Source organism: Heterodontus francisci, chromosome 33 (genome assembly GCF_036365525.1).
Source record: "Heterodontus francisci isolate sHetFra1 chromosome 33, sHetFra1.hap1, whole genome shotgun sequence".
NCBI lineage: Eukaryota > Metazoa > Chordata > Chondrichthyes > Heterodontiformes > Heterodontidae > Heterodontus > Heterodontus francisci.
Window position 1 is genome coordinate 40,518,048 of NC_090403.1, and position 72,089 is coordinate 40,590,136.

Below are 72,089 nucleotides of genomic sequence, written 5' to 3' on the forward strand. Positions count from 1 at the left end.
AAGTGGATAAAGCACCAGGGCCGGATGAGATCCATCTAAGGATACTAAGGGAAGTGAGGGTGGAAATCGCAGAGGCACTGGCCATAATTTTTCAGTATTCCTTAGACTCGGAGGACTGGAGAATTGCAAACATTACACCGTTGTTCAAAAAAGGGTGTAAATATAAGCCCAACAACTACAGGCCAGTCAGTTTAACTTCAGTAGTGGGAAAACTTCTAGAAAAAATAATTAGGGGCAAAATCAATAGTCACATGGATAAATGTGAGTTAATTAAGGAAAGCCAGCATGGATTTCTTAAGGGAAAATCATGTTTAACTAACTTGCTGGAGTTTTTTGAGCAGGCAACAGAGAGAGTTGATGAGAGCAATGCTGTTGAAGTGGTGTACATGGACTTGCAAAAGGTGTTTCATACAGTGCCACACAACAGACTTGTGAGTTAACTTGTAGCTCATGGCATAAAAGGAATGGTGGCAACATGGATACGAAATTGGCTGAGTGACAGGAAACAAAGAGTAGTGGTTAATGGATGTTTTTCAGGCTGGAGGAAGGTTTGTAGTGGATCAGTGTTGGGACCCTTGCTTTTCCTGATATATATTAATGACCTAGACCTTGGTGTACAGAGCACAATTTCAAAGTTTGCAGATGATACGAAACTTGGAAGCATTGTGAACTGTGAGGAGGATAGTGTAGAACTTCAAAATGACATAGACAAGTTGGTGGAATGGGCAGACAGGTGGCAGATGAAGTTCAATGCTTAGAAAAGTGAAGTGATTCATTTTGGTAGGAAGAACATGGAGAGACAACATAGAATAAAGGGTACAATTCTAAAGGGCGTGCAGGAGCAGCGTAACCAACGTGTATGTGTGCATAAGTCATTGAAGTTATGTTGAACTTGTATAAGACACTGTTCGGCCTCAGCAGGAGTATTGCGTCCAATTCTAGGTGCTGCACTTGAGGAAAGATGTGACGGCGTTGGAGAGAGTACAGAAACAATTCACGAGAATGGTTCCAGGGATGAGGAATTTCAGTTATGAAGATAGATTGTAGAAGTTCAGACTGTTTTCCTTGGAGAAGAGAAGTTTGAAAGGTGATTTGACAGAGATATTCAAAATCATGAGGGGTCTAGACAGAGTAGATAGAGAGAAACTGTTCCTACTCATGAAAGGATCAAGAACGAGAAGGCACAGATTTAAAGTATTTGGTAAGAGAAGCAAACGTGACAGGAGGAAAAAACTTTTTTCATGCAGTGAGTGGTTAAGGCCTGGAATGCGCTGCCTGAGAGTGTGGTGGAGGCAGGTTCAACTGAAGCATTCAAAAGGGACTTAGTCAGTTATATGAAAAGGAAGAATGTGCAGGGTTATGGGGAGAAAGCAGGGGACTGGGACTGAGGGAGTTGTTCTTTCAGACAGCCCGTGTGGACATGATGGGCTGAATGGCCTCCTTCTGCTCTGTAACAATGCTATGATCCTGTCTGCGACTTTCATTCAGGGCTTCTGATTTGGAAAGCAATCATCTAGAACCAAAGCACCCAGAGGAGTATGTTGTTATTTTACAAAGCGGCAATTTCTTTACCTGTATTTCTCTATAGGAGACAAGTCTGTACGCTATTTCCACCGAGAATGCAATGCTTTTGACCAACTGACTTTAACATGCGGTTACACTTAACTGGTGCAGCATGCACCAAGTCTGCTTTCCACAACTGAGATCAGAGTTAAATCCTGACAACGCCTTTGTCTTGTGCACAGTGAGCTTTGTCATAGCTTCTATTGAGATCTGTTGGGCGAACCACTGCGCCGCTTCTGGAGGTGCCGGCCACTCGCTTGACCACTTTCCTGCCCGGGAGTTAAAAATCCTTGTCTTTCTCAACCCATGACATCACACCTCCTATTAGTTGATTCATTAAGTAGTAATTATAGATAGTAACATTGCTGAGGCAGTGCCTTCCGTCTTGATATGAACACATAAAGGGTCTGTGTTGTAAAATAAGCACGAGAAAGCAGAAGGAAGATTGGAATTAACTGAAGATGTATTTGAATCGATTCTATTTTATTTTGTCATTCATTCGGTCAGAATACAAAAGGTTCTCCTTTAAACAAATGGGGTGCCCTGGGGCTTCCTTTTGCTTTTAAGATCAGGGCATATTTTCCTATTCAAGATTACTTAAATTTATTTTCTTGAGAAGTCCAGACGTAGTACAGATTATATGAAAACTAAAATTCCCCCAGTGCCCCAAAAATATGACGCATTTCAAGTCCAAACATGGGGTAGTTCTCCCTCGCTGCACCAGTCAACACCTTCATCTCCCACACCAACCATCCTTGTTGGCTTTTTGGAATAGATTTTCTTGGCTTAAGAGCAGAAGCTCAGTTCACAAAATGGAGCAAAAGCTGCTGTTGATTTTCCATCCAATAAAATAACTGAATAGAAGATCATGAGAAATCTGTTCCCAGTTTTGTGATAAAGGCTTCCACTCTGTTGACCTCTAGCGCTGGAGAGGTAATTCTAAAGCAATAAGTAAAGCTACCTAGTTAATATCAATTAGTTGTGAATTATGGCCATTTTTCTTCATGTGAACTTGTGCCTGCTGAAAACTGGTTTCATGCCATTAAACAGATTCTATTTAAAATCCTTAAAAATACCTGTTTCATCCCATTTGCCTGTGCAGGATACAAACACAGATTGTTTTTTTCACCTCCACAATGTTCAAAGCCATTATAATAAATAATAGTACCTGGATTTATATATTGCCTAATCATGACATTTCTAAGCACTGTATGTGGTGAATTACTTTTGAAGTGCAGTTTTGTAGACAAATTTAATGACGCATTTACAAGGCTTGTGTTCAGATAGATACCATGACATGCATATAAAGTATAATAATGTTCTTGCATTTCACAGTTCATTGATTTAGAACAGCATATTAAACTATGTGGAATTTTAAACATACATAAAGAGCATACAGTGAGTGTTTTTTAACAAACAAAATACTAGCATTTCATTATGTGGTTAATACCAATTGTTTCACTGTTTAATGATTTCAATAAGCTTGAATGTGGGGAATGCAGTATTAGGTGTGACTGAATTCTTCATTTTGGTTTGTCACATATTAGGGAAGGATATTAGAATTGAATAGCTATTAGGGCATGGAGATTGGCATTGGACACATAAATTTAGAAATGCAACTATACAGCACCTATTTTTCAGGAACTAAGCTGTTCTAAAGCCTCCAATATAATGGACAGGAAGTGCATGCTTATTATGAACTGTAAATGCACCGCCTCAAGAATTGGCAAAGTCCGAAGTATAGGCGTTCAGTAAAAACGCATTGTAAAAACAAATTTGCACAAATACTGAAACAGTACTGATGCAAAGCTGCCTTTAGCTTGCAAAATATGTGATTTAATTCATATTTAAAATTATTTCCTATATATTAATGCTGATTATAAAGTAACATTGAGACACTGAGGCACAATGGGGACGGTTTTCCCTGTGTACAGAGTGGTGTGCAATCATGAACATTTTTACAATTTCTCAGGACAGCTCGGGATGAACACTAAATACATTCTTACCAATGATATTCACAAACACAGAATAACAGGTCATACCAACATTTATTGTGTAAATTTTATACCAACATGTTTTTGTTGAATAAATGTTATAATTTGGAATATTAAAGGCAGAAAAGACCATTCAGCTCATCAACCCTGCTCGGTTGATTATTTTATGGCTTCTGGATGAAAATGAGGTGCTATATATTGGGGATAATGTTACTGAAGAAATGTTTACTTTATTCACACTATTTTTAAAGAGGATTGTTGTCTGCACAACAGCACATAAAATAATTGATTTCAGGGTGATTATATGGGGGGGGGGGGGGGAATGGTGGGGGGAGGTTAAAGTCGTAAAGATCAGATTCCCGACACAAACCCAACTCCAACCTTCCCACTTCTGGCTTTAACTGTGACAGGAAGGCTGCGAGCCTCATTGTCATTCAGCCTTTTGAATTTAATTGTGGTCGGCTGGGTTTTCCAGGCGTTGGGAAACCCTGCAACTAAATCCAGGCGAGGACTTGGCAAATCTGATTTAGAAGGTTGTGGGTTTGAGTCCCACTACAGAGACTAGAGCCCCCAATCTATGCTGACATTCCGGTGCCAGTACTGAAGGAGTACTGCACTGCCAGAAGTTCTGCCTTTCATATGAGACGTTAAACCAAGGCTCGCTTTTCCCTCTCGGGTGGATGTAATAGATCCCATGCTGCTATTTGGAAGAAGAGCAAGGGAGTTCCCTCTGTGTCCTTGCCTCAAACATCAGCACTAAAGCAGATTCTCAGGTCAATGCCTACCTGTTGCTAGTGGGACTTGGCTGTGCACAAATTGTTTACTGTGTTTCCTATATTACAACACTGACTATGCTTCAAAAAGTGCTTCATGGTTGTAAAGTGCTTTGGGATGACCTGAGGTCATGAAAAGTGCTATAGAAATGTGCATTCTTTCTTGGCTGTTTATGATCTGAGTTTGAAAACAATGGAAAGGTAACAGTGAAACAAAGCAACCACTAGAGGCCAGCAGTGAACTCCACTACCAGGATAACCTGCTCAGTCCTCAGACAGATTGACTTGAATGGCTGGTAATTCGATGCTTTGGACACACAACAGGAGCACTAGGAATGGATTGCACATAGAGCTTCCTGGACTTCCAATTATAGGAAAATTGATTCTTCAACATATATTTTTCTAGTGAGAATTTTCTTATAGCGAAAAGGGATATTCCTGGTAAGGGTGAGATGGTTGAGATTATACCTATATGGATATCAGGTAATTGAGCACAATTATGAATATAAATGTAAGTGAGCTTTCTACAGTTAGTAGGTATAGCATAATTTTGCTAGGTGACATTGACTTGGGGATATAAGATACAGGTTACATAGAAAATGTTATATTAATCAATACAGTATGTTGGAGAAAAAAAATCTCAACTGGAAAAAAGTTGGAATGAAACATGAGCAAAATTATTTCTTCCTTTTAACTGGAAAATAGATTTCTATATTGCAGTTTCATTTGAATCATAGAATAGTACAGTACAGTACAGAAGAAGCCGTTCTGCCAATTGAGTCTATGTCGGCTGTTTCGGAGGGCAATCGAATTAGTCCCACTCCCCTGCTCTTTCCTTATATCCCTGCAATTTCTTCTTTTTCAAGTATTTATCCAATTCCTTTTTGAAAGCTACTTTTGAATGTCTATCTATCATCCTATCAGGCAGTGCTTTCCAAGGCCTCATGTTGCCTTCTTTAGCAAATCACCTTAACTCTGTGCACTTTGGTGATTGACCCTGCAGCCATTGAAAAAGTTTCTCTTTATTTACACTATCTAAACCCTTCAAGATTTTAAACACCTCTGTCAAATCTCCTCTTATCCTTCCCTGCTCTAAGGAGAGATGGTGGTGTGGTGTTAATGTCACTGGACTAGTAATCCCAGAGGCCAACGCCAATGCCCTGGGGTCACAAGTTCTAATCCCACTCAGTAGCTGGTGGAATTTTAATTCAATTAATTGATAAAAATCTGGAAATGAAAGCCAGTCATAATAATGGTGCCATGAAACTATCATCAATTGTTGTAAAAAACCCATCTGGTTCACTAATATCCTTTAGGAAGGAAATCTGCTGTCCTTACCTTGTGACGGAATAATTGGCTTAATTAGGTAGAATTTAGGTATAGTTAATATATTATACCTTTTAGAATTAGAGATTGAATAAATGGTCAGTTTTCAAGACTCGCTGAAATTCCCCCTTTAAGAAGGTAGAGTTAGAAATTTCAAGGTCTTTCAAGGTCCCTGTTGTGAACCAGAAACACCTTTTAAGTTGGGAAATGCATTTCAGTGTTTCTGTTGCCAGGGACTTGGAGGATAACCACACATTGAAATATCCTGTGTGACATCAGTAAGAGGTAGCAATAAACTTAATTGATAGTGTTGGTTGGTGATGTAAACAGATCAACTCAAAAGGTTGTTACAAGGTACCATAAAAAAGGTAATTATAAACAATTAAATAACATTTTATTTTATAAATTTAATTAAATAAAACAATAAATTGAATAGTACTTACAGGAGCAAGAGGTCATGTAAACACATATTTTGACCAGATAAATGCTCACAACTTCAAGAGCAGGGGAATTCCAGCAAAACGTTAAGTGGAGATGTTAGTTAATGATACTACCAAATATGGATTTAAAGAACAGGAAAAACACACACAAAAAGGTAACACCTATATGCTAAAAGGTCAGATGATACCTTAGAAACATAAAAATGAGAGTTTCTGAAGCAAAAATTAGAAGTGTTGAATTCCTCAACAATACCTCTCACCTTATGGCTTACTTGGGAAATTTGAGGTAAAAGTTTATTTTAAATTTTGATGGATATTCTGTAACATTAGCAAGTTAAACTTTTAGATTCTATGTTAGAAATAAGATTAGTGTTACATCTCTTAGTAATATTTGATATTGTGATATACTTATCCACTTAGAAGTGGATTGCATGTTAAATTCTTTAATAAATTGTCTCATGTAGGATTCTGTAAACAATTACCAGAACCCTCTTTCTGTGTCTCTTTAAGTGGAAAGATACGAATTGAAGAGAGTTTTCCAGACCCTTATAATATCTGGGATATTTATGACTTAGCCATAATTATTTAAAAATAGGCTATCCAAAAGATGATAATATTCTCTGTTAGTTTTCTTGCTTTGAGGGAAAACTAGTTCAATTCTTCAGACCCAAATAAGTGTCTATAGGAGATTGTCTAGTTTGAAGTTAATTAACGGAGATTCATAGCAATGTACGCCTGATTTGGTCTAGTTCCTATAAGGGGTTAAAGTCATAAATCACTTCAACCTGGTCTGGCCTACATGTGACTCCAGACCCAGAGCAAAGTGGTTGACTCTTAACTGCCCTCTAAAGGACCCAGCAAGGCATTCAAGTGTCAAGGGTAATTGGGGATGGTCAATAAATGCTGGCCTTGCCAGTGATGCCCACATTCCATGAAAGAATTAAAAAAACTCAGCATCTCCAATCTATCTACTTATGTGTAATCCCTCATCCACAGAACCAGTCTAGCAAATTTCTTCTGTACCCTCTTCACAGCCTTCTTAATGTGTGTCACAATACTCCAGCTGAGGCCAAACTAGTGTTTTATAGAGGCTTAGCTTATCGTTCTGTCTTTTGTAATCTATGCCTCTATTTATCTAAAGTCCTTAAACATGTTGCTGACTTCCAAATCCGTGTCCATCTTTCCAGAACTCCATGTTTGAATCACTCTAATCAGGTTTCCGCCCTGCCACAGTAAAATCACAAATGACATTTTATGTGACTGTGGCAAAGGCAAACTACCCCTCTCGTACTTCTCAACCTGTCTGTAGCCTTTGACACAGGTGACCACACCATCCTCTTCCAACACCTCTCCACTGTCATCCAGCTGGGTGGGACTGCTCCCACCTGGTTCCATTCTTATCTATCAAATCACAACTAGAGAATCACTTACAATGACTTCTCTTCCTGCTCCTGCACCGTATCCTTGGCCACCTCCTATTTCTCATCTATGTGCTGACACCCAACTCTACCTCACTATCACTTTTCTCAACTCCTCCACTGGTGCTAAATTATTAGACTGCTTATCTGACATCCGGTGCTGGTTTAGCAGCACTTTCCCCCAATTAAATATTGGGAAGACTGACACCATTGTTTTAAATTCCCTGCTCTAAACTCATTTCCCTAGCTACCAATTTCATCCCTCTCCCTGGCAACTGTACAAGACTAACACAGGGTGTTTGCAACCTTGCCGTCATATTTGACCCTGTGATGAGCTTCCGACTAACGATTTGCTCATCACTAAGACCGCCTACTTCCACCTCCGTAACATTGCCTGACTCCACCCCTGCCTCAGCTCATTTGCTGCTGAAACCCTCATTCATGTCTTCGTTACCTCTAGACTTGACTATCCCAACAACTCCTTGGTTGGTATCCCACATTCTACCCTCTGTAAAGTTAAGGCCATCCAACACTCTGCTTTCCTTGTGCTAACTCACATCAAGCCCCCTTCACCTAGCACCCCTGTGCTCGCTGATCTTCATTGTCTCCTGATCAAGCAACATCTTGATTTTAAAATTCTCATCCTTGTTTTCAAATTTCCTCCATGGCCTCGCTCCTCCCTATCTCTATAATCTCCTCCAGTCCCACAACCCTCCAACATATCTGCGCTCATCTAATTGTGGCCTCTTGAGCATTTCCAATTTTAATCGCTCTGCTATTGTTGGCTGTGCCTTCAGTTGTCTATGCCCTAAGCTCTGGAAAATCGCAGTCGGTCTCCTTGACTCACCTTTAACAAGGTGCTTATTGACCCTAATTGCCTGCTCACCTCATGGGGGTAGGATGCATTCCCAGGCTCCAAATCTGTGCTGGACAGAGTGAAAAGATGGTCGCGTTGGGAACAGCATCCTGAAACTGACATGCCGGTGATGCTCACATCCCATGAATGAAATTACAGATATGAACAAGCACCATGTTATTGTGGGAACCTGAGAGAAAAATTATTGAGACCATATTCTGCTGCCAGGATTCATGAACTCTCATCCCCAAGGCATTCAACCAAGAGATAGCATGATGCAGTTTTTCTGAATACAGCTTATCTACATAGGAACTTCTGTGTTCCTTTCCAACAGTAATACCCCCGACCAGCAGCAGGACTTCAAAAGGGATATTTTGCCAGCCTGTGTGATTTCAAAAGGAATACTAATGTGAAAAAAGATGTGTTATGCTATTCATGTGAATGCAATGGATCTAAAATTTATTCATATAACTAAGATGCAGAAATTATGAGCTGTATTACAATAAGTTTCAATGTGATTTCAGTGGACCTGAACTCTGAACTTTATATTGCAAAATATAATCCAAAATTACCTAGTTTCAATTGAATTAAAGGAGATCACAACAACACCAATTTATATTTATATAGTGCCTTTAACGTAATAAACGTTCTAAGATGCTTAACAGGAGCATTATAAAACAAAAGATGACACTGAGCCGTAGAAGGAAATATTAGATCAGATGACCCAAAAGCTTGGTCAAAGAGGTAGGTCTTAAGGAGTGTCTTAAAGGAAAAAAATAAGATAGAGAGAGGGAGATGTGTAGGGAGGGAATTCCAGAGCTCAGAACCTTCTTCTTACTTATTAGGCAGTTCCTCGGGAACGAGGATGACTTTCTTCCACTCCAGGTTTGTGGGTCATTAGTTCACTGAATAGTCCAATTCTGCATCTGTACACTCTGCCACAGGTGGGGCAGATGGTGTTTGGTGAGGCGAGTGAATGGGATGCTCGGATTTCCGAGCACTCCTTCCGCTGTTTGCACTGAAGGCATGGCCACCAATGGTGGAGTGATTAAAACTGGGGATGCTTAAAGGCCAGAATTAGACATGTGCAGATATCTCAGAGGGTTGTCGGGCTGGAGGAGGTTATAGAGGTAGAGAGGGCCAAGGCCATGGAGGGATTTGAAAACAAGGACGAAAAGTTTAAAATCAAGATGTCGCTTGACCTTGATCACGTTGATTAAAAAATGGTTTATCAAACAGTAAACTGGCAGAGAGATATTTGTAAATATAAGATAGATCTATACCCTCCCTATCTTTATGACCCCCTCCAATCTTCTGACTCTGGCCTCTTGTGCCTTCCGCTGTATTGGCACCATTGTCTGGAATTGTTACCCAAAACTCCTGCATCTCTCTAGCTCCCTCTCCTTCTAAAAACCCAAATCTTTGACCAAGCTTACTATCTTTTTCTTTGTCTTGGTGTTCATTTCTGTCTTATTATATGTCTGAGAAGTGCCTTGCTATGTGTTTCTATGTTAAAGGCACTATATGAATGGAAGTTGCTGTTTTCCTGGCTGCAGGTTAAATGCATTCCAACTGGTAGTAAAGAGGGTGCATCGAAGACTGGAGAGATGAGAACAAAATGAGGTTTAAAAGGAGGTATATGATAAATACAGGTAGGGCATTGCTGAAGGGAAACTGAGAATTATAAAAAGTATAGAACAAAGAAGGAAATTACGAACGCTAAGAGAGATTATGCAGGAATACCGGCAGATAAAAGGAAATAGAAAAGGCCTTTATTAAATAATAGTCAAAGAGACGATGAGACCACTAACGGGAAAAAGACATTTTGTACTTGTGAATGAGGGAATGGTGGAGATGCTCAATAAGTATTTTGCTTCAGTTTTTACAGAGAGAAGTGAAAGTTGGATGGGATGTGAAACAGTCACAACTGGAGATATATATTCAAAAGGAAGCTTTAGTGAAAGTTAATGGGATTAAAAGCAGAAATGTCACCAGGCCCAGATGGCGTACATCATATAAGACCGAAGGAGGGTTGAGAAAGAGAAAGTAGAGAAACTAACCCTAACTTTCCAAAACTCTTTGGAAATGGGAATATGGCAAAGCACTGAACAGTAGCAAATGCTCAAAAAAGGGGAAATAGAAAAGCTAGGAAGTCTTAGACTGTTGTGGGCAATGGACAACCTTTGAATCACTGAGACTTCATGCCTTGTTCCTCCAACAGAACCTCTGGCCTTGGTGATCAGGACATTGTGACTGCTGGTGGAAATCCAAAAGATCCTGATTCAACTTAAGAATCCTGGGTGTCGGGGAATTGGAAATTGTTCAGGGGAGGCTTACAGTTAGTGGAGTTTTGAGGGCGGGCCACAGAGACATCTTCTCTGGGTGCCCCTGCACTGAAGTGCCAGCCAACGTTCCAGCAGGAAATGGAGTGGGAGGCTTGGAAATGCCTCCCCCCTCTTCTTATTAATGGCTTGGTTGAGCCTGTATTTTTGCCAAGCTTCTCCCTTGTGATATCCCAGGACTGTGACTCCACCTGCTTTTGCCTACCAAGCTTTCAGTCATCCCTCCTACTCCTCTTACCATGGTTTACTATCCTTTTATTCACTTTGTTTTCCCATTTGTGAGGTGCCTTGGGATGTTTTCTATGCTAAAGTTACTATATAAATGCAAATTGTTGTTAGGTTGGACACTTGACCATTTCAAACTCACATTTCATGAAAGATTGTTAGTTGGTGAGAGATGACTGACATAAACATGACTTTGTTTAGCATTACAAATATGAATAACTCAGGAAAATTATCTGCTTGAATTGAAATCGTTCATTTAAATGCTGTGTCTGGACTAGGAATGCTATAAAATATAGAAGGCAATAAGAAATAACTTGTATGTTGGAGTTTTGTGTTTTGATCAGATGAGGCTGGATTTTATGCTGGAGGCAGGGACCCTGGCACAGGCCGAACCTTTTTGTGCACCCCCATCCCAACACCGCTCCCCCCAACCCCACCCCTTCCCAAAGCTATCCTTTGAATCAAAGTTTTAGGAGGCGGAATCCCCGTCCCTTTAAAGACAGGAATCCCGCATCGTTGAGTTGCCGGCCAATCAGAGGGCCAGCAGCTCAGCAGTATCACCAGTGCCACCAGGCGCAGTGGCCACTGCCAGTAGTGTAGAGGCCCAGGCCCAGGCCCAGCAGTGGAACCCTGGAATAGAGATAGCTGAGACAGGGTCGCCAGGGCCAGCCTGGAAGGCCCCGGCAAGGTGGGGTAGCCGTTCAGTCCAGGGGGAGGCACGTCTCGGGAGTAAAGTTGTTCCTGGTGAGGGTCCTCCATGGGCCACAAATTGCCCATGAAGGAGGGACTCCCTCCTCACAAGCCCTCAAGGAGGGCACCTTGTTTTATAAGGTGTCCTCCCTGCAATGCGGAGGGCCCCCTCTGCCGCTGGTAATATCCCAGTGGCGGTGGGGAGAGGTCCTTAATTGACTGTTAATAGGCCACTTAGGAGCCTGAATTGGCCTCTGGGCGGAAAGATCATCGTCGGCCTCTCCCACCCCAGAAAGATCGCTGGGAGACGGGGAGGTGACGGACTTTCTGCCCTTCCGTTCCCCCGCCCACCCACCTCTGATCCCACCTCAGGGGGCTTCACAAAATCCCAGCCTTGGTGTGTAATTTATATTTACCTGCTCTCAGCCTAACTGGATAGTTGATTACTTTAGTTGTTTTGGAATGATGTATTATTTTTATATGCATTTTTAGCCAAATGCACTAAAATAGTCCTCCACATGCCTATATAAGTGTGGTTTTAGATCAGTTCTTGTTAAGATGATAGTGGTTTAGAAAGGTAGACAGAAAGACTTCAGATTAATGCAAAATAGAAGGCACTGGCATGGAAATGACCTGATTTGGTCATTTTATGCTTGAATGCAGTGAGGCCTATTTGGTTGGTCTGTTTGAGGACACCAACCTGTGTGCTATCCATGCCAAAAGAGTGACCATTATGCCCAAAGACATCCAGCTGGCACGACGGATCAGAGGGGAGCGTGCTTAAAACTCTCCATTTAATGACATTTTCTCCAGACTATTTTGAAGTGACACACAACTATTTCTAAAACATTATTGGACTGCAAACTTGGCTTCTTGTGGAGGCTGGGCCTTTATTTTAAATGTAAGATTTCAATCAGGATCTGCGTGAAATAAAAGGCAATAGGAAATTATTTGGTATATCGGAATTTTGTGTTCTGATCAGTAATTTATTGGACAAGCATTTCTTTGATGTATGATTTTACACCTTGTTATTTATAAAATGTTGCTTTGCCACATACATGGTACAGTTCAACAATCTGTTGCTTAGCATCTTTGCTGAAAAGCACTGCTGAGAGCTAGAAGAAAACTGAGACACTGGTGGTAATAGTATTTCAGAAACAAAAATTGTTCCGAGGGTATGTTACCCAAGATGCTCACTAATGGACTGCAACTAAGTTGACTTATTGCCATTTTATTACAAAAATAATTTCTTGTCTCTTAAATAAATCAGGAATTTGGAGAATCCGTTGTTGGGGGAACCACTGAATTAACACTGATTGGCAGTGAGATGTGATATATAGACACAGTGAATAAACAGCATTCAATATTGCAAATAGTGCATAGGAAGTCAGTGGAAGCAGAACCTAGCTCTCAAACACCAACCTGCTATAAGATCTGAAAGGAACTCTCCATATTGTTTCACGTGCTCCACAGCGCAGGAATGCTGATTCAGATGACAAGGTATTAAAATAATGAAATAAATTCCACACATTTTGACAAGCCGCCTTCATTTTTGAGACTAAAAAAAGTTGTTTGTAGCATGTGTAATTTCAAAGCATAAAACTGTCTTTGATTTAGCTGCAGGCTCATAGTTGGATTATACTTCAAGCTGTTGCTGCCATTCGCTATTTCTGAAACTCAGCACAGCACTTTGTATGTGTGGATGCTTATTCTGGCTTCAATTTTCTGCTGATTTGTGTTAATCATTGAGAAACCAAACCCATTAGCCTCTGGCCTCTCCCTCCATAAATTCCGTTCCCTAGCAACTGATTCCGTCCCAGTCCTCGGCCACTCTCTTGGCCTGAACCAGACTGTTCGCTAAGTTGTAACCCATGCTGATCTGACCCAATATTACCCAAGAACATGGGTATGTAATCATAACCAGTATGGGTATGTCTAAAGACATCTTCCATCATTGGTTATACATTATCAGGAGAACTTTGCTATCTCCTGCAGTACGACCTGCAAGTGTCTTCCTTTTTTGGGACAGTACTGCCCATGATGATGAAAGTTATTACTGCCGTAAACTTCTACATAACTTTTCAAGCGACCATGACTAACAAGTGTCAGCCCTGCCAATCTGCAATGTATCGCTGCATAAATCAGGTGACTGATGCCTTGGTTATCACTTTTTCCAAGTGAAAGCAACCAGAAACAGGAGAGAATTCTACACTTATCCTAGGTGGCCATGTTCCCCAAGAATGCAGCACTTCATTGATGGAGCCCATATGGCTATACATGCTCCTTTTAATGATGCAATGTCATTTCTGAATAGAAAGGAATTCCATTCATTTGACTTACAGGCTGCATTCAATCATTAGCACCATGGAGATAGATACCAGGTACCTTGAAAACTGCCACAAAGTGCTTATCCTATGGCAGTCAACAGTGCCACAATTATTTAATGGGATATTAAGACTAGATGAATGTATCCTGGGAGACCAGAGATATTCTCCTGAGATGGGACACATGACACCACAAACAGTGACTGAAGGAAAATTCATAAACATATACAAATCTAGCATGTCATTGGTTTACTAATATAGAGATTCTGCTGCTTGGACAGATCAGCCCAACTTGCCCTGGTCCTGCGGCCTGGCCTCGTTTGCCACATGTACTGCATAGAGGTTGGGCGGCAATTCCTGTGTGGTCCAATTCCCAGGCCGCTGAGTTTAAGTTTTGCTTGCTATCCTTTTATGGCCCAACTATTTATAAACCTGATATGCTGTCCCCACAGCCACACCGCTACCAGCAAGTAGCTTGTTCTGCATTGGGAGAAATAAATAATTATTTGAAGAGTGAACTTTGAAGAATCAGTTTTGAGATATGCTCGCATCCTATTGGGAGCACTACACTGCACCCTTAGGGGCAAAGCAAGCCTATTGCACCATGCATTTTTTGTGTACATGCAGGTGGGAGGAACTGAGCTTTCGAGGACACATGCAGTGTGTACAGCCCTTTTCATTCACACCTAATCATGTTCTGTGCTAGTGGCTATTAAGCACTCCAGAAAGCTTGTTATGGAAGGATAATGCTGGAGCCTATCTTTACTCAGTTTCACATTTATTGTGCAAAGTAAAAGGATTACAAACATGTGACTCCTCACTCAAAACCCTCCACCAGTCTCAGTCAGTGTCTGCATATAAATGCTCAAGTAAGACCCCAATTAACACCTTTCAACTGCATATAATTAAACAATTGATACACAATTAACAGATTCATAGTGGCTGGAGTCTACAGGTGTGAGATATTGGTGGGGGGGGGGGGATGCGGGGGATGGGGGGGTGTGGGGGAGGGTGGTAGTAGAATTTCCCCAGTAAGTAGGCAAAGCAGTTGTAATATCTACCACAGTGTATAATTTGTGGAGTTCTGGGGCTGAATCCTTGGGACCCCCTGAAGTTGGGAGTGGAGGGGGGTTGGGCCCGAAAATACTGCTGTGGCGACATGTCAATTTCAAGACGCCGTTCCCGGGTGTGGGGAGGGTGGGACAGGAATCTCGCTCTCCTCCCAATTGAGGCCAATTAAAACTGTTTAAAAGCTTGTTAAGAGCTTGTTAAGGAGTGAAGTTTAAATATTTAAAGGAGCGCATGGGTTACCCCCGCCCTCAGAAACTGACCAGCTGAAGGCAGGTAAAGAGTGGGAACCAGGCATCACCTAACCTGATAAGGGGCTCAGTGGGACAAATGGAGACTGGGCACTTGCTAAGGGGGTGCCCTTGGCGCTGCAGAGGTGGTAAGGTGAGTGGGAACTCAGTGCCCAGACTTTGATCAGGGTCTGCAACGCGCAGGGGCAGAACAGCAGGGGGCAAGGCTACCAAGAACAATTGGGTGGCCACCTGCCCTGAAGGAAGGCTCCAGCTGGTAATGGGGGCACAACTGACAGATTTTGGGCCCAGTGTTGATGAGGGGCAACACTCTCCACAGGAAGGGCAGAACTTGGGCATCAGGGAGGCACAGGAAGGCAACAGAGGCCACACCTTCAACACAGGATCTACCACCGAAGACAGTGTTTACCCGGAATTGACCAAGATCCAGTGCCACAAGAGACCATGATTCTCCAAGCATATGGTCATAGACATCTGTGCCCTTGTCAATGAATATCTCACACCTTGCAGCACTTGTTGCCATGTCCTGCCAGTGGCTGTCAAAGTCACTGTGGCTTTGACCTTCTTTGCTTCTGGCTCCTTCCAAAGATCAGCTGCAGACCTTAGTGACATCTCAAAAATGGCTGCACACTACTGTATCTTGCTGGATATTGATGCCTTCTTTGCCAGAGCTAGACAGCACATTCATTTAATGACAGATAGGCCTCACCGTGACGGAGGACATTGGGTTTTGCCTCCATCCTGGATTCCCCCAGGTGCAGGGCATCATTGATTGCACCCATATGGCTATCAAGGGACCCAGTGAGATTCATCAACAGGAAGGGCTTACACTCCCTCAACATTCAACTGGTCTGCAACCACAAGAGCTTCCTCCATGCGCGCACCCACTTTCCTGGCAGCTGTCAAGACTCCTTCATCCTTCACCAGTCCAGGCTGCCTCAGATCTTCACTCAAACCCCCAAAGCGTGTGGATGGATCCCAGGGGACAAGGGATATCTCTCAAAGACATGACTACTCACCCCTCTACGAGAGCTGCAGATAGAGGCACAGAGGTGATACAACCAATGCCACTTACTCAGTAGGACAACAATTGACTCGGCCATCAGGCTTCTGAAGATGTGATTCCAGTGCCTGGACCGGTCGAGTGGTGCCCTCCAATACCCTCCTACAAGGGTCTTGATGATTATGGTGGTCATCTGTGCTCTCCATAACATGGCCCTCAAGAGGACTTGAGGCCTGGAAGGAGACAGCTCATCAGGGAAGGAGCAGGAGGTAAGAGAGGAGGTGGAACAGAAAGTGAAGGGAGAGGATGATGAACAGACAGGTGCCCTTGCTGCATGATGAGGTGGTCTCCTCTGCCACCCTCAGGCAAGAGGACCTCCCTCTTCTCCCACACAGCGTCCAACATGAGATGCAGGTCAGCATCATTACAGGAAGAACATAATTGCTCTGGAGACAGTACAGAGGAAATTTATAAGAATGTTGCCAGGGCTTGAAACTTGCAGCAATGAGGAAAGATTGGATTGGCTAGGGTTGTTTTCCTTTGAACAGAGGAGGCTGAGGATTGACTTAATTGAGGTGTACAAAATTATGAGGGGCCTAGATAGACAAGACAGGAAGGACCTATTTCCCCTAGAGGAGAGGTCAATTACCAGGGGGCACAGATTTAAGGTGATTGGTAGAAGGATTATAGGGGACATGAGGAAAAACCTTTTCACCCAGAGGGTGGTGGATGTCTGGAATTCACTGCCTGGATTGGTAGTGGAGGCAGAAACCTTCAACTCATTGAAAAAGTGCCTGGACATACACCTGAAGTGCTGTAACCTGCAAGGCTACGGATTAGCTGCTGGAAGGTGGAATTAGATTGGGCGGCTAATTTTTTCAGCTGGTACAGACCCGATGGGCTGAATGGCCTCCTTCTGTGCTGTAACTTTTCTATGGTTCTATCGATGAAACGAGGGACTGCCCTGCTCTGGCTGCCAGGCCTCCGGCTCTCCTATGACATCTCACTTCCCTCTGGTTCTGTGGAAGGCTTTGGCACGATCTGCAGATTTCTTCCTTAGGACAATCAGCAGCCTCAGTGGTGGCTAAATCAGTCCCATACGTCATCTGACCGGCCTCCGTTCCTGACCCCACTAGCTCTAATTGGACAGGAAACCTATCTCCATATCAATTAAGGGCTTACCTATGCAAAAATCTTAACTTTAATCAGTTTCCCACCGAAGGCGGGTTTCTGACCCAAAACAAACTCAGCTCCTGTTTCCCACCTCCGTGACGAAAATTCATCCTCTGCAGTGTACTCCAATGTCAAACTACCTACTTGGGTTGCAGTAGAGGCAGTATCAGCACTGTCGTTTCAGGCTCTGTAAATGTACATGATTGATTTTATGAAAAATGGATGCAGCTTCCAGCATCAATTCAAAGGGAAAATCATTATTTAACAGGAGAATGTGAGTGAAGAAATCTGACTGATGTGTGATATGGAAATTCTGTTTAAGGATTGTTCAGCTAGAATTATGATTAAGGTGCATTGTTGAAACACTGTAGGCAAAAATGACTATTCATAAACCTCTATCCAAGTGCTTTATACTGACCATGTATGCAATAATTATTATTTTTATGCCTGTTCTCTTGCACTGATGTCCTTCAGCTCACAGACATTTCTTAATTTCACACCTTGTAAAAAGTTCCCAACAAATTATTTTCAAATTTGATTTTTGAAAAGTAAGTGTTTGATGGATAACAACAGCATACAGTACAGTACTCAGACATACAGGCCAGAAGGTTTCTGTTAAATTTGAGATTCTTTCCAGTAATGGTTTATTTGTGCTCAACACAAAAAGGAAACTTCTACAGGCAGATTCACACTGTCTCAGAACAGAATTTTAGTGTTATGCCTGAAGTATGCAAGAGAAGAATAGAACATAAGAAGTAGGGCCAGGAGTAGGCCGTTTGGGCCATCAAGCCTGCTCCCCCATGCAATACGAATGAACTTCTACATCAATTTTACTTTCCCGTCCTATCCCCATTTCCCTTGATTCCCAAAAACCTATAGCTCTCAGTCTTGAATTACTCATCGAATGAGCATCCACAGCTCTCTGGGATAGAGTCTTCCGAAGATTTACAACCTTTTGAGTGAGGAAAGTTCTCCACATCTCCGACTTAAATAGTCAACCTCTTATCCTGAAACTATGACTCCTAGTTCTACACTCTCCAGCCAGGGAAAATAGCCTCTCAGCATTTATCCTGTATGAATTTTATGAACTCAATGAGATCACCTCTCATTCCTTTAAACTCCAGATAATATAGGCCCATTCTACTCCATCTCTACTGATAGGACAGCCTTCTTAACCCAGGAATCAATCTTGTGAACCTTCATTTCACCCCCTCGAAAGCAAGTATCCTCTTCTTTAGGGAAGGAGACCAAACTGTACACAGTACCCCAAGTGTAGTCTCACAAAAAAACCCTATATAATTGCAGCAGGAGCTCCTTACTCTTATACTTCAACCTGCTTGCAATAAAGTCTGACATACCATTTGCCTTCTTAATCGCTTGCAGTATGTGTATGTTAACTTTTTGTGATTTGTGCACAAGGACATCCAAATTCCTCTGAATACCAACATTTGATAGTCTCTCAGCTTCTAAAAATATTCTGCTTTTCCAGTCTTCCGACCAAAGTAGATAATTTTATACATTCCCATATTATGCTGCATCTGCCATGTTCTTACTTAATCAGTTAATCTCTCTATAGCCCTTTGCAGTCTCTTTGCATCCTTCTCAATGCTTACTTTCCCATCTAACTTGCATTGTCAGAAAACTTGGATGCATTACACTTGGTCTCCTCATCCGAGTCATTGATATAGGTTGTAAATTGCTGAGGCCCAAGATCCTTGCAGCACTTCTTCCTGCCATCCCAAAAATGATCTCTTTAATCCTACTCTGTTTTCTCTCTGTTAACCAATCCTCAATCCATATTAATATATTACCCCCAATACCATAAGCCCCAATTTTGTGCAACAAGGGCGGCACAGTGGCGCAGTGGTTAGCACCGCAGCCTCACAGCTCCAGCGACCCGGGTTCGATTCTGGGTACTGCCTGTGTGGAGTTTGCAAGTTCTCCCTGTGACCGTGTGGGTTTTCGCCGGGTGCTCCGGTTTCCTCCCACAGCCAAAGACTTGCAGGTTGATAGGTAAATTGGCCATTGTAAATTACCCCTAGTGTAGGTAGGTGGTAGGGGAATTAAGGTAAGGTAGGAAAAAGGGATTACTGTAGGACTAGTATAAATGGGTGGTTGATGGTCGGCACAGACTCGGTGGGCCGAAGGGCCTGTTTCAGTGCTGTATCTCAAAAATAAAATTTTTTTAAAAAAAAAAACCTCTTGTGTGGCACCTTATTAAATGCCTTCTGAAAATCCAAATATATTACATCTACAGGTTCCCCCTTATCCAATCTGCTTGTTACACTCTCAAACAACTCAATAGATCAGTCAAACATGATTTCTCTTTCATAAAATTGTGTTGACTGTCTAATCATATTGTGATTTTTCAAGTGCCTTTTATCATGTCCTTAAATAATAGATTCTAGCATTTTCACTACGACTGAGGTCAGGCTAACTTGCCCATAGTTCCCTATTCTCTCTCTCTCTCTTGAACAGTGGGGTTACATTTGCTGCCTTTCAGTCTACGGGGACAATTCTAGAATTTAGGAAATTTTGAAAGATCAAAACCAATGCATCCACTATCACTGCAGCCACCTCTTTTAAAACTCTAGGATGTAAATCATTCAGGTTCAGGGGATTTGTTAGCTCTAAGTCTCATTAATTTCTCCAGTACTTTTTCTTTACTAATATTAATTACCTTAGGTACCTCACTCTCATTAGAGCCTTGGTTTCCATAATTTCTCATATGTTCTTTCTATCTTCTGTTGTGAAGACAGCTTACAAAATATTTGTTTAACCTCTCTGCTATTTCATTAGTCCCCTTATAATTTCTCCTGTCTCTGAGAGACCCACATTTATCTTTACTAATCTTGTCTTTTTTACATACTTGTAATAAGCTCTTACAATCTGTTTTTGTATTTCTTGGTAGTTTACTCTCATAGTCTATTTTCTCCCTCTTTATTAGTTTCTAGGTCATCCTTGCGACTCTTTTTGCCACCATTGTAAGACTGTTTTAATCTAATCCTATCCTCAACCTCTCTAGTTAGCCATGGTTGCAATATTTTTCCTGTGAAACTTTTATTTCTCAAGGGAATGTATATTCAATGAGAATTATGAATTATTTCTTTAAATGTTTGCCATTGTACATCTACTGTCATATATTTTAATCTAATTCCCCAAACTGCCTTAGCCAACTCACCCCTCGAGCCTCTGTAATTGGCATTTAAAAAAAAATTAAGATCCTAGTTTCAGACTTAACCACATCACTCTCAAATTTAATATGAAATCTTTTATATTATGATCACTTTTCCCCAGAGGATTCATTACTATAAGATTACTAATTAACTCTGTCTCATTGCACAATACTAGATCTAAAATAACCTTTTCCCCAGTTGGTTCCTTGACGTAGTATATCACAAAGCAAAATATGAACCTCTTTATCTTTAGAGTGTGTATCAGAAATAGCAAGATCTAACTACCATCTCCTCTAGATCTCTCCAAATCATCAGAAAGCACTACACTGACAAATACCCCAGGCTAAAGAAAAACGAATTGAATTTATTGTAAGAAGTTCAATTTTATATCTTCAAAATTCATAATATAATGGGAAAACGAGAGTGAAAAAGGCTGCATCACAGTAAAATAGAAAAAGAAAATGGGATAACAGCCTCCTTATATGCTAGTGAAGGGAGTATTTTGTTATGAAAGGTATTCTTCCCAACTATGTCCTGTAATAGCAGACCAGAGCCAAAAGGAAAAGCGAAAATATCAAAAATTTCAACCAATACTGGGCCACCCCAAACAAGATTCGACTTAATTAAGAGATGAATGGAAATGAAAATCAGGAACCATGTAAAATGGGCTGCCAAATCAATATCACCCATTTTACATTATCTCACAAAGTCAAAATCTGCCCGTAAGAGTTTGCCTGCAACTGATGTCAGACTAACTGGTCTTTAGTTACCCTCCTCTCCCATCTTGAACAAAGGCTGTTCTCTATTCTAATGGCAGAATTGGCAAATTGGAGAATTAAGAAATTGTGATCAGAGCCTTTGCCACCTTCCTCTCTGACTTCTTCGAACATCCTAGGGTCACTTCTACATCCTAATTTATGCTTTTATTTTTAAGAACTGAATTTTTTTGCGCTTATATTTAGGAAATTCAACTAAAAAGCAGGAAAAAGGCATTTACAGCACTTGAGTGACATGGCAGAATTACACCAGGAATGAAAATGATGGTAAATGGTGGTAACTGACACATAAACTAATTCAGGTGGTGTAATAATCACTCAAAGGGCCATGGGGAGTACACTAAACTGTAATTATAGTGGTGCTGCCACTGGGATTACATTATTATTGTCCCCATTCACTTCCTCAGGGATTTGAGTTATGTGGAAAGATTAGAGAGGCTTGGATTGTTCCCCTTAGAGCAGAAAGGGTTAAGGGGAGATTTAATAGAGGCGTTCAAAATTATGAGGGGTTTTGATGTAAATTAGGGAGAAACTGTTCCCACTGGCAGGAGAGTCAGTAACCAGAGGGCACAAAGTTAAAATAATTGGCAAAAGAACGAGAAGGGAAATGCGGAGAATCTTTTTTTATGGAACGAGTGGTTAAGATCTAGATTACACTGCCTGAAGGGGTTGAGGAAGCGGCTTCAATAGCTGCTTTCAAAATGGAATTGATTATGTACTTAAAAAGCAAAAATAAATTGCTGGGCTATGGGAAAGAGCATGGAACTAATTGTATAGTTGTTTCAAAGAGTCAGCACAAGCACGATGCTCCAAATAGCTTTACTCTGTGTTGTATGATTTTATGATTCTAATGTAGCAAAGTACAAATGCCATCTAATTGAAAGAGACTGGTACAGTTGTGCCCCTGCTATTAAATGTAGCATGAAGGCACTTGCGTATTACTACAAAGAGAACATAACCTTGTCTGAACCTTTTAGAAGAGTTCATTAACATTTATATTAAAATCTTCAACATAAATCTGAATGCTCATGAGAATTGAGCAAAATATTGTAAAAGACTTCAGGAAGAATTGCACAAACAATGGAGAAATATATCCATTCAAATCTCCTAACAGCAGGGCTTTTGTAATACCCTGTTGAGATTTTGAACACATGGTATGTGACATTCAGACCTTTTAGAAATTGAGGAACCGCTACTCAGGTCTCAAAGGAGAAAACATTTAGAGTTTTGCAGAAGATTGCTGAATTTTCAATACAAGAGTGCTATTATAGGCAGGAAGGGCTGATTGTATCTAATGGAAAAGCAGAAGGGTTTGCGATGATAAATTATAGGTTAACTGTGGAATCCAGTAAAACAAAGCTGAGCTATTGTCTTTGGGAGCCTGTACAGAAAACAAATAACTTTGTAGAGAAATGGTTCTCAGAAACGTGTTGATCTTCACTTTTTACTTGTAATATTAACATTTAACCAACAGGATTTCAGCAGCAAGTCTTCTTACTTCACGTAGCACAGCACAATCTGTACCAAGTGTTACAACCAGGTGCGAAGGGGTCTAGGGGTCTCTTATCTTCATCTGGTCATATTGTAACAGGGTTTAATTTTAAACACACTGTGTTTTGAGCTCCCCCTTTGTGAATCCTTGTTCACAGTTTTCCAACTATAAGACAAAAAAACCAATTCACACAGGCTTTCTCAGATTTAAAGATGAAATTTATTAAATGTTAAGCTTAAACTCTAATACGGTTCACACCTACGGATATACAATATGCCCACGCTAGCATGAACATGTGATATAAACATACAGATAGGGACAGAAAAGAGAAGAAGAAAAGATAAGTAGAACAGCTTGAGGCAATATCTTGTTACTGAGCTCACTGTAGTCCTTGATTGAAGATATGGTCTTGCGTTTCATTGGGGCCCAGTAGTCGTCTTAAAACCTTGTTCATGTAGGAAACCTTTCTCTCTTTGAGTTTACATGTCTTCACAAGATTCAGTTCCATGGGAAAGAGATGGAGGCAGGAAGACAGGAGAGGAGGTAATTCTTACTTCAGTTCCAGGAGAAATCTTTAATCCATGAGCTTTGTTTGAGTTCAAATCCTTTGTTGGAAGTTCAAATTCAAAAACTCCAGCCAGCTAGTCATGTGACTAAAACTGGTTTGACCACTTCTGTGTATTGGGGAAGCAACTACTGGGTCCCCATTGTGACAACATTGTCTGGTACTATGCAAATGTGCTTCCAACCAGGGCTTGCAATTTTAAGTTTTTGTTCATGTGGCGAAATAATGTGTGCCTCGGTGTGGGCAGGTGGGCGGGTTTGCTTGACACAAGTGATAGTCGGTACTTACATTACCTCTCTGAAAATTGTGTACAAAATCAGGCTACAAGAGAAAATAAATCCAAGTATTCCAGATCATTATGAAAAATCAGGCACATCCAAATCCACCTTGGAAAAGAGACATAACAATAAAAGCAAAATACTGCAGATGCTGGAAATCTGAAATAAAAGCAGAAGGTGCTGGAAATACTCAGCAGGTTTGGCAGCATCTGTGGAGGGAGAAGCAGAGTTAACATTTCAGGTCTGTGACCTTTCATCAGAACTGGAAAAGGTAGAAATGTATTAGGTTTTAAGCAAGTGAAGTTGGGGGGTGGGGGTGGTGGGAAGTAGTGGTGGTGGTGGGGAAGAGAACAAAAGGGAAGGTGTGTAATAGGGCAGAGGGCAGGAGAGATTAAATAACAAAACTATCATGGGACAAAGGCAAAGGGAGTGTTAATGGTTGTGGTGAAAGACAAAGCATTAGTCCAGAGAGAGTGTTAATGGTGGAATAATGAGCTGCTATGTCCAAAAGTACAACATGAAAACAAGTTTAAGGCAGGCAAATGGTTAAAAAATAAAATAAAATAAAAAAATTAAAAAAGCCAGTTATACTCAAATTGTTGAACTCAAGATTGAGTCCAGAAGGCCATTGAGTGCCTAATCGAAAGATGAGGTGCTGCTCCTCGAGTTGTGTTGATGTTTACTGGAACACAGCAGCAGGCCAAGGACAGAAATATGGGCGTGAGAGCAGGGTGCATGTGTATAATCATTAATTTGGAAACTGAGCTCTAGAGAATGTTCCAAAGATAGAGAAAATGGATTCATAATTATGGTTATTACAGAAAATGGATAGGCCATTATGAAAACAGATGGATAGTCAAGATTGTAAACAAAATGTTGGAACAATGGGGTGGAGGCTAGATCTGGAGTTGTCACCGGTCTATTGGTGATATTTCCATCCTAGGTAAAATTATGGAATCCATTGGCAGGAATAAACTTGAGGATTATCTGTAAAGTAATTCAGAAAACAGAATTCAGCATGGATTCACATGGGGTAGATTGAGGTTGCACAATCTCTTCGACTTCTTTGAAGAAGTGTCAATGCAAGTAGGCCATGGAGAGCTCCACAATATGTTTACCTAGACTTCCAACAGGCATTTTACAAGTTCTACGTGAAAGGCTATTAGTTTGCGGCTCAAGGTGAACCTTGGGTGTGCATAAGAAATTGGCTAAAGAGTAGGAAACTGCTTGAAATTCGTGAATGCCCATATTTGGACATTTCCACCCTCCACAGTGGAGTTACCATGTGCGCAAATGGTGAGGTCCGAGAAGCCCCAGATATTGAGCTTCAGACCTCATTCCCCTAGAGGCGTTGCTGCAGGAGGATCCCCAATCAAGTGAGTAGAGAAAATTTGAACAGTCATAGGTGATGACCGCAAGGTGGGGATGAGAGCGAGAGTCCCAGTTGGGGGACCAAGATTCTTTGGGTGTGTCATGGGCCTCCGGGTAGTGGTCTAGTGCCAGCATTCCTGGCGTGTAGCCACTGTCTGACTCGGGGCAAACCAATGTTGCAGTGGGGAGTTGAAGCAGGTTCTAGTCCCCTTATTTGCATATTCAAAGGGCCTAGCACCTGAAGCAGGCATGGGTAAAGGATGCCTCTTGTTTGTTCTAGCGAAAATGGCAAGCTGTGCACATCTGGATGGAAGCATTTTGGGCATTTAGGAAGCTGCATGGCACCTGCAAAATAGATGCTCTGTGACCCAATTTCTAAGTTAATGTCTACTTGATAAAGGAGTTATGTAGGGGCGGGCAGGAAATACAGAGTGGAATTCCCAGCGAATGTGTTGAGGTCACATTTTAATTTACATAAATTACTTAGATTCAGAAACTCAATGCGAGGTGGGCAAATTTGCAGATGTTGGCAAAATCAAAGGTTGCAGCTCATAATTTACAGAATGAGTTCGATAAAATATGCTGCAGGACATAACGATGACAAATTAAATTTAATGCTAAAATGTGCGAAGCATGTGTGAAACATGGGAAGCGAAAAATATGTGCCACATACTCCATTGAAATAGCTGAGGATGAAGCTGAATGAGACTGTGGAGTCTAAGTCGGCTCCATGCTCAACATTTTCAACCTATACAAAACAGCAATCAACAAAGCCAATCGAATGTTAAACTGCATAGTCAGAATTGTAGAATACAAGTCAGACAGTCATGAACAAATGTATCATGGTTTGGTCGGAACACTCCTTGAGCCCAGTTCTGGCTGCTGCGATACGCAAGATATTAAAATGATGGATGGAGTGCAGGGAAGAGCCATAAGACTCATTCCTCATGTCACAGGTCTGAGGAAAAACTGGAGTCAAATGGGCTCTGCAGCCTGTGAAGGAGGAAATCAGTGTGCCTATTTCATGATGATCCAAATAGTTCATTACATGGAGATTGGCCAACCTGAATCTGGTATGGTTTGAATTGAGAACTTTGCGTATATGGAAATTAATGAGAAATTTGGGTAATTTCTGTTTTTAAACCCTGCACATCTCCACTAAATATGTATTTTTGCGACATATCTAACACCTGTAGCCTGCTTTTGAATAAGGAAACATTGCAGAAATAAATAACATTTATTCAAACATATTTAAAATTTAAGCAACTTTCATATGAACTTATGTGGCTATCCATAATTTTTATACCGACTTCAAAAACTTTTATTTTGCATGGTTTTGAAGTGACTGTTTTTAGAATTCAATCTCAAAAATGCAAGGGAAGACATTTTAGCTATCAAAGCCAATTCATGCTTTATTTGACACACAAACATCCATAGCAATAAATTTCAGATCAGCAGAAACTGAAAGCCAAATTGAATGTCTGTCTATAATGCTGTAATGAATCATGACATGGTCGCTATGAGCTCTGCTGTTGAGCACAACCCAAGTCGTTGATCTGTTCCAAATCCTGGGTCACTTTCACAGGGTCCTAGGCTACATTATCTGTGGTTATTTAGTCACCTTTGTCACTCCTTGGGTTCTGAAAGGAGGGAAGTAATATTTTCAAGTTCACCTACTATACCTCATCTGCCTCCAGGTCAGGTCCCAGACAAAACTTTATTCTATTCTGTGTATAGACTAGGAACAAATATTGCCTTGACAGCAATAACCTAGAACATAAGTTGCAAATAAATAAATAATGGAAGTTCAGTCCATTGAACCTGTTCTCCAATTTAGATCCACACATAATATCTACACAATCCGTTCTCCTCCCTCTCCTGCCTTTGTACCAGGCCATTTTATTCAGTCAAAAATCTCCCCATTTAATTTTGAAATACTTCAATGCAGTCTACATTCATTGGACTTGGTGATAGTATGTTCTATAAATTGACAACTTTAAGGAGTTGACATTCCACTGACGATCTATTGTTAGTGCACTGGTAAACGTGGCTGCATCAAGTTTCTGCATTGTTAATGCAGTTATTAACCCATTTACCAATGTTACAATCAGGGGTCAAAGGGCTCCCCTGTTTTTTCCTCTCCATGTTTGACCACAACAGGTTTATTTCTTTTGTGAAGAGGATATACTTGCCAATTCAGTGACTGTTTAACTGTTTATGGATTAGAGTCATAGAGAGATACAGCACTGAAACAGGCCCTTTGGCCCACCGAGTCTGTGCCGACCAACAACCACCCATTTATACTAATCCTGCATTAATTCCATATTCCCTACCACATTCCTACCATTCTCCTACCACCTACCTACACTAGGGGCAATTTACAATGGCCAATTTACCTATCAACCTGCAAGTCTTTGGCTGCGGGAGGAAACCGAAGCACCCGGCGGAAACCCACGCGGTCACAAGGAGAACTTGCAAACTCCGCACAGGCAGTAACCCAAACCAAACCCGGGTTGCTGGAGCTGTGAGGCTGCGGTGCTAACCACTGCGCCATCCTTTTTGTGATCATAAAATGAACCAATCGGACAGGTTTTCTTGAGTTTAACATATAAAGAGGTTAGCTTTATCGTTCTTAAACCGATCTAAGTAAATTATCCACTCAACACTTCTGACTGAAGATGGATGCCAATGCTGCAGTCTTGTCTTTTGCACTGATGTTCTGGGCTTCCCCATCATTGATGATGGGGATATTTGTGGAGCATCCTCCTCCTGTCAGTTGTTTAATTACCCACACCATTCACAACTGGATGTGACAGGACTGTAGAGCTTAGATCTGATCCGTTAGTTGTGGAATCGCTTAGCCCTGTTTATTGCATGCTGCTTCCACTGTTTGGCATGCAAGTAGTTCTGTGTTGTAGGTTTACCAGGCTGACACCTCATTTTTAGGTAGACCTGGTGCTGCTCCTGGCATGCTCTCCTATACTCTTCACTGAACCAGGGTTGATCCCCCGGCTTAATGTTAATGGTAGATTGGGGGATATGCCGGGCCATGAGGTTACAGATTGTGGTTGAATACCATTGGGGAAAGTCTTTGCTCGAGTCGCTCTGAACAGGCTCCAGAAGCTGGCCGAGCGCGTCTACCCTGAGGCACAGTGTGGCTTTCGTGCAGAGAGATCGACTATTGACATGCTGTTCTCCCTTCGTCAGATACAGGAGAAATGCCGTGAACAACAGATGCCCCTCTACATTGCTTTCATTGATCTCACCAAAGCCTTTGACCTCGTCAGCAGACGTGGTCTCTTCAGACTACTAGAAAAGATCGGATGTCCACCAAAGCTACTAAGTATCATCACCTCATTCCATGACAATATGAAAGGCACAATTCAACATGGTGGCTCCTCATCAGAGCCCTTTCCTATCCTGAGTGGTGTGAAACAGGGCTGTGTTCTCGCACCCACACTTTTTGGGATTTTCTTCTCCCTGCTGCTTTCACATGCGTTCAAATCCTCTGAAGAAGGAATTTTCCTCCACACAAGATCAGGGGGCAGGTTGTTCAACCTTGCCCGTCTAAGAGCGAAGTCCAAAGTACGGAAAGTCCTCATCAGAGAACTCCTCTTTGCTGACGATGCTGCTTTAACATCTCACACTGAAGAATGCCTGCAGAGTCTCATCGACAGGTTTGCGTCTGCCTGCAATGAATTTGGCCTAACCATCAGCCTCAAGAAAACGAACATCATGGGGCAGGATGTCAGAAATGCTCCATCCATCAATATTGGCGACCACGCTCTGGAAGTGGTTCAAGAGTTCACCTACCTAGGCTCAACTATCACCAGTAACCTGTCTCTAGATGCAGAAATCAACAAGTGCATGGGTAAGGCTTCCACTGCTATGTTCAGACTGGCCAAGAGAGTGTGGGAAAATGGCGCACTGACACGGAACACAAAAGTCCGAGTGTATCAGGCCTGTGTCCTCAGTACCTTGCTCTACGGCAGCGAGGCCTGGACAACGTATGCCAGCCAAGAGCGACGTCTCAATTCATTCCATCTTCGCTGCCTTCGGAGAATACTTGGCATCAGGTGGCAGGACTATATCTCCAACACAGAAGTCCTTGAAGCGGCCAACATCCCCAGCTTATACACACTACTGAGTCAGCGGCGCTTGAGATGGCTTGGCCATGTGAACCGCATGGAAGATGGCAGGATCCCCAAAGACACATTGTACAGCGAGCTCGCCACTGGTATCAGACCCACCGGCCGTCCATGTCTCCGTTATAAAGACGTCTGCAAACGCGACATGAAATCGTGTGACATTGATCACAAGTCGTGGGAGTCAGTTGCCAGCATTCGCCAGAGCTGGCGGGCAGCCATAAAGACAGGGCTAAATTGTGGCGAGTCGAAGAGACTTAGTAGTTGGCAGGAAAAAAGACAGAGGCGCAAGGGGAGAGCCAACTGCGCAACAGCCCCAACAAACAAATTTCTCTGCAGCACCTGTGGAAGAGCCTGTCACTCCAGAATTGGCCTTTATAGCCACTCCAGGCGCTGCTTCACAAACCACTGACCACCTCCAGGCGCGTATCCATTGTCTCTCGAGATAAGGAGGCCCAAAAGAAAGAACAATTCTGCAGCAACTGATGGCCCACAGCGCCTCATGGATTCCCAGTTTTGAATTGCTAGATCTGCTCAAAATCTATCCCATTTAGCAGGGTGGTAGTGCTACACAACACAATGGTGGGTACCCTCAATGTGAAGACAGGACTTCATCACCACAAGGTGGTCATTCCTATCAATACTGTCATGGACAAATGCATCTGTGACAGGTAGATTGGTGAGGATGAGGTCAAGTAGGTTTTTCCCTCTTGTTGCTTCCCTCACCACCTGCTGCAGACCCAGTCTACAGACCAATGTTGAGGACTCCCAGGGCAACTCCCTCCCGACTGTATACCGCTGTGCTGCCACCTCTGGTGGGTCTGTCTTGCCTGCGGGACAGGACATACCCAGGGATAGTGATGGTGGTTCTGGGACGTTTGATTCCGTGAGTATGATTATGTCAGGCTGTTGCTTGACTAGCCTGTGGGACAGCTCTCCCAATTTTGGCACATGCACCCAGATGTTAGTCAGAAAGACTTTGCAGGGTCGACAGGGCTGGGTTTGCCATTGTCGTTTCCAGTGCCTAGGTCGATGCCGGGTGATGTCCGCTTTCATTTCTTTTCTTGGACTTTGTAGCAGTTTGATACAACTGAGTGGCTTGCTAAGCCATTTCAGGGGGCATTTAAGAGTCAACCACATTGTTGTGGGTCTGGAGTCACATTTAGGCCAGACCAGGTAAGGACAGCAGATTTCCTTCGCTAAAGGACATTAGTGAACCAGATGGGTTTTTACAACAATCGACAATGGTCACCACTAGAATAGCTTTTAATTCGAGATTTATTAATTGAATTCAAATTCCATCAGCTGCCGTGGTGAGATTTGAACCCATGTCCCCAGAGCATTAGCCTGGGTCTCTGGATTACTACTCTAGTGACATTACCACCTCCCCCTTGTTACTAGTGTATTTCCTCTTGCAACTTAATTAGTCCATGTCTAGGAATCCCCTTCTCACAGCTAGCATCTCAGTGTTCAAGTGATTAAGTTTGAGTGGTTCTTCTCTATGTGTTGAATATCTCAGGTAATGGCCTTGATGCCTTGCTAATAGGAACAGGATAGGTAGTTCACTCAGATTCCCCAGGTCATTGTCCTTGCTGGGTCTGTGCAGACATGCTGTCTCCATCTCAATGTATTGGAATGTTTAAGGTACACTGATGCAAATTGGAGTAGCCATCTTTAGCTGCAAGTATCGAGTCTCCTTTAATCTCTGCTTTTTTAAAATTCAATTTGGATTTCAAGCCAATGGATTAAAAATCATCGTACGACATAAAACACGTTTTCGTGACACCAATAATCATTTATCCGCGAAACATATGACAACGCCTTCAATTTTATGAAAAGTTTTCATTCAATTAATGTGTGATGCCAATCACAGTGGTAGTTTACCTATTAGGAGCGGTATTACCACTCCCATCCTGCTCTCCAAGGCAAATGAGGGCCTGGGAGGAAATGTCAATGGGTTAGTGGTGGAATCGTGGGTGGGTGATGGTCCTGCTCCACCACTAATCCTCCAATAGGAGGAGCATCCAACCCTACAACTCTTATAGGTTAATGCCAATTGACTATGACTTCGTTTTTAAAAAACAAACTGATCTGTTGGATTCGTTGGAAGTATATCACACAAAATGTTTCAATACTGAACATTATAGATTTCTGCAGAACAGAATAGGAGGGGGTTGGAATTTATTCCATTATCCACTTAAATGGACTGTATTTGATTCCTGAAGTAAAGCAGGAGGTTCATTGAAAAGCGGTTCACTATTAGCAACAGGAGTACTATGTAATGGATGATGAAAAATCTGATGAGAATCAAACCATTGAAGCACCACTACAGATGACAGCTGGAAAATTAGCAATGGTGGGTTTTAATTTCCTATAATGGCCTCATCTGCTGATATTACGCTTTTAGTGCCGTTAATGGTGAAACAGTGAAGTGTGTGGAGAGATGACAGAATATCATGCAAGTGTACACTGCTGAAGAGGCCTACACTTATATTCCAGTAATGCCATGACAAGCAACCTCTTTCTGTTCAGTTGGTAGGTGCTGAAATCTTCTACGGCTTAATTTAGTGGAAAAGAAAGCATATTAAAATATATATTTTTGGAATATTAATAAAGCCCCAAACTATAACAAAATGCCTGTAATTGAGGGACAATTACATAATTGCTTTTCCATTGATTAAATTGATTTAAATTGATTTTGAATTCACATAATTTTCCAGGAAACTTGCATCATTATAATGGAGCATCAATGTCATCAATGCAAAAGAAAGAGGAAATTATGGGGTAAGTGACTTATGCCATCACTTACAGTGCACCATATTCTCCTGCGATTCTGTGCCGATCCACCATTACCCTGCATCGCTAAAAATTGGAAGCTAATTTTCATAGCTCGTTTCCCCACTGAAAACAATGATGATTGGGATTGAAAGACTTAGTTCCATAGATAGATGTCAAGAAGTTTTTTGGAAAGCGAGAGATTGACCGAAGCAAATAGTTTGTGTCGACAATTCAAGAGTGCAGACACAAGAACTTTTCATTAGTTTACAACATAATATTTGCTATCTTGCTTTTGATTTCAGTTGTGCTTTTTGCTGCTGTTCTCTATTCTCATTGTTCTGTGCACCTGGTCCTATTTCTCTCTCTCACTCACATTCAATCTTTCACTCTACTCACTCACATACACATTGCTATTTCTCTAGCTCACTTCATTGACATCTTTTTTTTCTATGTGCTATTCCTCTCTCCTTCATTTTTCCCCTTCCTATTTATTTTTGCTTGTCTCAATTTCCCCTCCATTAATTACCCTTTATTTAAACCAATTTCATATATTCTTCTGACAACTATTATTGCAAGAAAAACAGTGTATAGCAACAAGATGGCCTCTGAAATATACTCCCGAGGGCAAAATCAGTAATCTTAGTGCAAACTGCACTTGAAAAGGTGCTAGTTTTCAGAAATTAAGTTATGGTTCAGATTTCCACTCAAACACATTTGCACACTGCCAATTGTATAATCTTCAATGAAGTAGCACAATTAAGCAGCAGGATATAACTTAATTGTTTATTTCTCCCCCTTGCATTAAAATATATTCCTTGATATATTTAAGAATGGCAACCTGATACAGTTTTATTAATAGAGCTTGTAATGAGTTCTTTTATGTTGTCTGATGCAACATAAATGAGGTGTGTGGAATCCAGTTGGTTGAAGATCTTCAACAGGTTTATTAACAGCTAACAAGTATATACAGTACAGAGCAAACTATTTACAGAACCTTACTCTGGCTGTTACAGTTGCAGAGTGACTCTGGCTCTGATTTACATGTGTGTGTCCTGGTACTTGGCTCATTAGCATACTAAGATCTGAAAGGGTCATCGCTCTTAAAGGCAATCATGCAACAGAGCTGAAAATGGGATATCACAAAAATTAAGCATTTTTATTGAGTGTCTAGTCCACCGCTTATGAACTTGACGGACCCTTGATAAACTTGATGGTTGTTTGCCTGGTTCCAACAGGTACTGTTGGTCAGGCAATTTTGGGAATTCTTTCCCAATTTTTTTCCCATTGGGAATCATTTGAAAGTGGGATTCCAACTGGGTGAGATTTCCTGTGAGACATTTTTCAGGTTTGTGCAACATTGCTCAGTGATGTCATGTTGTCATCTTGTCACAGGTCATGTCTGTCCCAAATGAGGTTTTGGCATCAATGAGTTTTTTTAATAAAGCTGACTACTCCAAGAACACTAATTAAGTAACAAAACCCTTTGCAGTTTACTGTAAATGAGTTTGCATTTGATTGTGCTATTAAAAGACTTGAATCCAATAGAAAATGCAGGCAGCAATAAAGCTAGAAACCACGGTGAAGGGCACATTGGCAAAAATGATTAAAGAAGGGCTGAAATATTAAATCTCTCCTGAAAATCTAAGACATTAGTAAAGTCTGAAGATAAGAACACTCAAGGAACAGACCATACAAGTTTATTTGAAACAAAATTTTTCCTTGATTTGCGTCACTGACATAGATACATAAGTGCATTCAGAAACCAACGTCAGATAATCTGCTCCTTCATGTGAATGAGCAAAGGACCCTTGATTTGGATTTCCGCATCACAAGCTGAACTTGCCCCATCACATTAAACTCAAAAGCAGATGTGAGCTAGCAAAACTGATGAGATAGAGTGGAAGCAAAGATCTGGCTGAGTGCTATGGTTTTCATCAGATCTAGTTTTTGGTTGCATTACAGAGAAACCTGTTTGCAGTACTGGTATTAGAAAGAGAGCAAGTTTGAGAGTTAGTTAGCTTTATATATAGCAACTGTTGCTTTAATGTGGCCATCGCTGTTCAGGTCTGCTGAAAGCTTCAAATAACAATTTGCGGAAAACCAAAAGTTAGATGGCCCACAAGAGAAGTAAAAGAATGTTCACCGATCCTCCAGCCTCTTTCAATAAGATTAGCCCATTGTGGCAAATACCATTTTTCTACCATTCTGTGCAAGCTATAAAAGGTAGAAGTGTCAATGTTTTAAGAAGTCAGTTGTATGATCTATGAAACTGGACATTAGATAACATAAGTTGTGGATGGAGTGGAATCTCCTATGATTGAATGTGGGCAAGACTGAATCATTGTTCTTTTAACCTTGCCAAAAATGTCTGCATCTTTGCTCCAGACACCACTATCCTTCCTGTTCAGTCAGTTTACCCAGTAATCTGACCTTAAAACAGCATAGTCTATCTACTTCCAAGACCACTTATTTTTGTCTCGGCAACATTACCTACTTTGCCGCTGCCTTACTCCTACAGTGACAAACATTTATTCATGCCTTTGTCACCTCTAGACTTGACTTCTTCAATGCCCTACTTTCTGGTTTCTTGATGTCCATCGTTCATAAACTCTACATTGCCCAAAACTCTATTGTCTACATTCTGTCCTGCACTGCACTCCACTTAGCCATCACAATATCCTCTCTGACCTATTCTGGTTCCCTGTTCTCTAACACATCAAATTTTAAATTCTTTTCCTAATCCTCATAACCCTCCAGAGTCTCACCTCTACAACCTCCAGCTATATTTGTCCATCATTTGGGACATGCTCCTACTGTGTGAATCACAATGCCTCAAAAGATGGCAATGACAGTCACAAGTCATTTAGATACAATTATATGGTGACTACAGGGACACTTGGCAATCCTTCACCATAACTACTAATGGGGGAGAAAGCCCATTTGTGTGAGTATATATGTTTGTACACCTATGCAGGTACCAGTGTTCTGACAGGATTTGGGAAGGTTTTGTAACTATTTTGTGCAGGAAATTGTAAATTTCAATAAATAAAAATCCAAAAAGATGTCATGTCTTGGATACCTGAAGTTCTTAAGCTAGTGACCTCATATAGATACAAAAAGTAAACTGAATGAAATGGACAGGGAAATGAACAATGCATGTCAGTGAATTGTAATGATTTTAAATAATGAAGAACAATATTAAAGACATTTTGAAACAGAATGGGAAGGTTGCATTACAGTGTATTGTCCCTGGAGATATAGCCAGGCATCACTCAATGAAAAAATCTCTGGTGCTTGGGGACCAGTGCTGCAGTGACATCTAAAGTCTGTCAGGTACTTTCACTTTGGTGTTACTATTATCTTGCTGTCACACATCGTTATATATGTCTGTGAGTGCAAACACCAAGACCATGGGCTAGTGCTTTATAAAAATGTCGAACAGGATAGATGGTTGGGTTCATTTAACAGCAGGTTGCAAATTGAAATACTGAGTCCACATTCTAGTACCATGTTTCAATATAGGTAAGTCATGGGATGCTTGTAATCTAAATCCTGATTAAAACTCCAATTCTATCTTAACCTGAATCTTTGAGGGGAATTTTATGCTCTCCCCTGTGTCGGGTTTGGAGGTGGGATGGTGGCAGGGTGGGGGGACCCCTTTATCTTACCGGCTCCACCAAAATTAAGACCAGGGCGGGAAGGCCTATGAACAGCCTTCCTGCCCCACTGCCAATTGAGGCTCTTAAGTGGGTAATTAATGCCCAATTAAGGACCTCATCCCACCCCTTCCCCCATGACTCCCACCCGGCAAAACCCCTCCCGCTGTGACTTACCTTTGGCCTGGTTCCAGGACCCTGGGAGAGTGCTCTACCGCAGCAGCCACTGCCTCCGCAGTGGTGCTACTCAGTTCAAAGAGCTGCCGGGCTCTGATTGGTCGACAGCTCTCAGCAGGCAGGACTTCCATCACCGGGGTCCTTGATCCCAAGGAAGGCCTGCCATTGTCCACTTATTTGCCTATTTGGGGCCTTCCCCAGAGGAGGTGACTTGGGGCTCTCGCCGGTGCTTTTGCTGGTGGTCGAGAGCCCCATCGCCAAGACAAAATCCCAGCTTGTTACAGATCTTCCTAGTGCATCATTTCCTTGAGTCTAAGCTTATCTATGACTTGAAAAAGCAAAGGGAAGGAAGTGTTTATCTCACTCCTCTTTAAAGCCTTGAGATTAGAAGGTTGATGTGTGATCTAATCAAGCCATTTAAAATGGTAATGGGATTTGATAGAGTGGAAATAGATGAACTATTTCCTTTTGTGGGGAAATCCAGAACAAAAGAGTATAATCTTATAATTAGAGCCTGGTCATTTAGGATTGAAAGCAGGAAGCACTTTTTTCACACACAAGGTAGTGATAATCTGGAATGTGCTCCCCTGAAAGGGTGTGACTCAACAGAAATTTTCAATTCGAGATGGATAGATTCTTGCTGGTAAGGATATCAAGGGATATGAATCAAAGGCAGGTAAATGTTCAGGTACAGCTAAACCATGATCTAATTAAGTGAGGGGCTTGAATAGCTGGCTTCTGTTCCTATGTTCATGTGCCTGTACAAAATGCTTCACTTATAACTGAACATTGACCAGACAGGTGTCTTTGAAATAAAAATAAAAGCAAAATACTGCGGATGCTGGAAATCTGAAATAAAAACATAAATGCTGGAACCACTCAGCAGGTCTGGCAGCATCTGTGAAAAGAGAAGCAGAGTTAACGTTTCGGGTCAGTGACCCTTCATCGGAAAGTTGTCTTTGAAGCATTGATGGTTGGATAAAGCATGCTTTTTATGTATGCTTCCGACATTACAGCAGTGACTATACTTCAAAAAACTACTTCACCGGCTGTACAGCGCTTTGGGACAGCCCGAGGTGGTGAAAGGTGCTATATAAATGCATGTTTTTCTTTCTCCCTTCGATAAGATTTTGTAAAGATAACCCTCAACATTTAACCCAGAAGAGTGTTTTTATTTTGTAAAAATGAAATTCATTTTAACCAATTTTTACTTTTGTTACTGAAAAATCAGACCACTTTATAAATTCAGCCCCTCCAGCAAACTGGTTGAGTTGGAGTAGCTGCACGATTCGGTCGATTGCATACCTTATTTCACTAACGGCAATCTCTAATAATATCCTGCTTCCTTAGGATTATTTACATCTGCTTGAAAAAGTACATTCTTGCCCTAACAGCCTGGAAGATTGAGACTTTACTTTCCAAAGGATGCATTGCTATAAGAAATTGTGCCTTCCTTACATCCTATCGACTTTGACAGGTAACAAAAATCCAATAGGCAGCACTGAATTTAAAGGGAATTTAAGCTTTTTAAAAATTTATTCCATAATTTACAGGCAGCCGACTCCAAGATTCCAAATATTATCAAATTAAGAATAAAAGTGCTCCATTAATCTGAGGTGCAAAGTTTGTGTAAAATTCTTCAAAGGGTTGACTCAGTTGAGAAATAAAATGCTTACAAGCTTTCAAAGCCTGCAAATTAAAATATTAGTGTGCAAATGCTTAATAGGTTTTTGTGGCATTCCTTTCTCTCCCGTGTTTTAGCAGAGGTGTTAATCCATTTAAAATAAATGGGTAATGTTGCCACTGAAATGGCAGTCAAAGGAATGTCTTGTAACTGTGTTAAACCCTCGTATGCCATGTCAGAAGCAATATTTCTAGGCTCTGTAACCTTAAATATCTAGCATGGCTCAGCTTAGATCTGTGCTACTCAGTAATGACTGGTGCTATACAGACCAGGAAAATCACTGGGGTGTGCTGAGTTCATTAACATGCCCCAGGATGGTGGTAGAGGTGCTACCATTAGCCTCAGTGCACTAGCATTTACTGACTGAGCTATCGGAAAAACTCTTTTAAATATTAAAGAATTCAAAGTAGAGTAGGAGAAGAAAAATCACCAGGCTTCCTTCTCCTGATCCCCTGATGATTCCTGCTGCGGAAGTGCTGATGAGAATCAGATTGGACTTGGCTGTGATGCTTCCCACAGTTGAACTGCTTGATAATGTTCACAGTCTATGTGCACACATGACAAGTGTTAAACAAGGTTAGGGAAGGTTGTTGGTATCACAGGATTCTCAGCTTTCCTCATTTGATAGCACTCTCAACTAAGTGAAAAGATTGTAGGATCACGCCATTCTCCAGGACTTGAATGCATAATCTTGACTGATACTCCTATGCAATACTGAGGGGAGTGGTGCTTTAATGGATGTGCCATCATTTGGATAAGGTTAAATAGAGAACTAGTCAACCTGGACATTGCAGATCTTATAGAACCATTTAAAGAAGAACAGGGAATTTTCAGTGGCCTGACCAGCACCAACCTCCCACAGCTGCCCCTCCACCCAAATCCCACCCTTCCCCAATTTCAATCCTGTTTGTGGGATCTTGCTGTGCACAAAAGGGCTTCTGCATTTGACTCCATGACAAGAGTTACGGCACTGCAAAATCATTCATCATATGCGGAGCTCTTTAAGATGCTTCTGAAAGATGGAGGGCATAGATTTAAAGTGATTGGCAGAAAGATTAGAGGGGAGATGAGGAAACATTTTTTCACCCAGAGGGTGGTGGGGTCTGGAACTCACTGCCTGAAAGGGTAGTTGAGGCAGAAACCTTCAATTTATTCCAAAGGAATCTGGATATGCACCTCAAGTGCTGTAATCTGCAGGGCTACAGACCAAATGCTGGAAGGTGGGATTAGACTGAGTTGATTGTTTTTCGGCCGGCACAGACATGATGGGCCAAGTGGCCTCTTTCTGTGCCGTAAACTTTCTATGATTCTGTATGATGATGTTATAACATAAGTCATTCTTTCCGAAACATCTTCCAGAATCAGTGAACGCCTTCTGGGAAGAGAGAAAATGGACAGTGAAAAAAAATTAATTAGTCCTATCTCCTGGATAGCAATGTGCCACGCAGCTTAGTAAAAACTTGCCTATTAGTTGATAACGAAGAAATTCATTTAATGGCTGATTTAATAGAAGTTGAAAGAAAGCAGACTATAAATTAAATTGAATCTATCCTGCCATACCTTATTATTTTCGGCATAAAATGAATTGTTACCGTAGGAATCATTTCTCACTAAAAGTTACCCTTGTGAAAAATTGACATTCAGCTGTACAGAATCATGCATCTTTCCATTAAAGCTCCTTGGTCATGCTTGAATCAATTTCATTAATCAGCTTTTCTGGAAATAGTAATTCTCTAGCTAAATGAGAAGATATCACTTAGCCGAAACCTATTTTTCCAAATTTCAGAGTGAGGTGCTATTGAAAGGGATGCTCGAAGCTTCGAGAGATTTGAAAACCGCCAATTCTATTAGGTATTGCGTACCTCCAAAACACAACCTTCTCCTGACTTTAAAGGATTAATTTTACAAGTTTGCACTGCTGCAGGAAGCCTTGTCCTATCAGGAATTGGGTGGGCACTGTCCCCAATTTCCTGACCATTAAATTTAATGAATAGAAACTGCTGTGGGGAATGTTCCAAATTCTGTACCAAATTCCTGATGCGCACTGCTGACACTGAGCTGAGGGGCTGAATTTCATCTGAATTCCTATCAGTTTTTATATTCAAGACCTATGATTGAACAAAACTGTGGAGACATGGCTGTCAGCATTCCTTTTCATTCCCACATCAGACTATAAATTCTTATTGTTTATTTGAAATGGACATTAAATAACCATGGTAATGAACAACTTGATAATTTAACTGCATTCAGTGACGCATCAAACCCTCTTTAACTGACCCTTGGATGAGGAAACTCTGAAAAGATACAAAGAAAGCAGACACTAACATTTACATCGTGTCGTTCATGACCTTAGTACATCCCCAAGCACTTGAATTTTGAATTGTAGTCACTGTTGAAATGTGTAAGGGTGAGCGATTGCCCCAGTACCCAAAGACGCCTCGAGAGTCGGATGTCTTGTACAAATGAGCGATCTTTATTTAAGAGCATGCAAGGAGAAGTCCTAATGTCATGAATGATTGGAGGCATTCTACTGGTACAATGTCTGAGTGGTCATTTTATACAGTTTACAGGAGGTTTATTTGATAATCTGTTTCTTAACCATATCATCGCCCATCTATTGCCTTCCCTGATCTCATCCTGCCTTGGTTATATTATTCACCTCATCAACCTCGATTACCTGATTCATAGGATTCAGGTGTCTCCCTCCTGAGCTTGTTACCTTCTAATTAGGTATTCATATAATTCGTGTGTCTAGCAGGCAAGCTTTCTCAAGTTACAGGGACCTAAGTTATGCCAAGTATCCCATGGTTCCTTATGCCAGTCTCACCTACAAATGTTGGAAATGCGACAGTTGATATGCACACAGCAAGATCCCACAAACAGCAATGAGTTAAATGAGTGAATCAACGATTATAGGTGTGGTTGAAGGATAAATATTGATCATGACACAGGGAGAACTCTCTTCCTCTTATTTGAACAGCGAAGTGAGATCTTATATGGCCAGCTGAGCTGTGTAATATTGTGGGCTCAATAACAACCCACCTATGATGGACTGAAGGGGGTGAGGATGGGAGGGTGGGTGGGGGAGGGTGGTTTGGTGGTGGTTAAACCTAAAAAGGCAAAATGCAATTCTAACCCAACACGTACACACCTGCTGTCATTTTTACAGTGGCACCCAGTGGGTGAAGAAAATGGCGGCCTGCCAGTGTGGGGCGCACGCCAAAGAGCCGCCATGATTCCAAGCACGGTGGCTCAATTAACTATCCAGGGCAGGCTGCACCCCCGATCATGTGGAGGGGTCGGGCTGTCCGTCCCCGGCAATGGCGTCAGCTGCCTGTGCGCAGGCGTTAATGCCATTTTTAAAGAGCTATCAGACCTACCGGGAAATTAAAATATTTAAAGTTAAATGGAATTTAAAAAATCAATACATCTCTTTTGTCCCTCTCCCACCCCCCAATAACAATGAAATAAATTATTTGCCCTTGCCACTCCCAAAACACTTATCTTTAACATCTGACTATCCCCCCACAAACTGCACAAACTTTTACCTACAACCCTTCCCACCAACCCCTATGCCCATGATACTAATTTAACACCAATCCCCCCCTCCTGCACTGATGAACCTACCTCTCCCCATAAGTGTTCTGCCTGTTTTTCCCGGACAGGGATCCAAAGGCACGGCAGTGCCGGCCCCCGGGGTGAAGATTGTGGCGGGACAGCAGGAGGCGATGTGATATTAATTAATTCAGGTATTTTAATTTATTTAGATTGCAGTCATAGAAACATAGAAAATAGGAGCAGGAGTAGGCCATTCAGCCCTTCGAGCCTGCTGTACCATTCATTATGATCAGGGCTGATCATCCAACTCAGTAACCTGTTGCCGCTTTGCCCCATACCCTTTGATCCCTTTAGATCCAAAAGCTATATCTAACTCCTTCTTGGAAACATACAATGTTTTGACCTCAACTGCTTTCTGTGGTAGTGAATTCCACAGGCTCACCACTCTCTGGGTGAAGAAATTTCTCCTCATCTCAGTCCTGAAAGGTTTACCCCGTATCCTTAGATTATGACCCCTGGTTCTGGACTCCCCCACCATCAGGAACATCCTTCCTGCATCTACCCTGTCAAGTCCTGTTAGAATTTTATAGGTTTTTATGAGATCCCCCCTCACTCTTCTGAACTCCAGTGAATATAATCCTAACCTACTCAATCTCTCCTCATATGTCAGTCCTGCCATCCCAGGAATCAGTCTGGGAAAACTTCGCTGCACTCCCTCTATAGCAAGAATATCCTTCCTCAGATAAGGAGACCAAAACTTCACACAATATTCCAGGTGTGGCCTCACCAAGGCCCTGTATAATTGCAGCAAGATATCCCTGCTCCTGTACTCGAATCCTCTCGCTATGAAGGCCAACATACCATTTGCTTTTTTTACCGCCTGTTGCACCTGCATGCTTACCTTCAGCGACTGGTGTACGAGAACACCCAGGTCTCGCTGCATATTCCCCTCTCGGTTTATAGCCGTTCAGATAATAATCTGCCTTCCTGCTTTTGCTACCAAAGTGGATAACCTCACATTTATCCACATTATACTGCATCTACCATGCATTAGCCCACTCACTTGTCCAAATCATGCTGAAGCCTCTCTGCATCCTCCTTACAACTCACCCTCCCACCCAGTTTTGTGTCATCTGCAAATTTGGAGATATTACATTTAGTTCCCTGATCTAAATCATTAATATATATTGTGAATAGCTGGGGTCCTAGCACCAATCCCTGCGGTACCCCACTAGTCACTGCGTGCCATTCGGAAAAAGACCCATTTATCCCTCGTCTTTGTTTCCTGTCTGCCAACCAATTTTATATCCATCGCAATACACTACCCTCAATCCCATGCACTTTAATTTTACACGCTAATCTCTTATGTGGGACTTTGTCGAAAGCCTTCTGAAAGTCCAAATAAACCACATCCACTGGCTCCCCCTCATCAACTCTACTAGTTACATCCTTGAAGAATTCTAGTAGATTTGTCAAGCAAGATTTCCCTTTCGTAAATCCGTGCTGACTCTGCCCAATTCTACCACTGTTCTCTAAGTGCCCTAAGTGCTATAAAATCTTTAACAATGGACTCTAGAATTTTCCCCACTACTGATGTCAGGCTGACTGGTCTATAATTCCCTGTTTTCTCTCTACCTCCCTTTTAAATAGTGGGGTTACGTTAGCTACCCTCCAATCTGTAGGAAATGTTCCAGAGTCTATAGAATCTTGGAAGATGAGCACCAATGCACCCACTATTTCTAGGGCCGCTTCCTTAAATACTCTGGCCTGCATACCATCAGGCCCTCTGGATTTATTGGCCTTCAATCCCATCAATTTCCCCAACACCATTTCTCTACTAATACTGATTTCCTTCAGTTCCTCTCTCTCTCACTAAGCCCTGTGTTCCCCAACATTTCTGGTATGATATTTGTGTCCCATTTGTGAAGACAGAACCAAAGTATGCAATTAGTTGGTCAGCCATTTCTTTGTTCCCCATAATAAATTCCCCTGTTTCTGACTGTAAGGGAGCTACATTTATCTTCACCAATCTTTTTCTCTTCACACACCTGTAGAAACTTTTACAGTCAGTTTTTATGTTCCCCGCAAGCTTGCTCTCGTACTCTATTTTCTCCTTCTTAATCAATCCCTTGGTCCTCCTTTGCTGAATTCTAAACTGCTGCCAATCCTCAGGTCTGTTGTTTTTTCTGGCAAATTTATATGCCTGTTCCTTGGATCTAATGCTATCTCTAATTTCCCTTGTAAGCCATGGTTTGGCTACCTTTCCCATTTTACTTTTGCGCCAGACAGGGATAAACAATTGTTGCAGTTCATCCATGCGCTCTTTAAATGTTTGCCATTGGCTATCCACCGTCATTCCTTTAAGTAACGTTTCCCAAACTGTCATAGCCAACTTGCACCTCATACCTTCGTAGCTTCCTTTACGAAGATTCAGGACCCTCATCTCAGAATCAACTACATCACATTCCATCTTGATGAAGAATTCTATCATATTATGGTCACTCATGCCCAAGGGGTCTCGCATCACTAGATTGTCAATTATTCCTCTCTCATTACACAATACCCAGTCTAGGATGGCCTGTTCTCTAGTTGGTTCCTTAATGTATTGGTCCAGAAAACCATCCCGCATACACTCCAAGAATTCCTCCTCTATGGTATTGTGACAGCCCCGTTGCTGAGCGGAGGGGGTGGGGGGTGGTCACCACGAGGCCTTGCCGCTGTAGGTAATATCGGTCTAGGCCCCGCCGTCGTCGAGGTCTGTGGCGGGCCTTATCCGGGGCCACCTTCAGTCCTCCCCTGATGTTGAGGGCTCCTTAAACTCCAGCCTGTAATGTGGCGTGTTAATGTCCCATCTTGGGAGGGGCAGGACACTTCATTCACATATTTAAATCAGGCTCCCACCGTGCAATTGGAAGCCTTATTTACATTTAACAGTTGCTGCACAGGCTTCCCTCTGCCATTAAATGGAGACTGAAGTTGCGGACTGTGGAAGGTGGATCTCTCCTCTGCTTTTCAAGGAAGCCTTCAGCCTTCGTTCTGCTGACTACAGTCTCTTTGTAGCCCCTGCTACGATTGACAACCTCCCCCAACCCCACCGTGCCCCCACAAGCACTGGTCTGCAGCCTGCTCCCCCACCAATGGCCAACAATCCTCTCCAATGGTCCCCAGCTCTAGCTCATGCCATTGGTTTTCCCACCCCACAGTTGGCCAACTCGTCAATTTGCGACTGGCTGGGAAATGCAAGGAGAAATTTATAATGAGGTTCTGCCTTAAACTCAGCAAGGCCTCTCTGATCCTCGTCTTGCTGGGTTCTTTGGCCACTTTTGACCTCTCCTCCTCCCTCCCTGTGAATAGCAGGACCTGAATGTTTTACTCAATGTTTGCTGAACAGTCTGAAGAGCACAGAAAATTTAAAAAAGGGTTCTTTCTGTAACTCCCTGAACACATATGATTTAATAAATCATGGTGGGAGAAAGTCACAATAAATCAAATATGGATTCAGTTCAAAGTTGAATTTATTGGCATCTGTGCACAGCACTTAAGAAGCTAACATTTCAATCAAATCTGATGCTGTAAACTTGTGGGTGACTCCTCTGGATTGGAACTATGAATTCAATTGTGTGCCCATTATAGGAAATGAGCTTTCATTTTAAAGCAGCACAAATTATAAGGATGAAGTCCTATCAATTTATTTAGTGTCAGACAAGCGGACAAGTAGATCAGAATCATCTGTTCCCATGAAATACTTGTTACATATAGTACATATGATATGCATGTATGTCATATTTTATATGGTATATATTGCATCTGATTTCAATAGCATTCCTCTGCACAGCACTCCTCTGACTGACACACCTTGTCGTTCACACATTTCTTTCCCTAAAGGCACCTCCTCATCCCCATCTGAACAGCCAACAGAAACACTCACCCGCATCCTAATGCCATTTCCCGCCCATCCCTCAGTCACCTTCCACAAATGTTCTCATTCATCCTCAACACATGTTCCACTTCTCACACTCATAACTCTCTGCTTTCTCTCATTGCAGGAGAAAATGGTGCCAAACTGTCAGGAAAGGCAGAGAACCGGGGGTGGACCTGGAGTCATAGCCACCTTGACCATGATGGAGGTGTTGGCCCTGGAGAATGGCAGGATGGCAAGAGAGAGAGATTCAAGGGAGGTGCCAGAGGATTGGAGAGTGGCAAATGTGATACGCTTATTCAAATAAGAGTTTAACAACATTCCTTGTAACTACAGGACGATCAGTTTAACATCAGTGGTGGGTAAGGTTTTAGAAACAATAATCAGCAAAAAAAAATCAACAGGCACTTGGAGAGGTCGAGTTCATTAAGGAGAGCCAATATGAATTTGTACAAGGCAGGTCGTGCTCGACTAATCTAACTGAATTTTTTGATGATTAACAGAGAATGTTGATGAAGGGAATGCAGTGGATGTTGTCTGTGTGGATTTTAAGAAAGAATGGGCAGAATTTTGTGAGGCTGCTTGGAACGAGACTGGAGGCTTGAAGGACCAGAGAATGGCGTTGGACACGCCTTGGCCAGAAATCCGACGTTGGTTCCAGCTTTAGTTAGCGGCAGGAAATTTCCAAGGCAGCGTTGCCACCCCGACATGATGGGACTGCCATTCGAATTGCTGAACAGGTCATTGTAATACATTAGCATGCAAATAATCACAATTCAACAGAGGGGTTTGGAATTAAGTGAACAGTGGACGGCCCTCATGTGCCTTCAGATTCCCAGCACTGAGGTGTGGCCGAAGCGTGGGCTTAGTCTCGGGTGACAGGGCTGGGTGAGCTTGACTCAGTGTGAGAGTCGGGTGGCCATAGTACTGGATACTAGGCTGGCTCTCAGCAAGGGTGGTTACTGAGGGGAATAGCTCTGCAAGGACAGCGCTCTGGAAGCCTACTGATCAGCCAGCATGGGTCTCATACACCCTGTCTTTGTGGACCCCCATGGCATGATGCAGCGCCTCCGATGGAGGGAGATCCAGGAGGCAGCTGCACCTGCCTCTGAAGCTCCACGATGAGAACTGCAGCTGCCGGCCATGACAAGAATGGTCCACCTGCACCAGAGAGCGTACTGGACTCAACTCATCTACCTCCAAATGTCTGAGCGGTATTGTCAGCGAAGACTGCGGCTCTCCAGGAAGCTGTCACTGAATTATGTGCCATGCTGCAGGACAAGTTACGACCTATGGGATTTGATGGTCACCCTATGCAACTGGTGCTGAAGATCACCGTGGCACTCAACTTTTACATGTCTGGATCTTTCCAGGGATCCACTGGGAGCATATGTGTGGTCTACCAGGCAGCAGCCCACCACTCTATCAAGAAGGTGACCAATGCCCTGTTCAAAGGAACTGGCGACTATGTGCACTACTGGACCAACCACGACAGTAAAGCTGAGAGGGCCGTTGGCTTCAGGGCCATCGCTGGATTCCCCCAGGTGCAAGGTGTGATAGATTGCCCGCATGCAGCCATCAAGGCTCCAACAGACCAGCCAGTTGTCTTCATCAACAGGAAGGGCTTCCATTCCATCAACTTTCAACTGGTCTGTGACAGCCGTAAACGATTCCTGCAAGTGTGTGCCTCTTTCTCGGGAAGCGGCCATGACGTCCACATACTTTTACAGCCCCAGGTGCCACAGCTTTTCAGGCCCCCCTGCTTGCCTTTAGGGATGGATTCGCAGGTACAAGGGCTATCAATTGAAGACATGGTTACTGATGCCTGTGAGGAACCCTTGTATTGCAGAGGAGAGGTACAACACTTGCCTCCACCCAAGTGACTATTGAGCTGGTGGCCCTGAGACCCCGCTAGCTCCGGTGCTGCCTCCTCAGCCATGGAAAGAGGCTTATATCAGCCATTCCTCTGTCAGTCTGCAAGGTCTCCCTGGCATTATGGAGCCGTTTGTCCTGCAAGTGAAAAGAGGGACAGTGTAATACTTCACAGGACGAGTAGGAGGACAGATCTGCAAGTGGCAGCCTCTCGTCCCCCAATGGGATTTCCTACATGGCTCCTCCCTACGTCTGCTCTCAGGGGACATCATTGGGCTGAGCTGTGAAAAAATGTGGCCAGTCATCGAGATGCATCTATGAGGACATGGTGATACCCACTCCCTTGCCATTGCCTTTGTAGTGACTCCCTCCCCATGTTGCACTGCCTCCTGTGTAGCCAAAAGCAAGCCACAAAGCGGAGAGAGATATTGAGCTTTCACCTTGGCAGAACGAAGTAGATCATTGACTCTCTTCCTGCACTGGACTCAGTTGCATTGGTGACTCCACGGCTGCTGACCTCCTCTGCAGTCTCCATCCAGGCTCGCTTGGTCAGACGGAGGACCTCTTCTTGTCATCCTTTAGAAAGAGGACATCCTCCTTTCCCTTGCAGCCTGCAGGAGAATCTCCAGGGAGGCATCACTGAACTGTGGAGCCACCCAGTGTCTTCCACCTGATATGGTCCCTCTTGTTTTCCAGAGCACTCCTGGCCTTTTGAGGCCTCGGTCAGCAGCATAGTAGCAGAGGAACGAGAGACATGAGGGTCACCAGCACAGCATCAGCAAAGGTAAAGCAGCAGCAAAGTCAGTCAGTGAAGCAGCAGTTTAAGCAGGGCTGACAGCGAGTGACGAGCGGAGACGGTGCCCACTTCCAGGTCAATAAATTCAGCCAATTTGACAAAGTACTACATAAAAGGCAGGTTATCAAAATTGAGGCTCAGTTACAGCTTGGATTAAAAAAATGTCTTAAGGACAGAAAACAACGAGTCGTGGTCAATGGTTATTTTTCCGACTGGAGGATGGTAGACAATGGTGTTCCCCAAGGTTGAGAGAATGGGACTGATTGGATTGCTCTACAGACAGCTGGCATGGACTTGATGGGCCGAATGCCTTCCTTCTGTACCATAATGACTCTATGACTATGGCTGCATGCATTGGCAATGATGGGGGTGGCCCACAAACCTGGTGATAGCTTAAATGTCACTTAATAGTTACTCATGTTAAATTAATGTCATGACATACTGTTCTGAGTTTGTACCCTTTCCCCATGTCAGCACTAACTCACATCTTTGATCTCTCAGGTCTGTCAAGGGATGCAGAGGAGCTGAGGAGAGAGCAGGCCGAAGAGTCCTCAGAGGACAGTGAGCCCTCTGAGACTGCACTGTCACATGACACATGCACACCCTCCACCAGTGCAGATACTGGAATAGAGATGGCTAGCTTGTCACATTGTGAGGTAAACATCACATGCGAACAAGAGCAGGTGCTGCAGACAGTGCCCGTCAGAAGGTGCAGGACACTTGAAGCTCTGCTCAACTGAACGTAGATGCTGAACCTCGAGGGTCATTCATGAAGAGGGAACTTGTGGAGCAGCAACGGGAAATGTGTATTTTCTAAAAATTCATTCATGAGATGTGGCATCGCTGGCTAGTACAGCATTTATTGCCCATTCTTAATTTCCCTCGAGAAGGTGGTGGTGAGCTGCCTTCTTGAACCGCTACAGTCCATGTGGGGTAGAGATACCCACAGTGCTGTTACGAAGGGAGTTCCAGGATTTTGACCCAGCGACGGTGAACGGACGGTGATATAGTTCCAAGTCAGGATGGTGGTGTGTGACTTGGAGGGGAACTTGCAGGTGGTGGTTTTCCCATATATTTGCTGCCCTTGTCCTTCTAGGTGGTAGAGGTTGCAGGTTTGGAAGGTGCTGCTAAACAGCCTAGGTGCATTGCTGCAGTGGATCTTGTAGATGTTACACACTGCTGCCACTGTGAGTCAGTGGTGGAGGGAGTGAATGTTTGTGGATGGGGTGCCAATCAAGCGGGCTGCTTTGTCCTGGATGGTGTCGAGCTTCTTGAGTGTTGTTGGAGCTGCACCCATCCAGGCAAGTGGAGAGTATTCCATCACACTCCTGACTTGTGCCTTGTAGATTGTGGACAGGCTTTGGGGAGTCAGGAGGTGAGTTACTTGCCACAGGATTCCTCGCCTCTGACCTGCTCTTGTAGCCACGGTATTTATATGGCTACTGCAGTTCAGTTTCTGGTCAATGATAAACCCCAGGATGTTGATAGTGGGGGATTCAGCGATAGTAATGCCATTGAATATCAAGGGGAGGTGGTTAGATTCTCTCTTGTTTGAGATAGTCATTGGCTGGCACTTGTGTGGCACGAATGTTACTTGCCACTTATCAGCCCAAACCTGGATATTGTCCAGGTCTTGCTGCATTTCTACACAGACTGCTTCAGTATCTGAGGAGTTGCTTCTGTCAGAATTTCCAGAGGCAGTCCAAACCCTTGGAGAGAGATTGGAGGAGTCTATTTCCAGCATGAGTCCCATGATGCACTGACATCCATCTTCATTGAAATATTAACCATCTGCATGGAGAATCAAACACGGCAGGCAACCAAGGGTATGCCCAATGACCTGCACACTCTGGGATGAATTTTATCAGCTCTTTAGAGATGGGCAGGGTGGTTGGCGGGGGTGGGGGGGGGGACATGAAATAGTGAGAGAAGGAGGGGAGTGGAATGGCTGTCGCCTTCCCAATACCATTCAATTTTGTCAGGGGTGGGGAAGGTCAAGGACAGCCTTCCTGCCCAGAGGGCAACTGAGGCCCTTAAGTGGCCAATTAATGGCCACTTAGCAAAGTTCCTGTGAGCTCTTCGTTGGTAGGGAAGTGCAAGTGGGCCATGAGGAGGAAGATGGAGAAAGGGCACTCTTCTCATGCTACTCCCACCCCTCCTCAGACAGAGCAGCAAAGGCTACCTCCTACATGGATGACAGATTATGCCCCTGCACTGGTGCAGGCTGGACAGTCTTTGATGCGTCCTCACGGCTATGTACCCAGAGGACGTCTACCACAGGCATGCCAGCAGTCAGAGCAGGGGAACAAGCAGCCTGCCTCCAGCTCAGTAGAAGCAACAGGCGTTGCACTATGTAGGAATGCTAGGAAGCAGATCAAAAAGACGTATTAGTTACACAAGGGGATTCACTTGGGTGTGTATAACATTGAAATAAATATTAGCATAATGGCATTGACAATGAATTAAAGACTTCATTTGAACTCCCCATTCTCTTGGCCTCTATTGCATCCCCCATTCATGCAGGACAGTAGCCTTCAGGAGAATGGTATTACCAGCTTTTATGAGGACAGAGGGTGGATGTGACTGTTGGATTGTTGACTGTTAGAATGAACTGTGTCTTGGGCTGGGGGGCACAGGGTTTCTGATGGTACTGTCAGATGTCCTCATGCACACAGACTAAGTGAAGCATGACTGGATGAGGTTGTTGTGGGCTTCTTTGGCAGCCAGGTGAGTGGCTGCAGGCACCATGGTCACATTTGGCTTCTCCTCCTTGGAGGATGCCAGTCGTTCTGTACCCTCATCTTTCTGCCACTCCTCTCCTCTCTACAGCACATTGAAAGGTACAGCAGACCACAACCATTCTGGAGATCCTTGATGGGATGTACTGAAGGGCACCTCCAGATCTGTTGAAACACCTGAAGCACATCTTGAACAATCCAATGGTTTATTCTATTATTGCCCTTGTGGTCATGTGGCTTCTGTTATATCCCTCCTCTGATTCACTGATAGAGCTTCTTACAGGAGTCATCAGCCAGCTCCTCAGAGGGTGGTCTTTGACTCCCAGGAGCGAACCACTGATGCTTATATGGAGGAGCGAAAATATGTGGAGATGTGACTGCCTCAGAATGAATAAATTATGGCAGCTCCTCGGATATCTAGGGCAGGCATGCATGATCACCTTCCGGTGGTCACACACTATCTGAACATTGTGGGAGTGGAATCCTTTGTGGCTCCTGGCTGATCTGAGGGCACCTTAAATGCCACATGTGTGCAGTGACTCCCTGTATCTGTGGGAATCCAACCAATGCAGCAAAACTGACAACCTCTTTGGTGTCTGAATGGTCTGCATCTGTGGCAAAGGGTACATAAGTGGCAGCTATGGAAAACAAGGCATCTATGACCTGTGAGATGCACTTCTGGGCAGCAGATTGAAAGATCCTTGAGATGTCACCGGCAGATCCCTGGAAGGAGCCAGGAGGCAAAGAAATTCAGGCCTGTGGTGACCTTGACATCCACTGGCAATATGTGCCTATCTGGTCCTCTTAGGAAAGAGGTCTTGTTCCAGGAGGCTGCAAATGTCAGCAATGACCTGCCACAAAAGCCTCAGCCTCCTGGGGGACATGTTGAGAAAGCTTACCTTCTGTCTGTGTACCCTGTGCTGGGGAGTGTTGCCTTCTTTGAGCTGGAGCTCTGTATATATCCCCTCTGTCATGTCGAGCAGCATGTGACTGCATAGAAGAGAGAAGGCAGCTACTGTTGGTGTTGTTGCTGCTCCAGGTGCTCTTCAGAGGTCCATGCTACTGCTGCATAAGTTGCTCCCGTGCTGCAGTGAAGTCTGACAGCGGGGAATTTGAGGTAACGATGAGTCAACCCCAAGGTAGCTGATACTTCCACAAAGTTGGAAATAACTCTCCAAACAGTGAATTTAGACTCTCAAAACAAATCCTGCAAGCACAAGCCTTTCATTGAGACTGGCCACAAGCCTTGCAACGTCAATCTTTAAGGGCTTCCCAGCATATCATTGTTATATTGTTAACTGGGTCCCAGCTGTGCTCTCGCCTTGTCGACCCTGGTGAGTTCCACACAGCTCAGGAAACGTGTGCACTGTCTGTTAAAGTCAAAATGTTGGGTTAAGTCCTCAGTTAATTGCCTGTTTACATATTTTAATTGCTTAACAGCTCCATGGGAGTTCCCTGTTCACCTGCAAGCCCACCCAGGTTAAACAAGCAGGATCATGTTGGGTTCCCGACCCGATGCCACTTTTCGTGGCTTTAACCCTCCACCCGCACCCAATCCTGCCTCCCATTGGCAGTTAAAATTCTGCCCCTAGTGTTTGACTATAAACAAGGAAAGAATTAACTGCACAAAGCGCTGTTGCTCTGCTCTAAAAATGTCTCAGGTAAGACAATACCCACATAAATAAAGGATGAAAACACACATGAATTTCAAAAGTCAAGGTAAATATTTTATTTCCCCAGAATAATCTTAGCATAGCTTTCAAAGCTTACTGTAAATTGAATGTTAAAATGTAAGTTAGTCAAACAAACCCTGCATTCTTCTGGTTTATTCCTTGACCGTTTATGAAAGTATCAGGCATACGATACATCTGTTAAATTTGCTGCAATGTTTAGAAATTAGGCCCTTGTAGCTGGGTGTATTGTGAGGCAGTTGACATCTAAACTGTATTGTTCATTGCTGTTTGACAGCATGATAATATGTTTGTCAGCTCAATAACTGGAAATAATTTGGGTTACAATAGGAAATAGGATGATGTTGAACAAATGGAAACTTTTTTATTCATATTTTATTCATGTGTTACATATGCCTGTTTTGAAAGAAGCTTTCTTCTGGATGCAGCTTTGAACAGATAGATAGAGGAATGTTGAAATTCTCCCTGTCTTTAAGAATAATGGTTTCTAGCTCAATGAAAGTGAATCATACAAACTCTATGAATTTTTTTTTTTGTTTGTACACAACTTTGCAACTTTAATGTAAGAAAGCATCCCAAGGTGCTTCATAGAGGCGTAATCAGACAAAATCAGCCAAAGATGAAGGCTAAAAACATGATCAAAGCGACAGGTTTAAGGAGTGTCTTAAAGGAGGAGAGAGAAGTGGAGAGGCAGAGGGGTTTAGGGAGGGAGTTCCAGAGTTTAGGGCCGTTAGCATGGCTGCTAATATTGGGGCAAAGGAAATGGGGGTGCATAAGAGGCTAGAAATGGAGGAATGCAGAGTTCTTAGAAGGTCATAAGATTATAGAGATAGGGAGGGGCGAAGCCATGGAGTGATTTGAATAGGAGAATGAAAATTTTAAATTCGAGGGGTTGACAGATCATTAGCTAATTTGAGTCATCAAGCGCACTGGTAATGTGTGAATAAGGCTTTGTGCAAGTTAGCATATGGGAACCAGAGTTTTGACTGAGCTCAAGCTTATGGAGCAAAATAAAATTGTATCGTGGCTCATCTCTTTCCCCATGTTCTCCATTCCTTATATGATGGTCATAATTCTGTCTGGGATATCATTGCACTTGTTATCTCCTTATTTTATCCATATGACCACTTCTCATTTGGGACCCCAGAAAATGAGCTTCGGTGGTTATTTGATTGAGGGAAGCAAACGGGAGAGGGGACTCACAACAGAATCAGATGATGGCCTCACCCAACATCCACACGTGCATTTTCCAATAGGAGTGGCAATCAGGACTGAGTAGGAGAGCATTTAAAAAAGAATGAACTTTGTACTCCTCAAACTGAGGAATGCCAATGCTGAGGAATGGAACATTTTCATTCTGGCAGCCTGTAGCAACATCAAGGACTTCTAAGTTCCCCTTGAACTCCATTTCAAATTGACACAACATGCCAGCTTTCAGACCAGGAGTACAGGTCAGATTAGATGTGCCGACCTAGAGTTGACCAACATCAGGATGGTGCTATCGCAGTGCCTGAGGCACAAATGTGAATTTTGTTTTCTCCCCTTCAGCCTTTTTGCCCTTTACCACCTCTCCTGGGGATGGTGATTTACGTTGGAGTACAGTGCCATGCCCACTGGCAGCCCTCTTGTACATTGCCTACAATGGTCCTTTCACATTTAAGAGACTGAAAAGGGAATGCTGACAGGTAACATGACCTTGGGGGTATTGAGTCCTGGGATGGGGATGCTGCAAGGACCTGTCAGTTGTGGAGCACTCCCTACTCCTCTTCCTTCTATTCCCACTCGGAACTGTCAGAAAAGCTAAACTAAAACTTACCTTGGCCTCTTCTGGCCACTCTACTGGTGGATTTGGCACTATACAGTCTTCCAACAGTTTCACATGAAAATGTGGTCACAGAGCAATAATGCTAGTGGGCAAGTCTGTGTCGGGTGGCTCTTCTCTGCCCAAACTGAGGTAAGTTTAAGATGGGTGTAGTGTGAAAGCCGCAGCAATGTGGGACAATCACCTCACTCCCTTCACCAGCATAAGCACTTGCTCATTCCATTCCCGCCGCACAGCAGCTGGTCTAAATGTACATCTACATTACACCTGTGTCATTGGCATGAAGTGGTTTCATGACATAACACTGCTGCAATTATAAATGCAGCCGGAATCTAGTGTAAGACCTTCAACTGATACAACAACTTATATTTAAATAGCACCTTTAACGTCATAAAACATCTCAAGGCGTTTCACAGAAGCATTATAAAACAAATTATGACACCAAGTCACACAAAGAGATCTTAGGTTGGATGACCAAAAGCTTGGTCAAACAGATAGGTTTTAAGGAGATTGTTTGCACACAACAAGGACAATAACCTGCATTTACATTGCATCTAACATGAGAAAACATTCCAAGGTGCTTCACAGAGGCATAAACAGTGCCAAAGATGAAGGTCAAAATCATGGTCAAAGTTCCAGGTTTCCAGGAGTATCTTAAAGGAGGAAAGTGAGGTAGAGAGGCGGAGAGGTATAGGAAGGGAATTCCAGAGCCTAGGCAGCTGAAGACACCATCACCAATGGTAGAGTGATTAAAATCAGGGATGCTCAGGAGGCCAGAATTATAGGAGCACAGATACCTCGGAGAGTTGTGGGGCTGGAGCAGATTAGAGATAGGGAGGGTGGAGACCATGGAGGGATTTGAAAATAAGGATAAGAAATTTAAAGTCAAGATGTTGCTTGCCCGGAGCCAATGTAGGTCAGCGAGCACAGTGGTGATGTGTGAATGGGACGGTGCAAATTAAACCATGAGCAGCAGAGTTTGGATAACTTCAAGATTATGGAGGGTAGTATGTGGGAGGCCAAGCATGAATAAGGGTTTCAGCAGATGAGTTGAGACAGGGCAAAGTTGGGTGATGTTGCAGAGGTGGAAATAGGCGGTCTTCGTGATGGCACGAATATGTGGTTGGAAGTTCATCTCAGGGTCAAATATGACACCAAGGTTGTGAATAGACTGGTGTAGTCTCAGACTGCTGCCAGGTGAGGAATGTAGTCAGTAGCTGGAGAATGGAGTTTGGAGCGGTGACAAAAAACAATGGCTTCAATCTTCCCAATATTTAATTTCTGCTCATCTAGTACTGGATGTCAGATAAACTATCAGATAAAAATATCTAAAAAACTTTAGTGTAGGTCAGATGGTTTCACAGGTTGGCGCAACATCGAGGGCCGAAGGGCCTGTACTGCGCTGTAATGTTCTAAAAAAAAATAATTTAGCCTTAGAGGAGGAGTTGAGAAAGGTGGTGGTGAGGTAGAGCTGGGTGCCGTCAGCATACATGTTGTCATGCTAGGCCCCCACCTGCCAAGAATGAGGCACATTAATTTTTGTCATGAACATTGATTTTTAACTGTGACTGGAGTGAAGAAAGGACTTGGTAAAACAGATCAGCCGTGGCTGAAAAACACACTTGCATAATAACAGACGATGCTTGGAAGGACGAAGAACCATTCCCTGACACATTCAACCCACAATGCACCCTGACCAGGTATTGTGTGTAAGAGGAGCATTCCAGAGACTGCTAAGGTGATGCAATCCAAGGTGTGGTCAGACCAGTTAGTCACATGACTAACCTGCTTGGCAACCTGGGTTTTTTCTGAATTGAAGAAACAGTTTGAACTGAGAGTGTCTGTTTGCCCCTGAACTAAGAAGATCTCTCCTGTCTGCTCCCATCTCTTTCTCACAAGCCTCTGAATCCACTGAAGACACATGAACCCCAAGAGAGAAAAGTCTCCTACAGCGAACAAGGTTTAAGAAGAATACTGGGCCCCAATGAAAAGCAAGATCTACCTACAATCAAGGACACTACAGTGAGCTCGAAGAACCGTAACAAAAACTCTTCAGATATTGCCTCAAACTTTTCCACTTTATTTTACTTCTGCTCTTTTCTGTCTCTATTTGCATGTGTGTATCGTGTCTGCATGCTAGTGCGGGTACGTCGTGTATCCATAGGCATCAACCGAATTAGAGTTTAAGTTCAAGTTTAATAAATTTTAACTTTGCTTCTTTAAACCTAAGAAAACCTGTTTGTGCTAGTTTATTTGCCTTATAATTGAAAAGCAGTGAACAAGGATTCACCAAGGGGGAGCTAAAAACACGGTGTGTTTAAAATTAAACCCTTTTACGGTAAGACCAGGTGAAGGTTGAAAGGGAACTCTAGACCTCTTTCTCACCTGGTCGTAACAATGTGAATGCTAACGCTGTCCTTTCAGTTGATGTCGCCGAGGGGTTTAGCAAGTAGATGAGAAATAGAAGGGGACCAAAGATAGATCCTTGGGGTACACCAAAGGTAACACTGTGGGAGCAGAAGAGGAGCCATTGCAAGTGATATTCTGGCTACAGTTAGATAGATAAGAATGGAACCAGGTGACAGCAGACAGCTGGATGACAATGGAGAGGTGTTGGTGGAGGATGGTGTGGTCAACCTTGCAAAGGCTGCAGACAGGTCGAGAAGGATGAGGAAGGATCATTTACCTTTGTCACAGTCACATAAGATGCCATTTGTGACTTTGATAAGAGCTGTTCTGGTGCAGTGGCAGGGGCAGAAACTTAATTGGAGGGATCCAATCATGACGTTCTGGGTAAGATGGGAACGGATCAAGGACTTTGGAAAGGAAAGGGAGGTTGGAGTTGGGATGGTACTTTGCAAGGACAGTGGGGTCAAGAGTTGGTTTTTGAGGAGTGATGATGGCAGATTTAAAGGAGAGAGGGACAACACCTAAAGAGAACAATCATCAATAATCGGCTAACATCGGGAGCAGGAGGGGAAGTTGGGCGGTCAGCAGTTTAGTAAGAAATAAGGTTGAGGGAACAGGAGGTGGGTCTTATGAACAAAATGAGCTCGGAGAGGGCATAGGGGGAGATAGGGGAGAAACTAGAGAAAGATGCAGGTTCAGGGCTAGGGTAGGGGGGACTGCAGGGGAAGTTTGGTCCAGTGGGCTAGTGGAAGGGAGGGACATGGCAGAGTCTCGATCTTAGTAACAAAGAAGTCCATGAGCTCCTCATACTTATTGTTGGAGGTGAGGGTTGGAGGTTAGAGGAGACAGGGAGAGGGGTTTAAGATGATGGTTTCCAATAGAGAAAAGAAGCCAGGAGTTATCTTTGCATTCCAGGATGATCCTGGGATAGTAAGCAGTTTTAGCAGACAAGAGCAGGACCTGATATTGTTTTATAGTGAATGGCTAAGCAGCAAGGTGGGCTGAGACTCCCTGGAGGAGAGAATCTCAGCGTGCATCACTTCAGAATGATTTGGGGCCTCAACATTCAATTTACACCATCAAGTTAAGTGACAGTGCAAAGCCAAAACTGCCTTGGAGCATAAGACCACCCTTAGGAGACACATTTTTCCTAACCTCAGAAAGCAAAATAAGCTTTGTCACATCCGAATTGGAAATTTAGGAAAATTCTAGAAAAAAGTCAAACTTTGCTGATGGTGGAGTGGAGAGATGCCTCAGTGGAGAGAACACCCATTCTCTTTGTTTTCTGTAAATATTTCTCCACTTCATTAAAGTCCATAATTTCATATAGCCTAATGTTCTTTGTCCATCTGGATGTTTAATGGTTATAATCTACTCCCTTTATTAACCTCCTTTGATATGCCTGTCTAAGGAAAATGTTATGACTGCTTCAATCCAAGTGCTTAATAAAGAGTCAGATTTATTTCCATGTGTTAAGTAATTGACTATGTCTGTATCCCAGTTGCTTTTATAGCTTGTATTTGTTTTGTCCTGCGGGAGAGATGAAAAATCAGGCTGCAAATCAACCAAACTGCTCTGTGAGCTACACAGCAGCTGGTCATGAAGCAAAAATAAAAGCAAAATACTGTGGATGCTGGAAATCTGAAATAAAAACAAGAAATGCTGGAACCACTCAGCAGGTCTGGCAGCATCTGTGGAAAGAGAAGCAGAGTTAACATTTCGGGTCAGTGACCCTTCTTCGGAACTGGCAAATATTAGAAATGTCAAAGGTTATAAGCAAGTGAGGCGGGGGTGGGGCAAGAGATAACAAAGGAGGAGGTGTAGATTGAACAAGGCCAAATAGCTGACCAAAAGGTCATGGAGCAAAGGCAAACAATATGTTAATGGTGTGTTGAAAGACAAAGCATTAGTACAGATAGGGTACAGATCTATCTGTACACCCAATATCAGGTACACCCTATCTGTACTAATGCTTTATGTGAGCTATACCCAGTGCTTTTGGAGCTTTTGTATTAGCCTGCATTCATAAGTAACAAAGTGTTCTAGATTGTTGTTAGGAATAAGCACATCTCAATTTTCAACCCTAACCCTAACCGTAACCCTAACCCTAACCCTAACCGTAACCCTAACACATGGTTTTGCTATTGTCAGACTTATGGTGTCTGAGAATTGTCAATGGCAAATGACCATTGACTTTTGATCTGGATAAATTCGAGGGGAATTCCTAGGTCTGGAAGCTGAACGGAAGAAACAAAAACCAGTAGTCAGTTGTGCAGCCTGAAGAGAGAGAGGGTGACTGACCACTGGGCTGTTTCTGGGGAAACGGCTGCTCTCAGATCACTGATACAGCAAAACCCTGCTAAGATTTGAACCAGGTTTGAAGGCCCAAGGTTTGCAGAGGAGAAAAGATTGCCTTATTAATGGAAGACCAGTTGAATGTCATTGGAAGAAGTGAGCGAAGAGGGCTTTTGGCTTGGAGAAGGACACTGGGAGATCCAACCCATTGCAGCTGGGAGGAGTTTGGAACTTTTTACTGCAAGGACACCTTTTTGCTGAGAACATCGTGTAATGTGGTATGAGATTTTGAGTGTGTTAATAAGTTAATGGGAAATACTTAGTGTATTAGCTACCCACTAAGTACTGTTTAGTTAATGTTGATTTTTAGCTTAGTTGTTATAGTAAAAGTCTGAAAATTTGTTGTGTGATTTTTAATCGGTCACTGGGAAGTTCATATCTCTTGTTTTAAACAGTTAGTGGCCTCTACTGAGGTCATAACAGCTCCCCTAATTAAATCGCTCCACCACTCGTGGCTGTGCCTTCAGCTGCCAAGGCCCTAAGCTCTGGAATTCCCTCCCTAAACCTCGCCTCCTCTCTTTCCTCTTTTAAGATGTTCCTTAAAACCTACCTTTTTATCCAAGCTTTTGATGATCTGCCCTATTTTTTCCTTATGTGGCTCAGTGCCAAATTTTGCTTTATACAGCTCTGTGGAACACCTTGGGACATTTTATTGCGATCTCACCTGGGAGAGCAGGGAAGGGAGTTGCCATTGCAGTATTGTCAGGAGGTGGAGGGTTTTGCCTAATTTGACAACGTAGTGTTGGAGCTGCTCATTCAGGGAAGTGTGGGAAAGGAGGGCTGTCCTTTATAGGATAGTTAGACACATATCCAAAAAATTACTTGTTCAGCAAGGCTGGTATGAGTTAATGGAGACTGCCAATGCTGTCTGCGTGAACCCAAATTGTCTATCAGATTTGCTCTGGCAAAGAGCTGTCACAGACATGATACACAACAGAACACCCTTCTGTGTTGGAAACTTCGATGGTTCTAAATCCAAAAGAAGACAGGAGATCTGAAAAAGCTGTCATGCCAAAAACTTACATGATAACTTGCAACCCATTTACTGTCCCATCCAAAGCATACAAGCTTATCCTGTTTTCTTGAAATTTCACAGCATTCCATAATAACGTTCAAACAGTAATTGGACATATACTTGAAGAGGACTAATTTCCAGAGTTATGGGAACAAAGCTTGGGAGTAGGACTAATTGGATAGCTCTTTCAAAGAAACAGCACAGGCATGACAGGCTGAATGGCCTTCTTCTGTGCTGTAGGATTCTATGGTCACTGTAAACAGATAGATAAATAAAGGCATTTATGATCGGGTACAAGGTCTCTGCAATGGGTGGAAGCTACAGGACTGCAGTTTCCAGTTCAGAGAGGATGTGGGGTCTGCTTGTGGGAACTGCAGAGAGCCACAGCAAAAAGGAATACTGCACTAATTATACTTTTAATGATATTATACTAAGGGAGTATAAGAGAGAATGATGCAGTCCTGTCAGAAGACAAACAGCTCGTTGAAGGATTACTATGCATACCTACCAAAGGAAGCTGCACTTACAACAGGACCTATATCAAAATCTTGAAGCAACTTGATGCAATAAGGCTCTATAAAACAACTTAGCTTCATGATGCATCATTTACTATGAACAGGGTGGGAAAATGTTTGTCACCGTATGTGCCCGCTAAACCTCCGAGATTCCAGACTACTGCTCTGCTAGCTGGCCAAGGTGATACAAAATTGAAGGAAGCACAGCTGAACTGGAGGGTGGCTTAGAAACTGGAAGACCTTAACCCTCTCTGAGGAGATCACCTGGCTGAACACTGACACCATTTCAAATGAGCAAGATTTGCCCATTGTGCACATGATGCTTGAAGAGTGCAATTCACTATGCTGCCCCTTAAACATAATACAATGAGCAGATTTGCATTGTTAATGGTCATTAAGGATAAGATGGTGCACTGCCCATGGAGAGGCATCAGGGAAATTGCTTCCATTGTTCTTCATAACGTATGACAGCAATTTCTAGTCTTCTTAAAAATTCATTCTCAGGATGTGGTTTCACTGGCAAGACCAGCATTTAACCTTCCCTAATTGCCTAAGAAAAAGTAATGGTGGGCCTTCTTGATATAGTGTGATACCAGTAAAAGTGACCATGAAGCTGTTGGATTATTGTAAAAATCCAACTGGTTCAAATAATGTACTCTAGGAAGGGAAGCCTGCCAGAATAACAGTACGGCCTATATGTGACTGCAGTCCCACACCAGCATTGCTCATTCTTAGATGCCTGTTGAAGTGTCCTAGTGAGCCATTCAGGCATAGCAAACTGCTAGAAAGGTTATCATCGGCATGATACAGAAGATTATTAGCAGGTAGTACTGAATCTTTAAGTATTGTTTTAAATTCTCTAATCTTAAGAATGCATAGAATAGCAAAATCTAATAGAAGGATTCATATGAAATAATGAGAGCAAAAGTGAAGCAGTTTCTGAATGTAGCCTGCAGCCTTTAATTAGATTACAGCCTTTCTAATTACTCCTTTATGTTACTTGTAATGTATCCTGGACAGTTTTAAATGCTGTTCGGCCTATCATGCTGTGTCTAAAACTCTGTTTTCAAGAAGGAACTGGTCAATATATTTAATATCATCAATCAAGACTCCCTGTGGACTAAAAGCAGTGAATGGGGTTGAGCATGCATGGGAGGAAACTCTCTTACACATTGCCCTGTTCTGTTTTTGCCAAGTATTTCACAGTTGTATTGTGCTGGAATGTCTATCATTTTTATGAAAGCTTAACTGCCTACAAGGCCACATGACTGTGCCAAATGTCCTTGCCAATGCATCCCTCTGGAACTTTAGCAGTAGCATAATGTTTTCCATCAACTGAAGCCAACTATAATCCCCGAAGAGGATGCGCTGTTATTGTTAACAGAACCATGCACTGTGCAACCTGAATAACATCTGTGAAACAGTCGCAGAACACAGATCTGGGTGTGTGACTTAAGAACATTTTTTTGCAAAATCAAAAAAGTAATGGAATATCAGCACTGGGGAATGGAACCCTTCATATTTCAGGCACCAATTTTAGCATCAATCACTCCAATATAGTAGAGCGCAGCCTGATCCAGAAGAGCAACCCCTCATCCACTAGAGTGACATTTTTTCCATTTCCCACACGAGACCTCCTGAGTGAGATTGCCAATTTGTGCCACATTAGGTGCTGCCTTTTGTTTTTGGCTAATGCCCACTGCAACGTAGATTAAGGTGTCCAAATTCATTTCACATAGAATCCACACAGCCAGTGGACAAAAGAGATTTTTCATCCCATCATTCTTCTTTGGATTTGAACCCAGGCTCAGGCAAGTGTCTAACTTCCTCCACCAACTCAGTTCTCCCAAATGTGGAAATTTATGACTGAGACACAGGCAATGAAAAGACTGTCATGCTAGACCCGACCTGCCAAGAATGAGGCATATTAATTTTGTCATATGAACATTGATTTTAAACTGTTGCTGGAGCGAGGAAATGACTTGTTAAACAGATCAGCTGTGGCTAGAAAAAAAACATATGCATACTAACAGACAGTGCTTGAAGGGACAAAGGGGCTATTCCCTACTCCAATTTAACCCACAATGAACTTTGAGCACCAGGTAGTGTGTGTAGGGTCAGCTAAGGCAAGAGAATCCACAAACAGATGTGGTCAGACCAGCTGGTCACATGACTAACCAGCTTGGCAACCTGGGTTTTTCTGAATTGTACAAAGAGTTTGAACAGAGAAAGGCTGTTTGCTGCTGGACTGAGAAGATCTCTCCTGCCTGCTCCCATCTCTTTCTCACAAGCCTCTGGACCCACTGAGGACACATGAACTGCAAGAGAGAAGTCTTCTACATCGAACAAGGTTTAAGAAGAATACTGGGCCCCAACGTAAAGCAAAACCTACCTACAATCAAGGACTACAGCGAGCTCGAAGAACAGTAACCAAAACCATCTTCAGATATTGCCTCAAACTTTTCCACTTTATTTCTTCTGTTCTTTTCTGTCTCTATTTGCATGTGTGTATCGCGCATGCTAGCGTGTGCGCGTTGCATATCCGTAGGCGTTAACCGAATTAGAGTTTAAGTTTAATAAAGTTCAACCTTTTTCTTTAAACCTAAGAAAACCTGTTTGGCTAGTTTCTTTGCCTTATAATTGGAATTTAGTGAACCATGGGGCTCAGCTCATCCTCCTACGTTCAAATGTCGGAGCAGTAGCATCGCTAATGGCTGTGTCTCTCTAGGGAGGGATCTGTTACTGATCTGTGTGCCATGCTGGAGGATGAGCTGAGCCCCATGGGAAGTGACACTCCTCTGTCATCGCGGCTGACTGAGGTGCTGGTGTCACTGACAGAAGTGCTGAGGAGTGGCTGTCCACCCCAGAAATGCATTGTGAGGAGACCCCAAATGCATCAGGCAACTGCTCCTCCTCCTTTTCAAGCACACTTGTACCTGCTCACCTGAGTGGTCCGAGGACCTTGTGGTGACTCCAGACACCTCGACCCACCCCCACACTGCCCGCCAGCAAGCCATTGCTGCAGAAAGCTCATGGAGGTGGAGCTGACATGCCGGTCTGCCATCCACGGAGTGACCTGCTGGATATGGCTCTCCATGAGGATCGCCAATATCTCAATGGAGGAAGCCAGGCATGCACACACACCTGAGACACGGTGGCAAGGGTACGCATAGGCTCTGGAAGCTCTGCCAGATGTTTTTGCATCTCACGTTGCAGCTCCAGCATCTGTCACTTAACTGATGACTCCAGAGGCTTGTCATCAGCCTGAGGCTCAGCATCACCTTGGCCTCCCAAAGTCCTCCGGCTTTCAGTAGCCTCAGCTGTCACAGCCTCAGCCAGCTGCTCATGAACGTCTGTGCTGTTCTCACCAGGTGGTGACCCCAAATTTACTCGCGAACCGATATCCACCAACATGAGAGTATCTGCGCTGGTGAAGGATGTAGGGGAATGACGTGACGGTGCACCCTCTGAGGTCCCCTCCTCCTCCTCAGCATTGGATGGTTGTCCCCTGGTCACTGGAGCTATCTACTCTCGTCTCTGACCTGCATGACAGAGAAGATTAACAATAAGGTAATATGCATTCCGCCATGTCCTTCAGACTAGCCCTAGTGTGGAGCTCCATGTGATCAGCGGCGGACACATGAGCACTATGCCTCTTGTTCGCCAGAGGCTCTCTTCTGCCCAACCATTAGGCCACTCACTCTCCTGTGTCTCCACTCTTGTCTCACCATCTGCAATGGAATGGTCCCCATGCTGACCTTTGAGTTCGAGAGCCTCCTCCTCCACTCCTCCATCTGGGTCAGGATGGTGAGGTAATGAACCCGCTGCTAGTCAGCCCTTTCTTTGGCAATGTGTGCACTCTTCTCCTGCAAGCACTAGATGACTATTGTTGGTGACCCGACAAAGACAAGCACAAGGCTGCCAGTCTGACTGTCCATGACAGAGACACAGGAATGCCTCCTGCATGCATCCACTCAGAAACAGCCATGCAGGAGTCAACTCTGACAGACTGGGGCCATTCACCGAGATGCTGCCATGCCTACGGAAAGCAATGGTGCTGCCTGGCACCACTGCCACTGATTGGGTTGGCATTCCCTTTCTACTAATCTCACCCGCACACGTAGCCACGTGTAAGCCCCTAAGGAAAGCAATGTGTGGTGCACTCACCTTGGCGGATCGCATGAGGTCATTCACCAGCTTGAGGCACTGCAGTCAAGTTCAAGAGACGACCCACGGCTGCAGACACCCCCCCTGCGATTTCCATCCAGGCTTGCTTAGGTTGGCGGGCTGGTCACCTCCTCCCGTCCCAGTGGAAGAGGACCTCCATCCTTGCCGAGCCGCCTGGAGGAGAACCAACAGGGAGGCATTATTGCCGTGGGACCACTCAGGATCTTCCTTCTGCCATTCCTTCACAAACCATCTTCCTCTGGGCTTCCACTTCTGCTTCTTTGTAGGAGGAACGATTTTAGAGAGTGCTGGCAGCCCTTTAAATATGGCACCAGCACTTCTGGTGGTGTGCCCTCATGCCACAGCCTGACTGGATGCCACCTCTGCCACCCAGCAATTATTTGGCTGGATGCCACAGAATTCCATTCTCCAGCTTGCACCCCGCACCCACAAGCCCGAGTGGCAGCAGTTCCAGCTTCCAGTCCCAGCAGCGGGACCTCGGGCCTTGCTGCAAAATTGAGCCCCTTGTGTGGACATGTGATTAAAGTAAAAAAAACTATACCTACCTGATGGGATTAGGCTGTTTAGCATTCTAGTTAAGGAGCTGATTTATTCAATCCTTCTTCCAGAATTTTGAAGAAGTACTTTGGGGTTTTGGAAGTAATCAAAATTGCTTATTTTCAGTCTGTCCATCTATCTTCTAGCTGGACTCAACAAAACTACCTCATTGGCTGAAAGAAAGCAATGATGTTATCCACAATAAGCTGAATCCTGTGCCAGTTAAATCATTAAATGTCTGTGTAATATATAAAATGCCCACTGAAACACAATGCAAGGTACTCCTGTGAAAGCCCAGGCACCTGGTTTTACAGTAGGCTGTGACATTGGCATAACACTTCCATAGACACAGCAGCCTTAGAACCACCATGTTCCATAAAATAATTGAGTGTTACTTGTACTTATGCTTAGAACTCTCCATTCTTGACCAGGTACTACTCCAGCCCATGTCAGCTGTGGCTCAGCTTGTATCCCTCTTCCCTCTGATTCACAAAGTTCTGGGTTCAAGTCCCACTCCAGGACTTAAGCTTAGAAATTAAGGATGAGACTCCAGTGCAGTAATGAAGCAGTGCTGCACTGTCAGAGGTGCTTGGGTAGATGTTAAAGATCCAATTGCACTATTTGGAAGAGGAATAGTGGAGTTCTCCCTGGCCAATATTTATCCCTCAATCAACATCACAAAAACATTATCTGGTCATTATCATGTTGTTTGAATGGCTGCTGTGTTCCCTACATTATAACAGTGACTACAGTTCAAAAGTACTTCATTGGCTGTAAAGTCCTTTGAGATGTCTGGTGGTTGTGAAAAGTGCTATATAAATGCAAGTCTTTTTCTTTTCTTTTTCATTTCAGATGTGGTGATCCATACAGAATTTATTTCGCATTCTGTGAGTTAGCTTCATATGGGCTGTACACTGTGGGCAGGTCTTATCTGTAGGAGATTCTGACTGGAAGCTATTTGCATTGCTTGCAATCATTGAGTTTGCAGGCTGATGGACAGAGCTGTACTAAGTGGTTTGGATTGAGCTGATGTCTGCCAGTAGAACCAGCGAAAAAGAAATTAAGTCTCAGGATCATTCCTATTCAAGACAAAATTATACACATTGAAGAACTAAATGGTGTCATATCACAAAGCTTGTAATGCTGATCAGGAAATATTTATTGATGTGATTGGTTAGAAATTGAAATGAAATTGCCTAAGTGGTTCTCTCAGGTTTATATGTCTCTGTAATTCTAAATCCACACTTTGAGATGGTCAGAGTAAAATTCTGAATGAATTTTAGAAAAGTTCCTTTCCTGATGTGTTTTGATTTCCTTTGCTCTCCTTATCTTGGGCTACCAGGATGATGTCCTGCTGCTTAATAAAGGTGTGGAGACCTGCACCATCTGGTAGGTTAGGAATGAAAGATATTTTTGAGAAGTTGTATTTCTTTCCCTTACACAGAATAATCTTTTTCTATTGACACTATGCCTTATGGGCAGGATTTTCCCCAAGGGCTTCAGCACCCCAACATCAGGGTCAAATGGAGGTCAGAAGTCCGCAGTGTGTGGGGAACAGTCACCTGGTGTAATTTTCCCTGAATTGGCCAATTAATGGCCAGAGTGTGTACTGACAGCAGCAGGCTGTCTTTTCAGTTAAGTGAGAGAGTGGGTGACTCAAGATGGAGGCGCCCCGCTCCCCAAATTCATCAACTTTATAAAAAATGCTATCAGCAGCCAGGCCGCCATTGTGGAGGGTGAAATCCCTCACCAGGGTGGCCTCCGGCTACAGTTGAATCCAAGCAAGCCAGGAGGTCCTCAACGCCTGCCTGGAGTACTGGCCCCATGGTCTGCTGCTGGGAGGCTGCTTCCAGGCTGCTGCACTGTTCCCAACCCCTCCGGGGACCCAGAGGCTGATTAGAATTTTCCAATCAGCCTCTGATAATAGACCTTAATAGGCCTATAACAAGCTCAATTGGCTACGTGCTGTTTGCAGGCAGGTACACCTATCTCAGCCCATCCCACCTCCAGGAAAATGATTCCAGGCGGGATGGTGGAGGGAGACCAGCACACCAGCCAGCAGCACAAATTTTCGTGCTCGCCTCTGTGCTTGCTCCCATCAGGGGCTAAAAATCCTCTCCTATGTGTCCATTATCATAATATATAGTAAATCAATGGTTTCTTCTAGGTTCATGTTCTAATTCTTGTTTTATGTTATATGAGAGCTATGTAAATCAAAAAGCTAATTATATAAACCATATCTTGTGGCGTTATTTGTGGGTAGTCCATCACTTGGAATATGATTTGCTTCAAATTCTTGGAAAGACACTATCCTTTGCTGAGGCTGATTGAGACACCTACATGCTGTGTCAACAGTCCCCATACTAGTAGCTATCATGACTGCTATCTGCTTTTGGTTTTGGAGTCTGGTTGCTGCTGTACTAATCAAAAAGCAAAGAGGAACTCCATGATCCTACAAGATTTTTTATTCTGGGGATTTACGAGATAAAAATGGATGAAATAGGGATGACCGAGATTCTGTATACAGTAACTGAGTTATGGAGCACTCTGATACTGCATTTTCATCGGGCCAATGTCAATCATCTGAAGGTGTGTCACACGATTGCCCGCATCATACTTCTCAAGCCAAATTTTTTAAAAATCAATGAAACCACAAAATATTAACTCATTATAACATTTGATGCTTTAGAATGCTGCTGGATTTCTCAGAAAGAATGTCCTTGAGCTGGTCATTTTATAAGGTTTTCAGTTCTCTATAGCTGTTGAAATAAAGTCTCATATTACAGCAATCGAGTTACCAGTTATAAATAGTTTTATTACTGTAGTATTGATCCTGTGGTGTGAAAATAAGTATTTAAAAACATTAATTTTTACAAAAAAATTTTACCTTTCCATACTTTAGTTTCCTCTACCTTCTCATCCCCATTCTTAGCATTCCATTTTTACCTTTATTGCTAATATGCTCCATTCCTGCATCTTTTTCTGTAAAAAAATAAGTTTGAAGCACTGGTGTTTTTTCTTCTGTCTTCAGAGACCCACCATCCATTTTGGGTCTGAGACCATGTTTAAAAACACTGGTGTTCAATTGACTGATTGGAAACTTAACGATTTTTTTGTTGTCAACAAGTGTCAACCATCCTAAGATTTGGATGGTCTCATAATTGATGTGGCCAGACCAACTTCAGATATGTTTTGAAGCATCAAATTAGAAAATGGTAATGTGGAGCAACTTATTTAATCTTTTACCTAAATAGCAAATGCATGGTGCTGAGGATTAAGTTAAACTTGTAGAATTTATCTGCATAATAATACCTGAGAAATTTTAAGAAAAGCATGTGAACTCTCAACACCGTACAAAGGCCAGACTGTCTACGCCATCATACAGACTCAACCAGATTTCCAGCATCCGCAGTATTTTGCTTTTATTATAACAAAATTTGAGCGTTTTACATGCACGACTATAAGATGGACAGTTATTGAATTTAAAATATCTTTCAAATTTTATTAGTTATAAATAGAAGAATATTTGAATCCTAGTGCATTGCAACATTTAAACAATCTATGGATCCCATCAAACTTTGCTTACAATAATTATCATTGTTTGTGTCTACTTATTAAAGATGGCATCACACTAGGACCCATATGGGGTCTTTTAGAGATACATATTCATATGTAAAATTAGGGCAATGTATTCATACCTGAACTTATTTATCCTGTGACTGCATCACTGCAACTGTTAAATGGCATCATTATTTAAATGAACCATTTTCAACTTAAACAATAAAGTTTGTTGTATTGCTTAAAAGGAAAACTTTGTTGTGCCAAAAATCGGCTGTGAAGAAGCAATCAATAGCTTTAGAGAATTGATTTTTACCATTATCTTTTACAGTGAATCTGTTTTTTGAATGTTGTAAGTGGTAGATACTGTGTGGTTAAAATAAAGCTCCAGAATAAATTGCTAATGGAAGCGATTTTAAATTTTGAAACCTACCAGATTTCTAAATTAGAATACATTACTAAATTCTAACTTTGTTTGGATGTGGGTTGTTATTAACGAGGATTCTGAGTAAGTATGTTATAACCATTTTCCCTTTAGTCCCAATTCTAACCCTTGTCCTCTTCTCATAACGGTAGCAACCATCACTTGACTGGAGTTCCATGTGGGCCCGTAGGTTTTTGATGCCTCAATTAAGTGGGCATGGTTCATGTATTAGACTGTAAAGAATATTTTCTATTGTTTTAAAGCATTGGGTTGCCACTGGCATTAAGAAAATGGTAATTTTCTTGAAGATCAGCAGCCTATTCAATTATCAGCGGCACCCCAGCCAAATCTAAATCTGTCTTTGCCTGACATCAATGTCTAGTGATAGCAATCAGCAGCAGACATTCTGGCTGTTTTTGTTCCCCCTTCTTAGTTTTGGATTCTATGGGAAGTTATTGTGCTCTACTACTACCCTGGGTGAAATTGGCCAATGGGAATTAAACTTGGCTCTTCTTGACCTTTGTGACCTAGTGTCACACCTCTCAGTGCATTACATACTGATCCTACTCCTAATGCAGTGATCCACTGGCAGTGTAATTGGCTCAATTTCAGCAACCTTCTTGCAATAGCTGTTAACTCAAGCTTGAACTTTTGAACAATTAATTCAAAAATAGGCTATTAATTTTATTGATAGAATTTAGCATGTACGTTTAGGGTCCTTAACTTTTGAAAACTACAGAGCTGTTGGTAATTACTTTTGAAAACTACATGTAATGACCCATTAGCAGTTGGCATTTAGAATTTATGTTGGGGATTTTAGTGCCAGCACTCTTAATACTGAGCTAGAACAGCAGGGAAAGGTTATCAATTCAACATTTTCTGTAGCTTCTCACCGATATTGGTTAACTTCAAAAATGTTGTAACACCATTTGATGATTTTAAAAATATTTCTCTTGTTTACAGTCAAGAAATTAAAGTTTGTTGAACAGCTGGGCATGAAAATGGAGCAGTAGACCTGGTGTTCAATGATTCTATTGATGATTGCACCAATTTATATGTATGTATTCTTATTCATGCAGGGAAAACTACAAACACCTGAAACATCTGTGCATCTTTTCCCCAGTTGATCTATATTGTACGTGATATTTCTGGCTGCTAATATCAAGAATCCTTGCTAGAAATACACAGTTGCATAGTGATATCTGACTATGCCCCTCCAAGAACCTTCACTCCCCTTCCCTGGGTACATCTGCTTGTAAGTAATGGCCATCAGTTATCCTCAAAAAACAGGACCATGTGAATCACTGGAATATCTGAGAAACATCAGGACAGATGCAGGTTTATATCCAAACTTAACACAAATTAATTCCACCAGGGAATGAAGCCAATCTGAAAAAAGGTACCTTTGCGCCACTAGCCTCTTCCCTTGGTCATGCATCAATTCTTATCAACTGCTTTTTTGACTGCACCAGTACTACTTTGGCTCTGCATCCAGTAATTACAATGCAGAATTAAATCACTACATCTCCTGGGCTCAGCACAGAGGCCCATCATTTACACAGACAGAAGCAAACATCATGTTGAGATTGAATAGAAAAGTGAGCTTCAATTCACTGTTACTGTAGCAATGTCACTATTAACCCTTGATAAAAGCAATGTTATCCACATGGATAATAGTATGTTCTCTGTAGGACTGTACTAATACACTGAACTGTTCTATGGGCATTAAAATAGCCAAATTATGACCATTGATTAAAGTAAACTAATGCACCCACCAAAACACTATGGCCCAGAAATTCTGGAGCCCCATTGGTGGGTGTGGGGAGTGGGATGGTGAACAATAAATACCCTGTACCAGAATAGTGAGGACTGAGGCCAAGATACTGAACTTCAAACTTTATTGTAATAGATCTAGTGTGGCACAACAGCATACTGAAGAAAAGTCAGGCTGCTGCTGTCAGGTAACTGGGTCTGGGGGTCTAGCCACAAAAATTAAGTCCAACACAGGTTTAGGGGTCCAGAGTTGCAGCAGCGGGGAAGGGAGAATGAGATGCCAGGGATCTCAAAGGGGTACTGGGATCATGCAAGATCACGATGGCATCTGCTGCCTGAGGGCAAACCAATCTTGGAGAAAGGCCTTTTGTATTGCAAATAAGGGGCCCTAACGCCTGTGTCTTTACCCAATCTGGCACACTTCCAGGAAAAAATATGTGCAGTCTACCTGCCTGCCACTCTGGGGCCTTAGGTGTCTGCACAGTTCCCAGAAGGGGCACTACGTGATGACATTTGTGGGTCACCATGACCTGAAATCACAATATTTAAGGTGCTCGCATTACAGTTTGCTGTACAAAAGGGTGGTGAAGCATTCGGGGACTCTGACATTCTTATCTAAACACCTATTTCATATTCAGTTTGATGGACCCTCTTGAAAAGTACCAAGTCTAAATCTAATATCTTGTTGCTTGTTATCTTTCTTAACCACCACACTTAAAAAAAAGAGTCTGACCTGAAATTAAGTCCCAAATTGATTTAAATACTGCAGAGTAGCATCACCTTATAGCCCCAAAGAGGGATGCATCCTCACTTTTACAGCTTAGTAATACTTGATACATTACTTCTGTTCTTATAAATAGAGCATTCTCAAAAATGATGTGCAGGTGGGAAATCCATTATTTAGAGTAAAAAGTTATAGATATAATCATGGCTTACGAAACCTGAGCATCCATCAACATTTCCTTCTGTTTGGAAAGTAGATATCATTTTAACCCTTTCTCCTAGACTGTGCAATCAATCTGCTGCACTGGAACAGTGGAAGCAACACTGTTATCCTTGGTACCCAAGGTGCTCTTGCCTATCGTACATTATGGGATACTGAAGTCCAATGAATTGGGTACCTCAAAGTGGACAGCAAATGCCTGTGGTGCTGAGAGCCTCCAGAGCTATCCTCATCTAGACTCATTATGGCCCTGAATTTTATTCAAATTAAAGGTCACCCCATAATGCCATGGAAGCACCTAAAAAGTGCTCCAGAAACCCAGCACCATAGGAAATGGACACTGCAGGGGAAACCCCATCCATTACGCTGGATCCTTTAGGTTTCATTAGAGCCAATTTCAACCTGCAGCTGCTTTGTTTGCGATAATTTCTA